This window comes from Antechinus flavipes, chromosome 2, assembly GCF_016432865.1.
Source record: "Antechinus flavipes isolate AdamAnt ecotype Samford, QLD, Australia chromosome 2, AdamAnt_v2, whole genome shotgun sequence".
NCBI classification, from domain to species: Eukaryota; Metazoa; Chordata; class Mammalia; order Dasyuromorphia; family Dasyuridae; genus Antechinus; species Antechinus flavipes.
The window spans coordinates 673,890,153-673,962,241 of record NC_067399.1 but is presented as its reverse complement, the minus strand read 5'-3'; the positions used below and the strand labels follow the sequence as shown (position 1 = coordinate 673,962,241).

The 72,089-nt window shown below is 42.9% G+C and overlaps 1 protein-coding gene across 1 annotated transcript; it reads right to left on the bottom strand.

The window, feature by feature from the left end:
• Window positions 1–20,789: 20,789 nt before the first annotated feature.
• On the bottom strand, window positions 20,790–51,511 carry MINPP1 (multiple inositol-polyphosphate phosphatase 1). The gene is made up of 5 exons (XM_051982641.1): window positions 50,835–51,511; window positions 44,893–45,090; window positions 39,262–39,359; window positions 35,754–35,887; window positions 20,790–24,683 (listed from the first exon to the last, which is right to left on the bottom strand). Exons 1-5 carry the CDS (start codon window positions 51,415–51,417, stop codon window positions 24,287–24,289), a joined length of 1,410 nt encoding a protein of 469 aa, XP_051838601.1. The 5' UTR covers window positions 51,418–51,511; the 3' UTR covers window positions 20,790–24,286.
• Window positions 51,512–72,089: the final 20,578 nt, after the last annotated feature.

Genomic DNA, 72,089 nt, shown 5'->3' with positions numbered 1-72,089 from the left:
AATTTAATTATAATAACAATTAGCAAGCACTCCTATGTGGGCAGTACTTTCAGGCCGACAGAGTGAATGTTTAGGCAGGTCTTTATCTCCCTCCATTTCCAGCTCCCACCCACAGAGCCTGACGGGAGGTGCCACAGGCTCCTCTGGCCCACGGATGCTCGGTTTCTCTAGTCCGGTGGCTGGCCCAGAGAAGCTTGCACATTATCTTTCACTTGGTCCTGTGTTTGTGAGATCGCCCCAGAAATTCTCTGGACAGTTCCTTAGTCAGAATCATATTGGAAAAGAATTCCTAAAATGTGGTGACTTCCTGTCTGAGGGAAATCAGAGCCTCTTTTGTTGCTCTGGTTGCTTCCACAATCCATCAGAAAACATCCCTTATCGGAAAAACAAAATGAAACAAACCTATCTATAAATGGATTTTCAAAAAAACAAAAAACAAAACAAAACAAAACAAAACAAAAAACAAAGGAAATATCCTTAGGCACTTGTCTGACAATTCTCCTGCGATGCCATCTTTCAAGGACAATTCCGTGTAGAATCCTTAATGGAATTCTACTTGTATCCAGCATTGGAACTGCAGGCGAAACTTTTAGGATTGCCTTCAGCCAAAAGCCTCCGCGATCTCTTCTGGCTGGCGCTCTTCAGGGACTGAGCATGATGGGAAGATTCCATATGGCTCTTATCTTTTTTTCTATTACACGTTAAGCACAACACACTTCTCAGAACCACCCAGTTTCATACCTAGTCACACCCATCCTATTTGCGTCCCACAGAACCAAGAAAATACCCATTCAGAGACTACACCGAAACATCTGGCTCACGAGCATCTGGGGGAACCTTCCCAGAATGTGATTATCGGAGAATCCCAGAGTTTCCTCAAAGGGAACGCTGAGTGTTACAACATGTTTCTATGAGAAAGGAATCGCTATCCCATATTACGCTGGTTAGGAACCTGACCGGCTCGGGCTCCAGAATATTTCATCACCTGAGGGAGCCTGGCCATAGAGCATCATGGGAGAATACCGGTCTGGGGCAACTCCCCAAGAAAGCTACAAGGTGCCTGACAAATGGCCATCGTGCTTGGACACCTCTGGTCAGGGGGGGGACCCGCTTCCTTTTGGCAGCTTCTCCCCAGCGGCTCCTGGTTCTGCCTTCTGGGGCCAACAGACCAAGATGACTCAGATTCTCATTATCATCAAGGAAAGACTCATCTTTTTAAGATGAATATCTCCTAAGATGGTGGACGGTTAATCTCCAAGGCACCGTGGCAAGATGCATGCTGGGCTCAAGCAGGTGCAGAATATTTCCAGTGACGGCCTACCCTCAAAAAGTATATGTGATGTCATCGAGAAAATATGGGGGGGGATGTGCCATCCCAAGGCAGGGGGATGATTTGGACTTTCCACAGGCTACAAGTTCTCAAAAGGTCTAAAGAAAGGCCTTCAGTGCCTCCGGTGAATCTTCTGGGGTGACTTAGACGAGGGTACGGGGAAAAGAACCACAGGGGAGACGAGCCACGGACGAGTTGTAACCTTACAGGAGCAGGGATGTCCACGGAGATAAGGTATTGGACCCACTGAGGAAATTAAAATATTCCTGAGGGCTGAGGGTGAAGGAGAGACTTCGACGTTAAGTCCTGTGTTTTCTTGACTCTCAGACAACTGCTTTCTGCCCTTCATCTGAAAGAGGATGAGACCAGGCTTAAATAAGACTTTGGTCTCTGTTTCACAGGGCTCATCCTCTCTACTGGGTTGGCAAAAAGACATTAATATGCTACAGAGGAGATGACCAGGAGGACTTGTCCTACCCTATCTCTCAATTCTATATCTTAATGGATAAAAAATAGCAGAGCATCCTTTCAGAATAAGACAAATCTCCCTCTCTCCTATCTCTGTCTGTGTCCTTCTCTTCCTCCCTTCCTCTCCCTCAACTCTCTCTTCTCCCTTCTTTCCTTTCCCTCCTTCCCTCCATTCCTTCCTTCCTTTCCTTCCCTCCCTCTATCTTCCCTTCCCCCTCCTCCCTCCCTCTCTCTCTTTCCTCCTTCCCTCCATTCCCCTTTCTCCCCTTTACCCACACATCCTTGGTTCCCTTTAATTCCTCAGCACCTCAAGGCTTTGTGCCCACAGTAAGTAATCCTCAATTAGGATGAGGAGAGACCGTCTTCAACCTGTCCCCACCTCATGATTCATGCTCTGGATTCTCCCAGGCAGACACAGTTTCTCAGTCTTAAGCAATCTTCTGCTGCTGCAAAGCCCTGGCCTCCATCGGCAGAGGATGTAATGGCTCCATCTGGGCCCTTGCCCTTGAGAGGGCCCACTTTGGGCAGATGAAGCTCCCTTCTTGTGGTTGTCCAGCATTTAACGGGTGAGGTGACAATGTGCTATCCCCTGCCTCAGGGCCCTTGGGGACATCACGTAGGACTATAGAGAAGAGCTGCCTTAGCCTATGACTGGCCCCCCAAGTTTATCATCCATGGTGGACATATGGGGCCTGTTTAAATGAGCTCACGGGCATCCACAAAATATAAAACTGTAAAATAAAAAAAGTCTAAAGGAAGGTTTTCCTATAACTTTGGGGAGACTTTTCGCAAAGCTCAGAAAACTGACAATCAAAAAATAGTTAAATAGATAATTACACAATATTTTATCTTATTTTTGGTCCAGAAGTGTGACCCATTCTCAATGTGGTAATTCCCTCTGGAGATGGAGATGGTGACCTTGGATCTTGAGAGTTATATGGGACTCTTAGAAATTAAGTGACTTGCCCATAGTCACACAGACTGTTTCAGAGGTAAGACTTGAAGCCCGATTCCAAGGCCAGTCTTCTCTCGCTGATGCTATACCATCATATACATAAATGCCCGTACAGATGTGTGCATGTGTACACATGGATGTGCATAGGTGCATGTGTACAGTGCATATTTATGCACACATTTGTGGAAGTGAATACGTTTGTATATGCTTGTGTATACACTTGTATAATTGTGTACACTTAATCAGCAACTATGAGAATCACAGAAATAACCTGCGCGTGAGTGTGAATGAGAAGAGAAATATCCCACTCTCACTTGAATCCCCTCTACAAGCTCTTGCAGCTTCCTTGGAGAGACCCCGGAGGCCTGGTGAGAGCATCTGTGCAGAAGTCCCCTGAGCCCCGAAGACCCTGGCCCTTCCATGTCCGTCCCTGTCAGTCTTGCCTACCTCCTTCCCAAGGCCCTCGTCCGACTCTGCGAGGAGCACCCTAGCCCAGCCCTTTCCCCGGCTGGGAGGCCGGCTCATCTCCCCTCCCTCTCCCACATTTCCCCGGGGCCATCCTTCTCCCTTCCCCTGCCTGGTCCTGGTTGCAGCTGCTCACACCCACACCGAAGCCTCTCCATCATTCTCTGGGTGACACTCCTGTTTCCTTCTCAGAAGGCTCCATCTCTCACTGGCAGAATATCAGCCCCGCGTCCAAGGAGGTTCTAGGCGAGAGCCTCTCCCAAGCACCATTAACTCTACACCTCCTGGGCCACTGCTGAACAAGCCTGCAGGGGCTCTGGCCAGACACACGCGCAATCAGACCCGCTTGGTCTTCTCTTCGTGTGGAAGGGCAGGACACGGGAAGAGCTCTCTTCCAGAAGGCAGCAGCCGAGGAGAACGTCTCCCCCAGACCCGGGGCACCCTCCTTCTCCGGACTCTGTGACAAATGGCTTCGGAGTTGTTTATCATCAGAAGCTCAGAGCTGTTGCTACCCAATCTAAGGAGTCCGGAACCATCGCTCTCCTGTCACGTGGGGATGGGAGAGGGACCTTGTGGAAATAGGCCTGTAAGGCAGGATTTTGTTCTACTCGATCAAATGACTTTTCCCACTTAGCAAAACAGGAGCAGAGTGGGATCTTATATTCTCGTCATCTTTCAACTCATTGTGAAACTGAGTATCCCTTGGGACAGTCCAATATTACCATTAATGCCCTCATCAAGAAGGCCTTGAATTCAGGTGCAAATGATTCTCCTAATGACTTTTTCTAAGTGAGAGAGCCACTAATGTTCTCTTGCTCCCCCTTTCCAGTATTAATAAGGTTCCCCCAAATCTGGGTCTCTCCCCCTCCCAACTGTCTCGGTTCTCTCAGCAGAGCCTCTGGCAGCCCCGAAGCACAGATTCATCAGCCACCATTTCTCCTGTTTGGATAGACAGTGAGAGAGTGACCAGAGAGGAGCCAGGGGTGGGGGCCTGCTGAAAATCGCCTCACAATTCCCCTGGCATTTCTGGAAAGAGCCCGCCTTCCCATCTCTCATTACACACAAATGTGTGTTCTTTGTAACCAAGAAAAACAGTTAAGCAATCGATCGCCAAAGCTGAGCAAACAAAAATTGTAAAGTGACCCCGATGTTCATGACGTTCTGGACCTTGTCCCCGTGCCTCAGTCCCTGTTACCTGCTGGGACATCTCTCCTCTGTGCTGGTCCCCCACCGTGCTGGTCCCCTTTTATCTCAGGTGAGCTTTTCCTGAAGTCTCCATTTGGCAAATTTAACCTACATTCTCCCCTGGCTCTGCCTTTGTGGACTTGGATCCCAGCTGCTTATCTCCCTTCCTAGGGATTTTCGGCTTTCTTAAGTGTTGTTTTTCTCCATTCAGGTGTAAAGTCCTTGAGGATTCTCATTTGTTTGCTGTTTCTTTGGATATTTGTATCACTTAACTGATAGTAAGTGCTCCACAAAGGTTTGTAATCTTTCTTTGTCTCCATAAATCCTAGGTCTAATCCAACTGCTTTGCTTTGTTCCCCTTTGGGATATCCATGATCTCCTCTGCTTTGCTTTAGTCAAACCGAAACCACTTAAAGACCTTAGCTTCAAAAGGCCAAGATCTCCCGCTGCTTTGGGAAATCATCTCCAGTCATCCTGGACGGTGCATCCAGATGGCTCTGGAGGGGAAAGAGAGGCAGGTGACTTTGCACAGTCCTCTCTCACTCAGATCCAATTCACTTCCATGTCATGGCGTCATCTCTCTGGTGACTTGGTCTTTTCAAATGTTTCAGTGTTATTTCCATTTTACCTTATTTTTTCTCATTATTGGGCCTTTATTATGTAAAAAAAAAATTCTCATCTTAGTGCAAACAAATCAACTGTCTAAGTGTACATGGACAGGGACTCACAAATAACTCTCACCTTGATAACAAGCCTTCTCCCAACTAATAAATTTGGTTTTGATAAAGATGTTCAGTAATGGCCATATTCGCACTTACCTGTTATTTTCTCAAAGAAAATGTACATGATATAGAGACATGAAGTTTCTGTATAAACTATAAGTCTCCTCACTCCTCCTCTGTGAGCCAGGCTTTTCCATATGTAATTCTCATTTAGGGTCGTGGGTCAAGCAGTTCTCAAAGCTAGCTCTGTGACAGTCAATGTGTGCTGAATGCTCCAAGGGAAATATGGCTTCTCATCCAGCTGAGAGATCCATGAATGTGATGCTGGATGGTTGGAGGAAAGGGAGAGAAGAGGCAAGAGAGAGAAGATATATGAAGTGTGGAATTGGAATGGCAGATAGAGGCCCTTGCGGGGGCCACAGACACGTGTGAAGGCAAGTCCTGCACCCAGCGTGTCCTTGATTTCCAGTATTGGTGCCTCCAGATAGGAGGCACTATGAACGGACTTCTTGGGTGAGATCATGCTTTCCTTGATTTAGCTGAGATTTTGTTTCATTTTGGAGTCTAAAAACTCATTGACTCTTGGGTACTCTTTGCCTGATTTTTTTAAACCCTAAATTGTTACATAATCCTAAATTGAATGATATTTGGAGAGAAAAATCAGAGCAAAAGGGAAAAACTATGGGAGAGATTTTAAAAAACAGAAAAAAGAATGAACAGAGCTTGTGTTGATTTACATTCAGTCTCCTTAGATCTTTTTCTGGATGCAGATGACATTTTCTGTCCAAAGTGTTGGAATTTCCTTGGATCACTGCACTGCTGAGGAGAACCAAGACTTTCACAGTTGACTACTGCACATTTTTGCTGTTATTGGGTATAATGTATTCCTGGTTCCGCTTGTTTCACTCAGCATCAGTTCATGTCAATCTTTCCAGGCTTTCTGAAATCATCCTGCTGGTCATTTCTTATAGAACAATAATATTCCATTACATTCATATATCCTAACTTATTCAGCCATTCCCCAACTGATGGACTCCATTCCATTCCCAATTCTTTGCTGCCACAAAAAGAACTGCCACAAACATTTTTGCACATGTGGGTCCTTTTCTCTCCTTTATGATTTCCTTGAGATATAGGCCCAGCAGAACCAGGAGATCATTATATACCTCAACAACGATACTGTTTAAGGATGTATTCTGATGGAAGTGGATCTCTTCGATAAAGAGAGCCTTAATTGATCAAAGATGGACAGAAGCAGCTACACCCAGAGAAAGAACACTGGGAAATGAATGTAAACTGCTTGCATTTTTGTTTTTCTTCCCGAAAAGATTTTTTTTTTTAACCTTCTGAATTCAATTCTTCCTGTGCAACAAGAGAACTGTTCAGTTCTGCACACATATATTGTATCTAGGATATACTGCAACCCATTCAACATGTAAAGGACTGCTTGCCATCTGGGGGAAGGGATGGAGGGAAGGAGGGGAAAAATCGGAACAGAAGTGAATGCAAGGGATAATGCTGTAAAAAATTACCCTGGCATGCGTTCTATCAATAAAAACTTATTAAAAAAAAAAGAGAGAGATATAGACCCAGTATCTATTGCCCAGTTTAATCTGCATTTTCCCCCACTTGCTGTTTTACTATTTACTTTGCTCATTATCAGTGATTTTCTTGTATGTAATAAGCATTTAATGCAGAGGCTATTATTTTGAGGTCTATGAATTTGGATGGGAAAAATGGCACCTTTATTTTCACTAATTCAACTGAAATTTTGTGTTTCTTTCAATTGTCTAAAAATATGTTTCTAATGAGAGGCCAAAAGAACCAGGACACACACAAATGAAGAATTCCTACTGTTGTGGAAGGGAACTATGAAGACTGAGAGCCTTACTGTGACTCTCCATTTGGAGCAAGCAGGGAAAGGGGCTTTTGTCTTGAACCCCTAAAAGAGAACTGTGTCCCTGTACTACAAAGAGAGAAGTGGAATAGAGTAATATAATATTAGCCCAAGAAGTTCTTAACTATTTTCATTTGGTCTTAGGACCCTATGGCACGCTAATGAAGATTGTGTTTTTAAATGCATAAAACACAGGATTGCACCAATTATAATGAAATGCATTTATCAAAAGGTTTTTTAAAAGCAAGTTTATGGAGTCCAGCTTTGGTACAATATCCTTCTTTGACATAGCGGAGTGGAGGAGAGAACCCCCAGCATCATAACCTGACACAGGGTGGGCCATCCCCCAGGTCATCATCCTCTCCATAAATTTCTTCCTACACAGTTTCCCTGAGTCCTACGTGAAAGCACAGCTGAGAAACTGGGACCTGAAATCAGACTGCATGTCAAATGCACACATGGAAGTCTTGTTCATGAACCAAATTTCTGTGCCTCAGTTGTCTATGGATGATTAGCAAGGAGCAGCAGGAGGCACTTTTCTACTGAGGCACTGGCAGAAGTATGATGGTGTATCCCATCAGTCATTCTGCCCCCCAATCTTGATTGTGGAGCTTTTCATGCTATCCCTCATCTGAACTATCGGTTGTCTATAACAAGCGCCCTCACATCTCCCTCTGCTCCATGTTAACAATTTCAGGCCCAGAAACAGAATTCACCTGGAAGCTGATAATTTTCCAAAAAGAAGGAGGAGGAGGAGGAGGAGGAAGAAAAGAAGAATTAGAAGAAGAAGAGGAGGAGAAGGAGAATTAGAATTAGGAAGAAGAAAAGAAAAAGAGGAGGAGGAGAAAGGGAGGGAGGGAGCAGGGAGAGAGAAAGAAAGAAAGAAGAAAGAAAGAGAGAAGAAATAGAAAAAAAGAAAAGAAAAAAGAAAGAAAGAAAGAAAAGAAAAGAAAAGAAAAGAAAAGAAAACTTTGGTCTCAGCTGTTCTCAAAATTTAAAGATGTGTCACCTGCCCTCTCTGAGACCCAATTTGCTGATCTGTAAAATGGGATAATGCTTCTAGTACTTATTTCACAGTGAGGGGCATCTGCCCAAAGCACTTTGTGAATGGGAAAGTGGCCTCCACTCGGATTATTTTTGGGGGCTGCTATCTGAGAGGAAGAGTCTGGAGAAGAAGAGTCTGGACCATGGGAGAGCTTCCACCTTCCTCAGGCTTTATCAGAGGAACTGCCCATCTCAGAGCAGAATCTTGCTTACCTTAACTTTTCCCTAGATGCATAATGAATAGTGAGATTCTAAAAAGTCAGGGTGGGGCAAGGCAGGGTCAGAGGAGGAAGGAAGAGGCGACAAAGGGACCAGGTTTCAAGCGCCAAGATGAGAGATCTAGCAAAAGCTGATGCTTGTCAGAGTGCTCACAAAGCAGTTCACACGTGTTACTTCAGTGGGCCTGTGGGCTTTGTTTCAGGTAGCTGGAAAAATTCATTGATTTTGCCAATAACAATTTAAGTGCCTACTATGTGCCTGGACTCAGCACTCAGCAAAAACAAACAATGCAACCAACTCTTCCCTCATGTCTGCATCCAAATACCGAGAGCCAGTCTGTACAGAGCGATATAAATATGAGACACGGCCAAAGTATCGTGCAGGGAACACATTTGGGTAGGATGCCAAAAGTACATCTGTCCGTCCTGTGCTCCCTCGTCCCTCCCTCTCGCCTCGATTCGTGCACCCAAAGCTTCCACGTCCTTGGGACTTTCCGACAGCAAAAATGGGGAAAGCTCAGGTGTCTCAATCCCATTACCATAACCAGTTTGGTCAGAGCTGGGTGATGTGCATTCTTTTTAGAGGATTTCACAACCATCAAGTCTGTGAAAATGAGGAAACGTTTAAAATTCTAAGAAACCACACTACATGGCGATGTGGCTGGAGAATTATTCTTCCCAACAGAATCTGAAAAACAGACAAGGATATTAAATTTTAATTTATAACCTGGAGAAACCTTGAACCAGTGGTTGGCGGACGATTTCACTGATGTGGACGTTATCAGTTGGCACACTGGGAAACGCATCCCCACTTTTTTTATTGCTAGCGAGTCTAGTCCACAGCTCTCCAGTTGTCTTTATGCCATGTTTTCTTCCTCGTGCTCCAGTTTGGGACCTGGGTCCTGGGCATCCCCAAGGGAGAATTCTCTGTATCTAGCACAATGTGGCACCCTATTCTAAAGAGAGCCTTTAGTCTTGTGTCATCTTTCTAACAGCACACACACACACACACAACACACACTTCTAGCCCTGCAAATACTAAGTCATTCAATTCTACCATTTCTGGTGCCCATCAAGTGCTCGATCACATGGTTATCAGCCGGTGGCTTTCCAGACCAAAAGCCCCTTCTCCGGCTACCACTGCTCTACATCTGCTGTCTTCCCCTATTAGACTATAAGCTCCTTGAGATCAGGAATCGTCTTATTGATACCTAGAACATAGTAAGCTTTAAGTAGTTTTTAAAATATTATTATTCATTCCTTTTGTAAGTTCTCCACAGAGTAGCCACCCACTGTGGCAAAAGGTTCTCTATTTTTCTGATATCTTAGAAATGGCCAGTCTATGAATTCAATAATATTTATTAAATGCCGGCTGAGCACAGTCATTTGGGTGATCCCTTCTCTCCAATTCTTCTGATCCACATCCACTCCCCAATTCACTTTTTCCAATTTTCATTCACAGCTCTTTATCTGTAATATGCTCCATCATATTTACACTCAGTAAGTCTCTTTCCTTTGCCATCTGGGATACCCATAATTCTGATTCCATGATCCATAGTCATACAATACTGAGTATTTAAGAAATAAATCTTCACGGGATCATTTGAGGGGGAGAGAGTTACTGTTGTCAGCTCTGGAACACTAAAAGCATGGAAGGATTTCTCCCATGTGACCTAGCTCCTGGTCTTCCTAAATATCCAAGTGTGGCTCAGCTCATCTCCATCCAGAGAGGTAAACATACAGAGGGACTGCCTTGAGGGGCTGTCTGTCCAGTTGCAGATCACAGTTGGGCAGGAGCTCATTAACTTTTACTCAACCAGGCAAAAACCTTATTTATTTTTTATGATCCGTGTTCCTTTGTAGACTTTCAGATAGGAGTAACTAGGGTTATTGCGTAATGACTTTGAATAGTATGTTTCAAAATGACTCAGTTTTGACATCCGTAAATAGCCGGAGGAGAAGGAGGGGAAAGGCAAAGAGCTGTTCAATCATCTCTGCTCCTAAAACGCTCAGCAAAATCCAAACATTGAAAAAAATTTATAGCCAAAACACCAAGTCGGCTTAGAAGCAGAAGTCACTGCTCTGGTTTTCTTGCCTCAATGGACAGTGATGTGCACGTGCTGATAATGTCTTGTTTGCGATTGGTTTTGTGCATTTTATGGTTAAATGATGACTTTGGAGGTTCCCTACACTCCCATCTCTGAGAAGTGTAAGAAGTGGAACTCCTCAAAAACTGGGTCCTCCATTCCTGATCAAATGAGGAATTACAGGGACCAGAGGGAGTTGAAACCTTTCTTCTACAAATCTACCTTAGTATACCTACAATACTTCTACCAACATGATCCTATTTTTTTTTTCTTTTTCTGTCTTATTTTATTTTCATATATCTGTTTTTATCATGTCTAGGATCTTCAAAAATTATGCAACCCAACATGACAAATATGGAAATAATGTTTATTTATTTATTTATTATTATTAAAGCCTTTTATTTTCAAAACATATGCAAGGATAATTTTTCAACACTGCATGATCCCAATCTTGAAAATCTCTCTCTAACCACCACTTCCTTAATACTTTCTTCTTCCACTCCATTCTTCTAAAAGGATTCTTGAACTTTACTGTGACCTGCAGAGTCTCCACCCTTTCTTGTCCACCAGATCATCTTCCTTGCTCTTCCTTCCCATCTTGGTCTTGGAAGAATCATAGATCTTAGACTCTCAAGAATTCAAAGGGACCTTGGGGGTGAGAAGTCCAGCCCATCTATGGTCAAAAAGGGGTCACCCGGAAAGGGGAGTCCTGCTCCAATTCTGCAGAGCTGGAAGTTCTGAAGAAGCTTTTCTATACTCCAAGAATGGCTTTTTTCCCTTTTCTTTTCTTTTTTGGCCACTTGGATCTGTTGCTCCTGGTGAGGCTAAACAGCACAGGTCTAGCCTCCTCTATATGGCAGCTCCAGATCACTTTAAAACAATTAACACGGCCTTTTCAGTTTTTTCTTCGCCAAGCTAACCATCCCCAGGTCCTCCGATGCCTCGATGACCTGACCTGAAAGCCTGTCATGACCCTGTTACCGTTCTCTGGTTGATCCTTCTTAAACATCCTTATCACTTCTTTCTCAAACCACACATCCCAGACGTGACCCTAACAGTGCAAAGGACGTCCGAGGAAGGCAGAGAAGGAAGATGACCGCCCTCGCCCGGAAGGAATGCCCCCTGTATACAATCCAGCCCAAGATCCTAGGGGTGTCACACTGCTGACTTCTACTGAGCTCACAGTCCAATGGAAACCCTGGTGTCTAACCATTTAGGACATCATATAGAAGAACAAATCCTGTAGAGAAGAAGGCCTGTTACCCTCACCCCCAGCAACACCTCACCACACGTACCAGTTCCAGCCACCTGGTTCACATGAGTCGCTTCCAACAAATCCCACTTTTCCTCCTCACCAGAGCTGCTTTCCCGTGTGACTCTGGAATCTCATTCTTGAACATATCCCATCCCTGCTGAATTGACTTACCCTGAAACATTTTACTCCATGAGATCCTACCTATCTTTCCTTTGAAGTCTTTGAACTAAGCTTGCTCAAAATCTAGCGTATATGTCATACTGTCCTGGATTTCTCCTCCTTTACTTATTGTAATAGTTCTAGGTTACTTCCTCCCAGGATGCTTATCATTCCCACTTTAGAAACAGATTCCTCAATATGAATAGAAGAATGGATATGGATACTGGATCACTTGCCATCTAGGGGAAGGGGTGGGAGGAAGGGAGGGAGAAAAAAATTTGGAACATAAAGTTTCACAAGGTGAATATTGAAAATCATCTAAGCATATGTTTGAAAATAAAAAGCTTTAATAATAAAAATACCCCATCCCCCCCAAGAAACAATTCCTCTGCTTGGGTGGGGGCCAGATCCTGAATATAATTTTTACTTTATGATCCCTCCAACCTTTTGAAGTTGGACTTTGAAGGTTGGTTTTGAAGGTTGACTAAAATAAGTCAAGAAAAGAGTCTTCTTTTTGCAGATGGAGGACTCTAGCATAAAGCTGGATAACTCAAGTCCTTTATGACTACTCTATCAGGCCAGGCTTGTGATCTGTTTCCCAAGATCGTGATCTATTCTTTCTTTCTGTCTTCCTGGTCTGTTTTCCAAGATCCTGATCTATTCTTTCTTTCTGTCTTCCTGGTCTGTTTCCCAAGATCCGGATCTATTCTTTCTTTCTGTCTTCCTGGTCTGTTTCCCAAGAGTCTGAATTTATTCTTTCTTTCTGTCTTCTTGGTCTGTTTTCCAAGATCTTGATTTATTCTTTCTTTCTATCTTCCTGGTTTGTTTTCCAAGATCCTGAATTATTCTTTCTTCCTCTTCCTGGTCTGTTGCCCAAGACCCTGATCTAGTCTTTCTTTCTGTCTTCCTGGTCTGTTTCCCAAGATCCTGATCTATTCTTTCTTTCTGTCTTCCTGGTCTGCAGTATATGTTCCAAAGAAACTAAATCACTTTGTTTCTCCATTCTTTAATCTTTGTCCAAATACTCTACCTCATGCTTCCCCCCACTTTAGTTCCTGTATTTTTTCCCATGAGCCTATCTTTTTTTTTTTTTCTTTAACAAACAAGGGTTCCCCCTAGAAGCCATTTGCACTCATGTAAATCACCAGCCCTGGGGGCTGGTATCATTCTGGATATCTGGATAACCAGGTTCTGTTACTCCTGGACACAGGACCCAGAAAATAAGAGATGCTCAGCGCAGTTTCCAGTGGGCGGACCACTTCCTTGGCACCTACCTTCTGAGCAAAGACATTAATCACTAAGACTCTTCTTTTTGTCCTCTGATCCTTGATGGATAAAATGTCAATGGCTCTAAGAGGTCTTTCTCAGAGGACAAGTAGCTTCTTCCTCCTCAGAGCATGGAGCCCCTTCTTCTCCAAGAAGCCACTCAAATCTGTTTACCAACTCTCTAGTTGTCCCGGCCCTTCCTCCTCAGTGTAACATCTGCCCAATTCTCTATCTCCTTCTTCATCCTGAGATTCCCTTTTTAACGACTGAAACCTTCCTTAAGTTTCATTTGGGAAAGCTGCCTTCTTCCTGGGCATTCTTGCCAAGTCCCTTCAGCTTCCCCACCAGAAGGAAGGTTACCTTACACTTGGAAAACAGTTGAGTCATCTCCCTAATTCAGAAATGCAAACATTACACAAGATAAGCAAATCCAAAACTCCTTAATGGTGGAGAGTTTGAGCTTCCAAATCCCTTCTGCCTGCTAATATCTCAAGTATAAGCCTTCCTGAAATCTTTTAAAGCAAATTAATATCTCTTATTGACTTGACAACCTGATTCAAATCCCTGGGTTTTGTTTCAAAAGCTCCCCAACCACTTAGCTTTCAGCCCAGAGTAAATGTAAATAGCAATTGTTTCTGTTTTGGTCAAAAACTCTGAGGTCTTCCCTATTAGAATGATTTTTTTTTAACTAAATAAAAGAAGTCATTTTCTGTCTCTTTTCTTACCTAGCTTTAATGACTGAATGGGTGCAGCCTCAGTCAAACTGAGACCCATTGACTATCTTAGCTTAAAAAAGGCCAAGGTCTTCCACTACATCCAAGGCCATCTCTAGTCATGCTGCTCTATATCAGGCCACTGGACTCAGATGATCTGGTAACTGCCCAGCCCTCCCTCTCTTCAATCCAATTCACTTGCAAGTCTTGGAATCACCTCCCTGATGTCCTTGGAGAATGAAGGACAACACCAAGCTCCCATGCCCTTAATTTCTTTGGATTTGCTTAATTCTCATAATTGTTCTGCTTATCTTTTCTTGCCTTGTTTGTTGAATCTCCTTAGATTCTATTTCCCTATCTCTCCAATCTTCTGCATTTTCCTTCTCTCTGAGCCCCTCCTTCAACATGGCAGCAAATTCCTTCCGGCCACCAAGGGGCTGAATATCGTTCTTCAAAATGTCCACATCTTGTCTCTAAATTCAACCTTCCATTACTTCACTAGTCCAACTCTTTCATCTTTGGCTTTTATCCTTCTACTCCCACAAAAGCCAGAAGTAGATGGTTTTGGTAGTTCAGTCATACCCTATCATCTCCCTTTATGTTATTGCCAGCAATATCTCGCCAAATCTCTAATCTGTATTATCCTCACAATCTTAAATTTTTCCATTTCTGCTCATCTCTGAGGGAATACTGCTTGAGGGTGTGGTTCACACACTCTGAATATGCTCACTATAAATTGACACTACATAATCTCAATGGGCCCCCTTCACTTTAGGATCATTCTACCTTGATTGACTCAGCTATTCTAGACCTTCTCAATCATCAAACTTCCTATACCATTTCTTGCTCTCTTTCTTGCTTGCTTATATTTTTTTCAGCCTGCAATTTTTTCTCTCCCCTTCTCTCCTTCCTCTCTTTGATATAGTGAGTAAGCTGAAATTGATTATACATGTACAGTTATGCAAAGCATATTTTTTCCATGTTAGTCATTTTGTGGAAAAAAAGGAAAAATAAAAAGAGATGAGAGAGAGGAAGAAGGAAGGAAGGAAAAAAGAAAAGGAAAAGGAAGGAAAAGAGGGAGGGAAGAGAGAAGGAAGGCGAGAGGAAGGAAGAAAGGAAGAAAGGGAGAAAGGAGAAAGGAAGGATGGAAGGGAGAGGGGGAGGGAAAGAGGGAAGGAAGGAAAGAGAGAGAGAGGGAAGAGGGGAAGGAGAGAGTACAAAGGAGAGAGAAAGAAAGAAAGAAAAAGCTTGATCAATCTGCATTCATATTCCATTAATTCTTTCTCTGGATCTATCATTGGATGTTTGTATTGCTGAGAACAGTTAAATCATTTGCAATTGATCATTGTACAATGTTCTCCTGGTTCTGCTCACTTCACTTTGCATCAGTTCGTGTAAATCTTTCCCGGTTTTTCTGAAACCATCCTGCTCTTCATTTCTTATAGCACTATAGTATCCCATCACTATCATACACACCTTGTTCAGCCATTCCTCAATTGATAGCTGAATATTCCCTCAGTTTCCAATTCTTTACCACAAATGAGCTACTATAAATATCCTTGTACAATTAGGCCCTTTCCCCATTTTTTCCCCTTATCTCTTTTAGATACAGACGTAACAGTGATAATTTGCTAGATCAAAGGCTGTACATAATTTATAGCCCTTTGGGCATATTCCAAATTGCTCTCCAAAATGCTTGGAGCAATTTATCAGTCCATCAACATCGCCTTAGTATCTCAATTTTCTCACATCCCTTCCGACATTATTTCCATTTTCTTTTCCATCAGCTAATGATGGGTATGAGATGGTACCTCACAGAATTGTCTTAATTTGCATTTCTCCAATCAGTAGTGATTTTAAATGTTTTTTTTTTAGCTATAGATAGCTTTGATTTTTGTCTGAAAACTGTTCATATCCTTTGACCATTTATCAATTGGGGAAAAATTATAGTCTTATAAACTCAGTTCTCTCTATATTTAAGAAATGATGCTTGTATCAGAGATACTTGTAAATTTTCCCACTTTTCTTTCCTTCTAATCTTGGTTGTATTGGTTTTATTTATGCAAACCTTTAATAATCAAAATTAACCATTTTATATCTAGTAATGTTCTCTCTATTGTTTGCTCCTAAATTCTTCTTCTTATCCATAGATCCGCTAGGTAAATTATTCCATGCTCCCCTAATTTGCTTACTATTTCACTCTTTATATTTTGACCTAATTTTGGCAGACATTATGTGTGAGATATTGGTCTATATATGATTTCAGACAAACTGCTTTCTACTTTTCTCAGCACTTTTTGTCAAATAGTGAATTCTTCTCTCAAAACCTTGATCTTTGAGTTTATCAAACACTAAATTACTATGGTAATCTACTGTTGTGTCTACCTCTATTTTTTAGCCAGTATTAGACTGTTTTGATGATTACCCTATAGAATACAGTTTGAGGATCTGGTATAGCTAGGCTACCTTCCTTCAGGTTCTTCATTAATTTCCTCGATATTCTTGACCAGATGAATTTTGCTGTTTCTTCTAGCTAGGTAAAATAATTTTTTGTAATTTGATTGGTATGGCACTGAATAATTGGATTAGCTTAAGTAGAATTGTCTTTTGTCTTATATAGTGACTCAGCCTACCCATGAGCACCCCCTCCCTTTCAACAGAGGAACTGATTTTCTAATTTACTGAAAAAAGAGAGACCAAGCATCTTCTTTCCGATTCCATAAACAATCCCCTCATTTTCTCACTTTTGCTCTGAATTCTAAGTGTTCAGAGAAAAATAGATAGGATCCCATGGACCAAAATTTTACAGAAAAAGCCTACCTAGAAGGACTAGAAAATATTCAAGGATGAAATTCTGAAGACACAAAAAACAATTCCACTGAGGAAAAAAAAAATTATTTTTTCTCTAAAGAGACCAATATAGATACACAGGGAATGAACTGACCTAAATTTTTAAAATTATGTACATATGGATGCAAAGCTTGTAACAGAACATGAACTTGAAACTGTGACATAGACTGGAAAAAAGTGTCAATCAGCCAACCTAAAGCTCAGAATGAGTCAAAGATGACAAGGGAAGGTATCAACAAAAAGCTCTGTTTTGAGAATAGATATTTACTTGCAATGGATGGATTATGGAAACCAACAACAGACTGAAGAGAGTTCCATTTTAATTTTGCATTTTCTATGAAGAATGATTTTTACAATGAGGAAAAAATAACAAAAACTGACTTAACAGACAGCTCATACCCAAGATAAATAAGGAGAACATAAGAGGGCACCTAGTGAGCCCCCCTCATCATTTCAAGTCATTTGACTCAGATGACTTACTTCTATGGATATGGAAGGAACCATTGACTGACCCAAAATTATGAAAATGGGAGAGATCTCACAAAGTAAGGAAAAAAAAAAGGTCAGGATTCCTCTATGAGACAGTGAGCCTAACTTCAATTCCCAGGAGAATTCTAAAATGTATCATTAAAAATGGTCATACATACATACTTACAAGTGTGAGTATATCTACATATGTATGTATATATCTGTCTTGAGGAAATGTTTTGCTTGTGATAAGTTTTTTCCTTTTTTTTTTTTTTTTTTTTTTTTGTCCTAATGGCTTGGGGGAATAAAAAAGGAGAATATATGGATTTCTTTAATTTTTTTTTTTTAGTAGAAATGGGGGTGGGGAGCTACAGATGTGAAGTGTATTATTGTATTATTAGTTTTACCTGATCATTACAAAAAATTTTTCAAAAAGTAGGAGTGATCCATAAATGTAATGCTGAAACAAAAAAATCAATAAACAACAACAAAAGATGGGCAAGCTGATTTACAAAGAACCAGGTCAAATTAATATCATTTCCCTTTTTGATAAGATGACTAAGTAGGAGATGAAGATGCTGTGGCTCTAGGTTCTTTGGTTTAGCAAAGTTTTTATATATTATTTCTTATAATTCTTTGGGAGAAAATGGAAGATGGACCTAGATGAGGAATGGCAAGCTCACCTAGAAGCACAGGCCACTGAAAGATCCCTATGGGTCACATATTGACTTGGGAAAGCACGTATTATTTATATTTTATTGTATTTTTATTTAATCACTTTTTTAAAATTCTCAAATATATTTTAATCTGGTTCAGGCTTCACTTGGCAGTGTTATGGGCCACAAACTGTTCATGGGTGGTATGCTTTATAGCTCTAGACTTAATAATAATTATAATAACAATTATCTCACTTGCTCCCCACAACAATTTGGGGAGGTAGGTTATTATTATTTTCATTTTACAAATGAAGAAACTGAGCCAGCGGTTAAATGACTTATCCAGGATTGTGCAACTAGAATTGTCTAAGATTATTTTTGAACTCTGGTCTTCCTGATTCTAGTATTCTAATCACTGTGTCACTTAGCTAAAAAAAAATAAATTTTGCACATATGTAACCTAGAGCAAATTACTTACCATTTAGGAAGAGAGGAGGAAAAGGAAAAAGGGAGGAAAATTTAGAAGCCAAAATCTTGTTAAAATGCATGCTATAAATTATTTTTACATATAACTGGGGGGGGATCTTTAAAAAAAATTAAAAAATGAAATCAGGAGGGGGGAAAAAAAAAGAACTATTAAAGAAAATAATCCCTTAGAAGCATCCCTAGAGGCTAAAGTATCATACTTCTCTTCCCTGACTCCTCCACCCTTGTCTTTGTTTCTTTTCTTGACTTTTATGGATGCCAGCAGCCTTCAGCCTTAGGCCTAGATCCAAATCTATCTGTTTTCATCCATAATTCCCAAGTCTTCTCTTAAGTCTTCCCTCTAGGGCTGAGGAGCTTCATACATTATTCTTTGGGTCATCTGGCAGTTTGCGAGGCTAACCTTAATAACCCCAAATAAAAGCAGAGAAATCTGTGGATTTTCACCACCCAACCCTCCATGTCTTTACCATTCTAGAAATTCCACAAAAGCCATGTTTTCAAAAAGGCTCTGGCTGAGGATGGAGCATTTTTACTGGTCTGTATGTTCTCCAGATTTCCTGTTCCACCACACAACAGCAGAATACAGCCAGAATTAAATATTAAAAAAAACAAGACAGTAGCAATTGCATCTCTTCTACTTGTGTTCATGGGAAATAGCCTTTTTTCTCCCTTCAAACCTCTTTTGTAAAAGGAAGGAACAGCGTGTGCTCTTGTCAGCAGATCCTTCCCCCATGTCCACACATGCTGATATATAATCACAAACTGTCTGTCTCTGTGTAATCAAGCAGAGTGTATGTTAATAAAAGCAGAGATTGAGAGAGATCCTTGAGAGTGCTTGTCCTGGTGTCTGAAAGGCAGGAAAATATATAGAGTGAGGCAAGAAACACATAAACTGTTCCATGTTCTCCTAAGTTATTTACGGTATCACCTGTTATATCTAAATTATGTCCCCATTTTGACCTTACCTTGATAGATGGTGTATGTGTGAGAAGTTGGTGTATATCTGATTTTTTGAGTTTTCCCTTCCAGTTTTCCCGGATTGCAAGTTCTTTTTAAAATTTAATATTTTTATTGTTTTGCCCGATTACACATAAAACAAATTTTTACATGTTTTAAAAACTTAGAACTCCAAATTCTCTCCCTTCCTCCCCACTCCCATCCTCCTTTAAGAAGGCACATGTGAATACTGTAAAACATTTCCATAAAAATCCTGCTATCAAGAAGAATAGAAATCTCCCCCATCCTCCCAAAAAAAACCCTCAAGAAAATTAAAGTAGAAAAAAAAAAAAGGATGCTTCAATTCAGATACAATCATTTATTTCTCTGAGTATGGATAGCATTTTTCTTCATAAGTCCTTCAGCCTAGTCATGGATCATTGTATTGCTGAAAATAGCAGTCATTCACAGCTGATCATTACACAATGTTGCTATTACTTTGTACATGCTTGAGCTCATTGAGGATTGGACAGATTTTTCTGAAAGCATCCTGCTCATCATTTCCCATAAAACAATAATATTCCATCACAATAACTTACTACAATGTATTCAGCCAATCCCCAACTGATGGATACCCATCAATTTCCAATTCTTTGCCCTGAGAAGAGAGCTGCTACAAATATTTTTGTACATATAGATCCTTTTCCTTTTTCTTTTTTTAATCTTTTTTTGGGATTCATGCCTAGTAGTGGTATTGTTAAGTCAAAGGACATGCAGAATTTTATAGCCCTTTGGGCATAGCACAAATCTTTTGCTCATTAGTCAACTGATTGGTTTTTGTTTTTTTGTTTTGTTTTTTAATAAATTTGACTCAGTTCCTTATATATGAGAAACTTGCTTCAAAATTCTTTTTCCTAATTGCTATTGCTAACTTTATTTCCCCCATTTATTCTCTCCTTTCACCCTAACCCTTCTCAAAAGCATTTTGTCACCCCCTTCCTCAATATTCCCTCTCTTCTATCACCCTCCTGCAGATAGCAGGTTCTTCCTGCAGATAGCAAGTTCTTGTCCCCAAAGATCTGATCTTTGAGTTTACTAAATATTATATTACTGCTGCCATTACCTACTGTATATTGTGTACCCAATCTGTTTCATGATTCCTCCACTCAATTTCTTAGCCAGAATCATTTTAGATCACTACTGCTTTAGAACACAGTTTGAGATCTAGTATAATAGCCAGGCCACCTTCTTTCACCTTCCCCCCCCCCCCCATTAATTTCCTTGATATTTTTAAACAGTTAAATTTTGTTATTTTTTTCCCTACTTCTATCAAATAAAATTTTGTCATTTGTCTTAAATTGGCTCAGCCTTTCCAGGAGCAATACCTCCTTTCCAACAGAGGAACTGATTTCCTAATTTACTAAAAATGAGAGACTAAGCATCTTTTTTTACTCCTCAAAAAAAAATCCCCATTTTTGTTCAGATTTCAAAGTGTCGAAAGAAAGATAGGTAGGATCCCGTGGATCAAAATTCTACAAGACAAGTCTGCCCAGGAGAACTGAGAGATGCTGAAGGTTAAAATTCTGAAGACACGAAGGAAAACAATTCCAATGAAGAAAAAAACAATAGTTCAAAACAAAACATTTATTTTTAAGCTTACACATTATAAAAGACGGTAAGTTCCAAATCACTACAAAGTACATATAAATACCACCTAAGTGCTCTAATGCCTTCCGGATCAGTAAGGTGACTTAGATCTCTGCAAAGTCCCAAATATTAAATTGACTCAATAAACACACATCCATTTTATTTTGAAAGATAAACTTAAAGCTGAAGCACAAAGTCAACATAATTGATTGTGCAGATGCACAACGATCAAAGTATAAACATGGAAAAAAAAAAAAAAAACCCATGCTTTGTTCTTTTGGTAAACAGTACACTGTGTTCACTGACTATGACTTCAGTGCACTTCCAAGTCTCGCATTAAACAGAGATGAGAATAAGAGATTAGACCAGCGTCATTTCCAGGAGGATAATGGGGGCATTCGCACCGTCACATTCGGCTCCCCCGATGCAGCGCGGCAACAGCGCCCTTCTGACAAGGTAACTCACGCTCACTTAGCCCCACTAATTTTCATCCCCAAATTCTCCCGTTTCAGTCATTTCCAAGAGGAGGGAGAAGAAGCACCACAGCCAAGAACCTCCCAAGTTTCCTAGAACAGGAGCGGCTTCAGTAATAATGATCATCTCACTGTTCTCCCCACAAATAAATCAAGTGCTAATGAATGCGAGCATGCTAACTCTGTTGTCCTACTGGACCCTAAGGTCAAACAACTTGTGGAAAATTTTAGATTTTTTTTAATCCATTGTAAGTAAGCATCTCCAAGCTCATTTTAAAGGGGCTGATTCAAACAAACACTCCCAGGTCATTCCATCTAAGTGAGGGCAGCATAAGCCTCCAAGGATTTTGGGAACATCCAGTTCCATTAAATAAAATACCGCCGGATCCAAAGCTGTCCGCGCGTTTTAAAACAAAATTATATTCACATCACACCTTTCATCATTTTCCCATTTGATTAAATTTATTGGCAAACACAAAATTCACCTGGATTTCACAACATCCCTCCTGAGGATAAACTGACCACATCAGATGAAGGGGACTGTCTTCATGAGCATTCTGGACAATCAACATCCTTCAGAAAAATCTCAGATCGTGCCTGAAAAGGTCATCCTTAAGCTCTATTTCTTCTGCCATTCCGCGCTGCCAGCCTCATCCCAAGGGCCACCATGAGCTTTTCTGTCGACCTTCAGCTGTGGTGTTTCCTCCACAATTGTGTAAATAGGATGCCCCTCGAATGTCTGAGCCCAGTGAAGTTCCAGGAAGGGTTGTGATCTGTCCAGGGTCACACACACAAGGGTGAAAGCTGGCACCCAACCCTAGGGCCTCCTCCCTCGAGGTGCAGTGTTCTTCCCATCACCGAGATGCTAAACTGAATACTTTTATTGTTTATTTACTTTGGAAACCTAGAAAATCATTTTCTCCTGAAATTCTAATTTTTTTTATAAGCTGTTAGCACCCAAGTAAACAAAAACCCATCTCTCACCAGGATGTGTTTTGAGAGATGCTGCTAACCAAAAGGACATGAAAGTCAAGGCAGGAGTGAGAAGGAAACGCGTTTAATTCTTTCACTTCCTTTGTTCCCCACCCTGGGAACAGAATGTTCTAGTTAGCTGAGGATGATCGGAAGGATTTTTCATATACTCCAATGGAAGAGGATTTCTCAGTAGCCAGGGATGCCCCCAAACCTGAGGATCCATTCTCCCTGAACCCCGACAAACAGGCGGCTCTAAGAAAGGGAGGTGCGCCCTGACCCAGGCTGTGTGTGGGGAGGGGGATGTGGGGATCTTACACGCCCCACCTCGATTTACTCACTAGCCGTGTTCCATGGGCTTGGGCAGATATCAAATGTACGTGGGACTGCCCTAAAGGGGCTCTTTTAACAAGCGACACACGTACGTGCCGTGGGTGTGGGCACACACATGGGGTTGGAGGGAGCACAGGACGTTCTATTACTTCAGAGTAAGGAAGATTCATTAGGGAAATGTCCTCCAGGAAGGCAAATCCACACTTCCTTTTCCCACATTCCCCCATTAGAGTCCAAGTTCCTTCCCTACTTGCATCTCTGGCCTGGCAGGATCTGACTTTTGGGAGGCTTGATTGACAACTGCCCAGAACAATGGCAGGTCAGCCTGTGTATCAGAGCAGGAACTTAGAGACTCTGGGGTCCTTTCATCTAGAAGGCCGGATTTCAGGGAGAGAGGGCGTAGATGGGAGTACATGTGCATGTGTGTACATGTGTACTGTGTGTGTGGACTCGCATGTCTACAACAGGGATTGTTTTGCTTTGTTCACATTAAAAATGAAAGATTTTATTAACTGGTGGTTTAAATTAATCATATTTTCTGTCCCCAAATCCAATAATGTTAATAAAATATTCAGAAAAAGCTGTTTCTCACTTGAAAATCGAGTTCATTTCTCATGATTAAAAATCTGTTTTAATATGTAAGATCTAATTTTATTCAAGAAAATTGATCTTCCAATATAATGTTCTGATGTCTGAATTTCTCTTACTTCACCATTTCCCCATTACCTTCCTCCTTCCATCCCTTCAAAGGAGAGGAATATTGCCATGCAAAGAGCAGAAAATCACATAGAATTCAGGTGATCGGATAATTCTTCCCTTAGCATCTAAGTCATTAAGAGAATTATCATAACCATAATCATTATTATTCTTACAAACACTTTCATGGCACTTAGCAGAGCCTTACAATTGTAATGAGCTAGATGAGGCAATACGAAGCCTTTTTCAAATAAATTGTTTCTGCTAATGATGATTGGAGGGGTAACGAAATAAGAGAATAGAAGAAAGCTAATCAGAGGATTGAGGAAACTGACTTGATCCTGACCATCCTATTCCTCCATTATTATAAATGTAAAACTAGCATCACATTAGTGAAAGGACTTACTGAGAGGCCACAAAGCATTTCGTCTCCAGAGTGGCAACACGCCGTAGGGATACTAATAACAAACAGCTTATTTCTAAATCTGTCAGTCAAAATGTCGTCTTAAATCAGACATAAAATGTTTAACATTTTAACAGCTCTCAATTAGAGAAAAGTATAGCTACCTTCCATAGAAAGTTATAATTCCAGTTGATTCATTGTTTTTCTTAATTGAAGTACCCTCTTTCCTCCAGGAAGACTGTCCCTGCTTAAGGCTTGAGAGATCGTCCGCAAAATCCAAGGAGCTGAGTTCCTAGACTTAATTGCATCTGAATCTAGAGAGATAATTTGGTTACTCCAGCATTTTCAAGTATCATTCTGAAATCAAATTTAGCAGCCAGGACTGGATTATCAATAAAATTTGAAATCATTTCTGTAAACATTGCATCGGATGTGGCCCGGGCCACAAATTATGATTAAAATTTTTTTTTCCTCCAACTACCTTGGTACAAAATTATTTTCCACCAACCAGTTCCAGGTTCACAACCCACTTCTCTGAAGTCAGAAACACTTGCGCTTTATCCGCCAGCGCCGCACCCGTGAGCCTGCCTCTGGGCAGTCCCTCACAGCTCGTCAGAGGTGATGTTGATACTGGGCACGGCGCAGTCCCGGTCCGAGCGGCAGCCCTGCAGGACGTCCCGGTAGTGCTCCTTCAGCTCCTGGTACGTGGCGACGGTCTCGGCGGAGTGAACGAGGGGCAGCGGCTCCTCGTTCAGGAGCAGCTGCACCTGGTACTCGCGGGCCGGCGTCTCGGGGCGCTCGCAGTGGTAAAGCACAAATATGAGATTGGCCGCGTAGGGGACGATGCGGCCGCTCCGGAACTGGCGCTGCGTCTGCTCCTTGTAATTGTGAGCCGTGAGGGGCTCCTTGTCCTTAAAGTAGCCCATCAGAGAGAGCAGCGGCAGCAGCGTCTCCGCGTGTCCGAAGTGGAAGACGGCTGGGGAGGAGATGGGCTGGGACCTGGGAAAACCAAGGGGAGAAAGCGGCATGAGGATAAGTCCTGGGCACGGGGGGCGCGTGGCAGTGGCCGAAGCAAAGCTGGACGGGCGTTCTGAGGCCCTCAAGGGGCAGTCCAGCTGTGGCAGGGAGACCTCCAGGGATGTGAGGGCCACCCATCCCCATGGCGACTACAGCCAGAGGCCTCTCTGCTGAGCTGTACTGCCGCCCCAGAGGAGAGCCCCCACTGGGAAGTGGGAAGGGCAGATTCACACAAACCCCGGTGGTGAGATCCGGGGTCTCTATAAAGGAGATGGACCGGATGCAGCTTTAAAGCTGTGGGTCCCGGAGCCCCAGCCTTCAGCCCCTGCGTCCATAGACCTACAGCCTCCTGGGTGCCCGGGCTGAGCCATCGAGCCCAATGCTAGCAGACAGGCAGGACTGCTGGCCTCCAATTGAGATGGGTTCTTAGGGAAAGCGGCTGCTGCTTCTCTGGCACTCACTCCCTGTGCCTTCCACCACTTATTCTAGAATCTTGTTGCAAAGTGCTCAGGTCCCCTGGCCTAAAGGAGATGCTAAAAACTGGGGGCAGCAGCCCTTGCCCAGCCGTGGCACCTCCCCTCCCCCTTAACAAGTGCCGACCGAGGGTCTGGCAATCACACCTTCCAGGTCTTTCAGGACCTATGGAGATACTTCAGAGCCCAGAGACCAACTCCGACATTAGTGAAATGGCCTATTATTTCCTTGCTTACTCTCAGTTGCTGTGCCCCCTCTTAGCCATTTTTATTCTTGTCTTTCAGTGCAAAGCTCATTGGTAAGGGAAGCAAAGTAAGAAGTAATCTTTCCCCCCAAAATCCTCCCCTCTGAACTTCCCTATTTCTGTCCATGGGAGCGCCCGCCTCTCCCTGTCTGAGGTGCAGAGCTCAGCCCTGTCTGGGACTCTGCACTCTTGCTCAGCCCACACTAAATCCTGCTGTTGCTGCCTTCCCCGCTCTGGTAGCTGACCCTCCTCTCCCCTTCTCCCCCCAGGCTCTTGCCTGGATCGCCCCAGCGGCCTGACATCCCTCATCATTCTGCTTCATCCTATACACTGATGACAAAATGATTTTCCTCAACCCCCTCCTGTGGCTTCCTACTGTCTCCAAGATATCACGCACACAGCCTTCCCGCCCCGGCCTCGGCCCTCCTTGCAGCCTCCTCCACCGCAACATCCAGTCAAACTGGGCCTTCTCGGCGCCTCGAGGCCACTAAGCCTCCAAACCCCAGGTCTCCGCACCGGCTCTGGCCTGGGCGCTCCCTCCTTGGCCACTTCAGTCCCTCTTTTCCCTCCCCAAGTAGCTTTCAAACAGGCCAGCCCCTCCAAACTACCTTGTGTTTTAACTACTTTGTGTGGGTTAAGTTCGTATCTACGTTGTCTCCTCCCTTCCAATGAAAGCTCATTGTAAACAGAGACTCTTTCATTCTTTCTAACTATCCCCAGAAAGACATTTTCCTCACCAGCTTTGGTTCATTCTGTACTTACTGTGTTCCTCAAAACTGAAATCATCTTTAAAAAGATCCTGATCCTCGGTCACTTCCAACAGAAACATGGACATAAGCAGGATGGTGAAAACTTTAGGAAGTATGTTTAGGGAGCAAGAAAGGAAAAAGTCCCTGAGACTCATCAGTCTGTTCACAAACGAATAAAAAGGAAACTGAGTCGACAGCAGAAACTACCAAACTATATATACGATGGCACCGCTTTTCAAACCCTCCGAAGCTCCTGGATTCCCTGCGACCCAGAAATATCCCTGTGAAGCAGCTCCAGCTGACAACCAAAGATGCCCATTGCCTGGAGGAAAACTAACCGAACTAGGGTAGGAGTATAGTGTGACCATTACTGAAGAAACAATGATTGTGAAGAAGTCAGAGCCGTGAACACAGGCGGATGTGCCCTAGGGATGCAGCAGTTCTGCATGCAATGTCAGGCACGGCCAAAAAATGATGGCTGAACTTTTTTATTCAGGCTGTTACAAAAACAGCTTTCAGGATTGTGGTAAGCTATATTTAGAAATGAAGCTGAAGTAAAAATAAGGTGTTGAGTAAGAGCAAGAAGCCTGTTTTTCCCCTTACAGAATGTAGCCCACATTATCCTTGGCCATACATTCAAAGCCTTCTTTCTCTCTCTAAAATTAAGAATGTGGCCATAATTTAGAAAGGAAGGACAGGGTCGGGCTTTTTTACAGCAGACCCATCTGCAGGGATCCATCTTCCTCACTCCAAGGCCGGCCCTGCTGGCTCCTGCCCTGATAATCCTGCCCTCAGTGACTGGCATCACACACCCAGCAGACCCTGACTGTGCGACCTGATGCACTACGACCCAATTTGATTCTCATCGACGAGGAAACCAGACCATGGAGTACCTTCCCTGCTGACTTTGCTGATAATCCTTGCTTTCCCTCCCCCTAAACGCTAGGAAAGAACCACTTCCACTGCTTGGATGCTCCTTCTCACGGGCCTCCCATCTGCCTGGCACTGCCATCTGCCTGCTGTGACCCCCTCAGGACTCAGTGGGTTTCTCAGTCACCCTTCAGCTGAATTCTCCTATGTGTGTCATCTCTAATGAGAAATGTGAACGGAGACAGGTGTGCTTTTTCCTTCACATTAAGCACTGTGCTGGGCACACAACGGGCCCTTTTATTCACCTGAAGGGAAGCTCTGATTGGCACCCACAAGTCCAAGCAGCTACTCAGATCTACTTCACTTATTCCTGGTCTTCGTGCCACAGAGGGCCCAAACTAAACAGAACGTCAACCATTCTGACAGCGTTAAACATGACTGTGTTGGATTGACTTTGCGGTTCTGGAAAGTAGAGACCACAAGCGTCAAAATGAAAAGTGCATTTGACGACACGTCCTAGGAAAGTTCTGATTGTTCTGGCTGAAAGATGTCTGGTTTTCGACTCAAAAATGAGAAAATGTAAATTAAAACACAGGGAAAAAAAGAATAAGAACACGTGCATAGTCAAACATAGGATAGGCCGGTAAATTCACTTTTCTCCTTAGACAAAAGTGAAATCTAATACAAGACATATCTATGTTCTCTATATAATTATGGAAAAGTAAAAATAAAATAAAATAAAATAAAACCGCAGTAATCATCCCCACCAATCCTTGACTCATAGGAGGGTCGTCCCAACCTTCATTCCATAAACTCAGCAAAAACAAGAATCAGCACTTCAACCAAGAAACCACTCCTGGCTGAGGAGAGAGAGAGAGAGAGAGAGAGAGAGAGAGAGAGAGAGAGAGAGAGAGAGAGAGAGAGTGTGTGTGTGTGTGGTTTTTACAGGTAACTAATGTTCCATAATTTTTAAAAGTAAGACCCACAAAGATTAAAACAGCCTTTCAGAGCCCAAGATCACACAAATTCTTGGAATAATTGCATGAGCTAATAAAGAACAAAAGCAAGAACCAGCACAGACAGCTCTTTCTGTAGATCCCACTCATTTTTAAGTGTGACTAATCTGCTAAGAGCTCTGATGGACAAATCTCAAATTTACACGAAATCTGGAACTGAGACCACTGTGTGAAGTGCGGGAAGCCCCCATCTCCAGAGGAATGGAGCGGCATAAAAGCTCTAGGGGGAAAAGTCCCCTTTCTTCAAGGGTCTCCCAGCTGTCCTGCCCCCTCCCCCCATCTGAAGTACAGATGTAAGGTATTCTCTCCTCTACACAGGGCAGCACGAGGTGCCAATCGAGACTGAGCTGAAGACAACCTGGCTAACCTTCAGATCAGTCCCAAAGTAGAAGGGAGGACCTTGGGAACAAATATTTTTCCTTGAAGACCATCGGGGAAGGCAGACAAGAGGAGCTTCATGGCCAAATACACACAGGTCTATCTGGTCTCAGAAACCATGGCAACTGGAGTCAGAGAGTCAAATCCCACCCACTCTCGGTCCCTCTCTGGTCTCAGCTCCTTCCCCTACATGAGGAGAAAATGGGGCCAGTAGCCTCGGAGCTTCCCAGCTCTCTCTCCCAAGATCCAATTCGGAAATTCACCTAGTCCCCAGTGAGTGGAGCAAGTGAGGTCCAGAACCTGGATCCCTGGCCACACCAAGGAGATTCCAAAAGCTCCTTCAGCATCCAGAACAAGCCGAGACCTGCACCAGATACCTGGGATGTGAAGAAAAAAGCTGGATAAGTCCGCCTTCAAAAACTGTCTACTCAACTGGAGGGAAATGACCTCAATACAGCTAAGTGAGAAAAATGAGGCACTTTGCAGAGAAAGGCCTGAGTAAGTGAAAGGACCTGGGAAGGTCACCCTGGAGCTGCACCTTGAAGGCCACGGTGGGGGGCGGGGGGCACCCCCATAGCTGCCAGGGCTGCCTGGGGAGAAACTGACAGATGTCCGGGCAGGGAACAGAACGCAGTCCAGTTGGGCTCAAACTGAACAGCATCAAATAGCTTGCCAGGGAGACAAGTACTCAGGGCAAACAGAAGCTTTATTTCCTCCTAGGGTCAAATCCTCCAGCTAGTGAGGTAGCCAGCACATACAGCACTTGGAGATTTATAATCTAGAAATAAAGATTCAACTCATCAGTTCCAATGTCCTCAGGCAGACAGCTGGGAACGGAGCTCAGGGGCCCAGGGCTGCCCAGGTAGAGCCGCACAACTGAGAGTAGGAGCTAAAGCCAAGGGAGCCGATGAGAGCAAAAGGACACGCACAATTCCGGGGGCATGGGGTGGGGGAACGTCATCTTCCTTGAACTTCAAGAGCAAAATCATTCGTGTCACTAAAAGCAAAACCAGACCCGCCCCCACGTCCCAGAAGGAGCAGAAGTGGCAGGACACGGGTGCTACAATAACCACAAACACCTATGTCTGCGCTTTCGGGATCTTCGGCTTTCCAGGCTAAAGACCAGATATGTCCCTGACGCGATGGAACTCCCTCCCCATGAGCCAGACAGCCCCGACCTTTCTTTAACTACCATGTCTAGAAAATTCAGGATAATGATACCCAGGCAAGGTACCGGCTTTGATGGATCTGAGATAAAACAGCAATCCTGTTAGGGTTCTGGTTCCAGGAGCCGCCTACAGGAGAGCACACAGGCCAGCCAGGTGCCTGAGAGGGCTCCCCGGGGGGGCATAAGGTTCTAGCAAGCCCAGGGAGCCCTTCTCAAGGACTATAATAATAACAATAACAGCAGCTAGTATTTCCAGACCCATTTCAGGTGTGCTAAATGCTTTACACATCTGCTCTTTGGACAGAAGACCCGACATGGGGAAGGACTTCCGGCAACCTGTGCCAGGTTCCTTTGCTCCCTGCAAAGAAGCCACCTTCCCCTGGGCTCCTGATACACTCAAGGAAAAGCATTTCTTCCCCTTCAAGTTTACCTACCATGCGAAAACACAGAGCTCACTCCTACTTTCCCATACACACAGCTAGATCTCTACAGTCAGACACTTCTCTAGGCATACACATTCATACTTATTGGGCCTCCATTTCTCTGAACGTGGATAACCTCCTTCCTTCGTAAGGCCAAATCTTCCAGATTTTTCTAATGCTATCAACTCATTTCTTCTACCACAGCAATATTTCAACCTCATACTGCCTAGTTATTTTAAATAGTCTAAAACAATGTGGATTAATATGGTTGATACATTGTGTAGTTTCCCTAATTTTTTCTCTTTTGATTAAATCTATTTTAGCTTGAACTTTGTCGGAGATCATTACTATCCCTCCTTTTTTCACATAACAAATTTTACCTCTGATTTTTATTTTATGTTTGTGGGTCATTTCCTATCCCTCCTGACTTCTCTACTTTATTTCTACCTCCCTTTCCCATTTCTTAGCCTACTCCACCTCAAAAGATCCCTTCCTTAACCTCTCTCCATGCTTTTATCTAATTCACATTATTAATTTATATATCCTTCCATACTTCTCCTTATCCTATTCCCGCACCTTCTTATTTCTTTAAAAATTTAGAAGACTTTTATTCTCTTCTAATTGTGTATATTGTTTTCTCTTTAACTCAGACCTGATATGAGTAGGATTCCCTTAAAAATCCCTTCTTTATCCTTCCCCCCTCAATTTCCTTAGCCTCTTAATTCTTTTTTTTATTATTATTAAAGCTTTTTATTTTCAAAACTTACGCATGGATAATTTTTCAGTATTGACCCTTGCAAAGCCTTGTGTTCCAATTTTTCCCCTCTTTCCCTTCTCCTCCTTCCCCTACATGGCAAGTAGTCCAATATATGTTAAACATGTTTAAAATATCTATTAAATCCAATATATGCATACATTTTTATACAATTATCTTGCACAAGAAAAATCAGATCAAAAAGGGGGAGGGATAAGAAAAAATGCAAACAACAAAAAGAGTGAAAATACTCTGTTCTGATTCACACTCATTCCCACAGTGCTCTCTCTGGGACGGATGGCTCTCTCCATCACAAGACCATTGGAACTGGCCTGAATCACCTCACTGTTGAGAAGAGCCACATGTGGCAGAATTGATCCTCGTATAGTCTTCTTGTTGTCATGTGTGACGATTTCCTGGTTCTGCTCATTTCTCTTAGCAGCCAGGGCATCCTGTCCCCTTGTTTCCACACTCCCCAGCCACGTGCTGATTCTTTCTCACCCAGGGTCACATCTCAGCAGCACAACTGGGCCTGGCATCCTTTATCAGAACAAGTTCCCTCAGTCTTCCCCAACTCAGAGGCCACTGGCTGGGGTCCGGCCGGGGCAGCCTCCCCACCCAACTAACCTCTGGGCTCTGCACTCACTGTTTCAGGGAACTAGCCTGGAGATGTTTCTAATTCGTAGGTCAAACTTCCTTGCAGCTTTCTCCAGATCAGGCCCAGGAGGAGCTGTTCACCCTGAGGCCCTGCTTTGTCTGATTTGTGGGGGAGATCTGGAAAACTTGCAATTTTCTGCCCTATTCCACACCTTCCCAGAATCCTCTCCCAGACTTAAAATCTTACACAACTTCCATAGGAGAGGATTATTTCATAACTTTTCATGATGAAAATGGAAACTCTCAACTAGATTATAAAAATTTGACTAAGAATACTCATTACCTCCAGGTCCCACTACACCAGCTGCTTCCGGAGCCTCTAAGTTGGTTGTGTGCAAACCAACAGGTAAGAAGGCACCTTCCCTATGCTTCCCCACCTCCACCCCAAGAATGCAGCTGCTCCCTCTCTCAAGGACCCATTTTCACTGCCAGGGTAAAGAAAGGTCAGGCCAGAAGGTGCCTTTGCTGACGTCCCCGTCTTGACACCTCTCCTGCTTCCTGGAGCTCTAAAAAATGTTTGTGGCCCGAAAGATCAGCCACTTGCTCATCAGCCTCATGAAGCCCCTCCCCTGGTCCATAACCACTTCATCTAGCATCCAGCCTGGAGTGCCTCCTTTCCAGATGCCGTGTTCCAAAGTCACCTCTTTTTCACCTGAATCAAACCTCTTGTCTATTAGATATTAAATTCTATAATGGAAAAAAAGCTGTTTTGAACCTTACTGTGTATCACATTTGCCCTCGCCGTTATCCTAGTCTCGTTTCCTTGCACTTAGTAGCTTATCATCTTTATAAATCAAACACGTTAAAAATGACAATGAAGGCAGGCTTTCCTAGTGCGACAGCTCTTCGCAGAAAGACAAAAATCACTCGGCACCTGAGCACAAGGAGCCGAGTTCAAATCTCAGCGCTCTGTAACTACTCACTTTGTGGCCTCTCTGGGATTGTTTGTTCATCTATAAAAGGAGAGGCTTGGATGCAATGACCCTTGCAAGCCAGCCCCCAGATTCTACTTCTTTCATAAATGGGTAGCTGCTTCTGGCTTCCTTCATGTGTCACAAAATCCCACTTTTCCAATACTCCCTAATACTAGTACCTTCTAATGCTTTCTCGGACACCAAGATTGCTGCAAGGCTTGGGGAAGGTCCTGGAAGCTTCTCAGTGCCTCTAGGCACTGTAACTAAAACTTGAAATTGCAGAAAACTGTAGCCCTGATCTGTCCTGATAGAGGAGCTACCCAGACCAATGAACTCAATCAGTCAATCGCCAAGTATTTTTAAAGCCCCAGTGACACACCAAGCACAATGAACACTTCCTAACACCCAATCCTACCCCTAAGTCATGGGACTTAGACGTGAAAGGGACCGACATTTTCCACATGATAAAACTGAAAGCCAGGCAGGCTAATAATGTTAAGGTATTTCTAATGACTTTTAAAATATTTTTCCAAGGAGCATTTTTTGTAGAGTCAAAAAGTTAAGTTACTTTTAATTTTTCACATATGTATTTTACACTTTTAAAAATATTAATGATGTGGGCAACTAGGTGGCGCAATGGATAGAGCACCAACCCTGAAGTCAGGAGGACCTGACTTCGAATCTGAACCCAGACACTACCTAGCTGTGTGACCTAGCAAGTCACTTAACCCCAATTGCCTCAGCAAAAAAAAAAAAAAAAGATAAAATATTACTGATGAAACACACAATGCTTAGATTTTTAAAGCCATTATTCGTGTAAAAAACTTAGCTAATAAAATGTGTTAATATCCCTTTTTGTAGTGCCAAGGAGCTGGAAGTTGAGTGGATGCCCATCAGTTGGGGAATGGCTGAATAAATTGTGGTAGATGAATGTTATGGAATATTATTGTTCTGTAAGAATGATCAGCAGGATGATTTCAGAAAGGCCTGGAGAGACTGACAAGAACTGATGCTGAGTGAAATGAGCAGGATCAGGAGATCAGTGTACACAGCAACAACAACTGTTGTCAACTGTGACGAACTTGACTCTTTTCAACAATGAGGTGATTCAGGCCAGTTCCAAGTGATTTGTGATGGAGAGAGCTGTCTGCACCCAGAGAAGGCTGTGGGGACTGAGTGTGGATCATAACATGGTATTTTCACCTTTATTGTTGTTGTTTGCTTGCTTGTTTTTTTCTCTCATTTTTTTTTTTTTTTTTTGGAGGGGTGAATGTTGAAAACTATCATTGCATGTATTTTAAAAAATAAAAAGCAATTTTTTTTATAGAACTTTGTGTGGATGATAACATAGTATTTTCACCTTTATTGTTGTTGTTTGCTTGCTTGTTTTTTTCTCTCATTTTTTTTTCCTTTTTGATCTGATTTTTCTTTCATAGCATGATAAAAACAGAAGAAATGCTATATAACCTATACTGGATTGATTGCTATCTAGGGAATAGTAAAAGGAGAGATGGGAAAAGGGGAGGGAAGAAGGAAAAGGTTTTGGAGGGGTGAATGTTGAAAACTATCTTTGCATGTATTTTAAAAAATAAAAAGCTATTTTTTATATAGCTTTTTATTTAAAAGATATATGCATGGGTAATTTTTCAGCATTGACCTTTGCAAAACCTTCTGTTCCAACTTTTCCCTCCTTCCTCCCACCCTCTCCCCCAGATGGTAGGTCAACCAATACATGTTAAATATGTTAAAGCATAAGTTAAATACAATATATATATACATATCCATACAGTTATTTTGCTGCACAAGAAAAATCAGACTTTGAAGTAATGTAAAATTAACCTGAGAAGGAAATAAAAAATGTAGGCAGACAAAAACAGAGGGATTGGAAATGCTATGTAGTGGTTCACACTCATTTCCCAGAGTTCTTTTGCTGGGTGTAGCTGGGTCTATTGAACAAATGGAACTGATTTGGTTCGTCTCATTGTTGAACATGGCCACGTCCATCAGAACCAATCATCATATAGTATTGTTGTTGAAGTGTATAATGATCTCCTGGTCTTGCTCATTTCCCTCAGCATCAGTTCCTGTCAGTCTCTCCAAGCCTCTTGATATTCATCCTGCTGATTATTTCTTACAAAACAGTAACATTCCATAACCTTCATATACCACAATTTATTCAGCCATTCTCCAATTGATGGGCGTCCGTTCAGTTTCCAGTTTCTAGCCACTACAAAGAGGAAAAGCTATTTATTTTTTAAAATGTGCTAATAGACTTTGATGCCCCAACTTCTTAATATAACCTAAAATTATCTTTATTTCAACAAAGTAGACCAAAAAATCAAATGTTCCCATACCATTTGCAAATCTGGGTACAATAATTCTGAGTTGTTTGTTCCTTCTCTGAGTAATTCACTGCTCAAAGGTACAGGACTTCATTTCTAAGTCACCAACTGAGTTTTTGGGCCAAAGCCTAATTACGCATAGTCTTTGAATTTAATGAGTTATTCCTCAGTCAAATAATAAAGCTGAAGCCAGAGCCAGGCCTGGAGAATGGGCACTTGTACAAGAAGGACAAAAAATTCAATTTGGAAGCAGAGATGAGAAGGACCTTGCCCATTAATATTTGACACAACTAGATACAACTGGGGGAAGAGTGTGTTTGGGAGGGGGGCACATGAAAAAATGTTCCCACCCATTTCAAGGCTCCTCCTAAAAACGATACAAAGGAGCAGGGACCCTGATTTACACAGCCATATTCTGGAGAGGTGACAAACCCACCAAACTGAAAATCTCCAGTCTCCTTAGCAAAAAGGTGTTTTCTAACAAGGGAGAAGATGAGGAAATGTGTTGGTTTTCCTCTTTCTACAAGGCCAGGGATTATTTAATTTTAAAAGAAGGAAAAAATTTGTGAGTCAGAGGCTCTCAAACTGAATTCTTTCTTGGCTGCTCCGTGTGTAATCTTGAATCTTATTCACTTCACCTCTCTAGGAACTCATGACTTCCTGGGAGTTCCACCGAGATCTAGGCCAGTGAGTTTGCTCTTCAAGGAGTGACTTAACAGATCTCTCATGTCAGTCTCTCTGTCTGTCTTCATCTCTGACTCTGTCTTGTCTCTTTCTGCCTTTGTAGTCTAAACTTGATTCCCACTGCTGTCAGTAAAGGACCATCTAATAACCACTAGGGGGCAGAGTACACATTTCATTTACACTGAATAATCCCAAAGGATTATTGAAGAAAGTTCAAAGGTATTTTACGTTTTAAAAAAATTAAAAAAACAAACAAATGCGCATGTATGTGATGGGCACCTCAAAACAAACAAACAAACCTAAAACAAAATAATCTCCTTAAAAGGCCAGAGTAAGACTGACAATGACGGAGGCATTCCATTTTTTTCAAACTGACTCACCTTTGTCTCTGTTCCACAGCTTCATCCAAATGATGAAAAATGTCCCGAAAGAGGCTGCAACTGGACCGACTATTGATCGTGTAGCCATGCCCTCTCTTCCAATACTGCTTCAGGTCATTCAGGTATTCCAGCACCTGAAAGGCACATTTTTAAAGCTCCTTTCTATTTTTCAAGGTCAGTTACTTACTTACTCCCTGACAGACCAGTTATTGGCAGGCTCCTGAGCAGCACACCCACCTGAAGGGGCTAGGCTGCAGAGGAGTGCTGAGGTTGGGAGCTGCTGCCTCACCAAGGCAGGGACAAGACTCTTCTCAAGACCCTCCTGGATAGGACAGCTCCAATCTGCTTAATCTCAGGGTCAGACTATCAACCATACTCTTAAAGAAGAACAATGACATAGCACACGGATTATGATTCTGCAATCAAAATAGATTGAAACAACATTAAAAATAACTATAACTAAGCTGTGTCTGTCCAATCTGAGGTCCCTCAGTGCTCTACAATCACTTCTGGTGCAGCCTTGTGTACGTATGTATAGGTAGATAAGAGACAGCCAGACAGAAGTAATAATCATTTGCAAAAGAACACTTCTAGGCACCATTACCTTGGGCAAGAAGGGAAGTCAAAAATCTACTGTGCAGTCAAAGAACCCATCCAGATACTGAAGACTAAAGGCAACTTTTGGAGAGTGAGTTTGTCTCCCTGGCTGCTGCTTCTAGTTTGGCCTGCTCATCCCATGCTGTGCCACTGATTTCTCTTCCTGCCTGAGACAGCCGGGCCAGGCCGCTAGAATTGCTGTGCCCACAGCTGAGATCCAAATGCTGTATTTTTCCTTGAGGATACCTGTGATTTCATCAGTATGAGGTTCTTCTGGATGAGCAGATTTGTCTCGGCTGTTCCCCGACAATTGGACAGTGGTCCACTACCGCACGCTGCCAGGGTCTTCTAGTCTCTTAATGTAATCTGGATATATTTGCTTTTAATATTTCAAGGCTCCCTGTTACTCACTGAAAACCCCCAAGACCCTAACAGACTATCGTTTGCCACCTGGTGGTGAACCAGTAAAGTGATGGTACAGGTTAGATGGACTCTCTTGGGCTGCCTTGAAAAACCTCACTTTCCTTTCTAACACACAATTTCCATGGAAAACTATGTTCTGAATCCTAGATAGCCATTTTGCAAATGAAAAGGATCAAAACTTAGCATTTTCAACTTAGTTTTTTGTTTGTTTTTTCATCTTTTTTTCCCCATTTGATTTGACTCTTTTTGCACAATATGATAAATATGGAAATATATTTAATAAAACTGCACATATTTAACCAATATCAGATTGCTTGGGTTCTTGAAAATAGGAGATGAGAGGGGGGGATGAGGGGGAGAGAGAGAGAGAGAGAGAAAGAGAGAGAGAGAGAGGAAGGGAGAGAAGAGAAGAGAGAGAGAAAGAGAGCAAGGGAGGGAAGGAGGAAGGGAGGAAGAAAAAAATTGTGGAACAATAGTTATTTTTTTAATAATAGCTTTTCATTTTTCCAAATATATGCAAAAATAGTTTTCAACATTGACCTTTGAAAAATCTTGTGTTCCAAATTTTTTTCCTTTCCCCCTGCCCAGACAGCAAACAATCCACTATAGGTTAAACACATGCAACTTTTTTTAGACATATATTTGTCATGCCGCACAAGAAAAGCACAGCAAAAGGGGGAAAAACACAAGAAAGAAAAAAGAACAAGCAAACAAACACCACCACTAAAAAAAAAGGGGTGGGGAGTAGTACTACACTTTGATCCACATTCAGTCCCCACAGTTCTCTCTCTGAATGCAGATGACTCTCTCCATCACAAGTCTATTGGAATTGCTCCAAATCACCTCACTGTTGAAAAGAGCTACATCCACCAGAATTGATCATCGTATAATCTTGCTGTTGCTGTGTACGTTTTCCTGGTTTTACTTACTTCACTTGTCATCAGTTTATGTAAGTCTCTCCAGGCCTTTCTGACATCATACTGCTGATTGTTTCTCATAGAACAATAATATTTCATTATTCAGTCGTTCTCCAACTGATGAACATTCACTCAATTTCCAGTTTCTTGATACTACAAAAAAGGCTGCCATAAACATTTTTGCACATGGGGTCCTTTTCCCTCTTTTAATCTCTTTTACATCAGTAGAGACACTACTAGATTGAAGAGTATGCACAGTTTGATAGCTTTTTAGGACACAGATTCTAATTGCTCTCCAGGATGGTTGGATCAACTCCATTAACAGCGTATTAGTGTCCTAGTTTTCCCACATCCCCTCCAAAATTCATCATTATCTTTTTCTATCATCTTAGCCAATCTGAGAGCTTTGAAGTGATAGCTCAGAGTTTTCTTAATTTGCACTTCTCTAATCAATAGCGACTTAATGCATTTTTTCATGTGACTAGAAATGGCTTTAATTTCTTTGTCTGAAAATTGTTTGTTCACATAAGTTGATCAATTGGGGAATGCCTTGTATTCTTGCAAATTTGAGTCAATTCTTACTATATTTTACAAATAAGGACATTATCAGAAACACTGGATATAAAAAAAAAATTTGTAGCTTTCTGCTTCCTTTTTAATCACGGTTGTTTTGGTTTGTAATTTTTAACCTTTTTAATTTAATGTAATCAAAATGATCCATTTTGCATGTCATAATATTCCCTACTTTTTTTTGGCCATAAATAACTTCTTCCCTTGGAACAAAAAAAATCTTACAAAAATGAATGTTGAAAACTATCTTTACATGTATTTGGGAAATAAAATACTATTGAAAATTGTTTTTTAAAAAAAGGATCTGCATATAGAAAAATATTTAGAGTAGCTCTTTTTTTGTGACAGTAAAGAATTAGAAACTAAGGGGAAGAAGGAAAGAGATGTTTGTCTATCAAGTGGGGAATGATTGAACAAACTGTGGTATATAAAATAATGGAATACTCTTGTGCTGTAAGAAATGATGAAAAGGGAGGTTTCAGAATAATCTGGGAAAACCAGTATAACTGATGCAGAAAAATGCAGAATAGAAACAGAAACATAATTTATACAAAAACAACACTATAAAGATAAAAAACTTGGAAAGAATGAAGAATGCTGATCAACACAATAATCAAAGTGATTTCAAAAGACAGATGAGGAAGGCTGCTATTGACCAACTGACATCGAGGTAAAGGACATTTAGGAGATATGGCAAATGGGCTATATTTTGCCTGACTATGCATATTTGATAAAGGTTTTGTGTTTCTTCAATGGAGAGACAGAAGAGAAAAAAGTGAACTCAAACGTTTTATTTAATAATTAGTTTATCCAGCTGTCAAGAATAAGTCACATACTACTGTTCATTCGAATCCCTTTTTAGAAGACCCATTCATTAAATGGAAAAGAAGCAGAAGCACAAAGCTTCCAAGTTGGCCAGCACTAAATCAAGCTTCTCACAATGTCTCTCACTTTAGAAGTTGTGTCTGAGCAACTAACATAACTGCAAAATGAACACTTACCTTAGCATCATCTGTGTCAAAGACATCGCACCAGGGGGACTGAATGTCTCTAATAGCCAGGTCAAATGAACAGGAAAAAAAAGCAACTTGGATTAAATCTGGTGAAAGAAAGCAAAATGTTTTGAGTTATAATTTTTTGCTATTAAAAAAGTAGAATGTCAATTTTTTTTGTAAAATAAAAGGGTTGGACTCGATCACTAAAGTCTTTCCAATTCTGAAATTCTATGATTCTGTAAGTTGTACTAAAAGCAAGGCTTTTTTTTCTACTGGGATCAATAAAAAATGGAAAGTTAAATTAAGGGTCAAATTCATGGCTAAAAACAAAAACAAACCACAGCTTAATTTTTTTATTTTTAATGATAATTATATACACAAATAGAAAGAGTGAGAGAAAGAGAGACACATACACAAAGAGACAAAAAGGGGAGACCACCTAAGAGACTATTACAACAGGTCAAGTTTAGATGAGAACTTGAATCAAGATGTTATCTGCAAAAACAGATATTTCGAAAATCGATCTGCTAGTCATCAAAGGTAGAATTAAGAAGGATGGAGGGAGAAGGAATTCATTAAAACTACCAAGATGAGGAGTAGGGGTGATTAAGAAAATTAAAGTTATCAGAAATGAAAGTTAAAAATTCAGTGACTTAGTCTTTTATTACTAAGGAAGTTATAATGCTGAAAATTTGCGCCCAATTCTATTTTTGATCTCTAAATTGCTGATCTACTGACAACTTTTATTTATTCTAACATATGTATAATGTGTTGTTTTGGAAAAAAAAGAGCAACTAATAGATTGTGATACGAGGTTTTTATTATATATGATAAGTACCAATATTCACAAATCTATTTTGTCAATATTATGATGGGCATATAGCTGGGCAAACTGTAACATCTATGGAGAGCTAAAGAACATTTTAACATTTTCAAGAGATCTAAAGTATAAGTGCATTTATCACATCTTCACTTGACCTTCATTTCATTCATATTTACCAAATCCTCTTCACTTCAGGACTAAACCAAAGTAATGGGAACCAATCCCCTACTATCATTTCCAAGAATGATTTGAGTTCTAGAATTATCTCAAGTATTTCTTCATACAATAAAGGTTTTTATTTATCCAGCTGGCATGTATTAAATTTGACCTCAGGGGAGTAAAATGTCATCAAAGCATTTAATAAATTTTATAGCACTTTACAAAAATGCCCATTTTTATATTTACACTGGACTATTTATATATACAGGTAGAATTCCATTTAAAGAACAAAATGATAAACACACAGTTCTGTGTAAAAAAAAAAAAAGACGTCTCCATTTACAAAAATGCTACTCCCTTTTTGTAGTGGCAAGGGATTGAAAATTGACTAAGATGTCTATCTGTTGGGGAATGGCTGAATAAATTATGGAATATAATGCAGTATTATTGTTCTATAAGAAACGATAAACAGGCTGATTTCAGAAAAGTCTGGAAAGATTTATATGCACTGACGTTGAGTGACGTAAGGAGAACCAGAAGAACATTGCACACAGTAATAGTAAGATCATGTATTGATCTTTGAGGGACTTGACTCTTCTCAGCAATGTGGTAATTCAAGACAATTTCAATAGATTTTGAATGGAAAATGCCAACCACATCCATCCATGTGCCTCCACATAGAACTATGGAGACTGAATGTGGATAGAAGCATAGTACTTTTACCTTTTTTGTTTGTTTGCTTTTTCTTTCTCATGGTGTCTGATTTTTCTTGTACAACATGACAAATGTGGAAATGTTAAAGAAAATTTTAATGCTGCTGTATTAGGATTTTTAAAGGAAAAATTGTGTGTAAGAAATTCTTCCCTATATAGCAGCCAAACTATTGAATAGTTACTTTACTTTCAACATATTTACCATATTTTGATTCCTAAACAACAGTTAAACTTTGAAGAACATTTTCAGAAGGCTACAGTGGGGAAAGGGGTGGTGTTTCTGAGAGGGCAAACAGTGAGTGCTTCTTCTTGGAAGGAGAAAGCCAAGTGACATCATGTATATCAGTGCTGTGAAATTCAAAGAGGAAAAGGGTCATTAAACTATATATAAGGGTCCAATATGTGGGCCCATATTTCTTGGGTTATCACACATTAACATCATCTGTGGTCAGGTGCATTATTATTTATGACATTAAACATTTCTCAATCCCAGTGACCCAGTTCAGGAGTGCTGTGCCCAAATCCTTGCTCTAGGTGACAGTTCTCCCAAAACTACATGTTGCTAGAAATGATCAGATATCACCCATCTGCATTTGAAATTTTTTTCTAGAGCTAGAAAGCCTAGTGCACCTCAGTTTACAACTTCACAAGTAGATGTGGCCCAAAGAACTCCTTTCTTCATGATCCTGCATAGCTGACTGTCCACAGATTGTCCTGAGGCTGATATTTCTGCTTTTCAAGCTGGGGTGGGGGTTGGGAGGAGTGGCCTTACAGAGATTTATAGAGATGGTTTCATGCTTCTCTAGCACATCGAGGGAAAACCCTGGAGTCTGGCTTCAATGGAGAGCTAAAGAACTATCATTGTCATTACTGGAGAGATTCTCCACCCCAAAGAGACCAGATTTGCAGAATATAATAATAGAGTACTTTGGGGTTTGGTTTTGCATTTTGACCACTGTGATGATTTCATCCATACAGAGAAATTTCAGTGAAGAAACCTCCTTGACAAATGCAGGCTGGCAGCCATTCTGTAATTTTTAACTTCAGAAAAGAGCCCGGGGCAGGAAAAGCTTGAGCCACCCAGTGGCAGTCTGGTGCAGGAGACAAAGTCAGGGAAACACGGATTCACATCTTACCTCTGAAACGTCCCTGCTGGGTGACTCCGTTAAGAGTAAGAGTAATAAATAATAACAATGCACTTATTGCTAGCCTTTCTAAAACCACCAATTTCAGCATGGATTCAAGGGAGATTTAGGGAGGTGCCATGATCTTAGAAAAGTACAAAATTTAATAGAAGGGAAGAGGTGAGAGGATGGGAACAAAGAGAGGGAGTTCTCAAAATTCTATATGTAGAATGAGAGGAAGCTGGTGTAAGGAAGAATGGCACAACCAAACTACAGGGCATTCTAACCTCAGGAAGGACATTGCATACAACAAAGGGACTATGAGGCCTTCTAGAAACTCCTTTACTGAACTTTACTATCACTGAGTGTCACATCAAAGTGATTTCAAAATATTTTATCTTCTTAAGAGCAAAAAGATCTCTCCCCTAAGTTTTTTTTGGTCCCCTTTGAACTAAAATTCCACTCTTGCAACAAATTCCAAATTAGAGAGCCTGAACTCTTGAGAATGACTACCAAGTAATTGTTTGTAGTTGGGAATTAATTCCTTGGCACCTCACAGAGAAAACCCGTTTCCTCATGTTCCCCTTCAGGACGTCAGAGTCATGTTAGAAAGGTGGATCCTCCTCAGTATCACTTTCTCCTATATGATAAATTCCTCACTGGTCTTCCTGCTTTTTTCAGCTCTTACTATCCACTCTTGCTCAATCATTATCTTAATCTACCACTCCAACCTTAATATTTCTGTACTCCACCACCCATCGTGACGTCTTACTGCCCATCAAGTAGGAACATCTTATAAATAGCCAACTTTTCTAACCTTTTTTCCCACTATCTCCCTTCACGTGCTCCTGCCAAATCCCACATTTGTCATGGATCACCCTCATCATCTCTAATTAGTGCAATCTTTCCTTTTCCTTAAGGCCAGACTCAGTTACAACCTCCAAGTAGGCTGAAAATCATCTCTCAATTGGAAACTGACTGGAAGCTCATCAATTGGGAATGGCTAGATAAATTGTGGTATATGAATATAATGAAATTCTACTATTCTATAAGAAATGATGGGCAGGCTGATTTCAGAAAAGCTTGGAAAGACTTACATGAACTGATGCTGAGTAAAGTAAATGAAACCACAATATTTTACGCAATAAAATTGTGATGATGAATTATGACAGACTTAGTGAGCAGTACTATGATCCAAGATAATTCCAAAAGATTGGTTTGGAAAATGCTATCTACATCTAGAGAAAGAATTATGCAGACTGAATATAGAGCAAAGCTTACTGTTTTCACATTTTTAAAAATTATTTCATTCTTGTGGTTTTTTCTTTTTGTTTTGATTTTGATTTTACAATATAACAAATATGGAAGTATGTTTAAAGTGACTGTACATGTATAACCTATATCAGATTGCTTGCTGTCTGGGGGAGGTAAGAGGTAAGGAAGGGAGGAAGGGAGAAAAAAAATTTGCAACTCAAAAATATTACAGAAGTGAATGTTGAAAACTATGTTCGCATGTAATTGGAGAAAATAAAACAGTACTAAGTGTGGGGGAAAGTCATCTCTCCCTCCTCCTTTTTCTCAAAGTATTTTATCTGGAACTCACCTTTGCACCATCTTATCTCTGTAATTTCCTCCCCATCAATGACGGCCCTACCATTCAACTACCTATATTTCCTCATAACCTTATCATCCTTGATTTCTCCCTCTGCTCTAATTCATCTGGCCAAACAATTACCAAATTCTATTTCCCAAATCACTCATAAAGATCCTGATCTTCCCACCCGACTTTGGGGACACATAAACATCATCACAATTCAGACACTCAGCACCTACCACCTGGACCATATAAAAGATGTCTCTACCTCTTATCTCTTCCCACATCAATCAACCCAATACACTACTGCAAAACTGGAGGTCTAAAAACCAACTGCTTGCTATGGCAATCACAGGTTTCCAATCTTTTCTCTTTTTACCATTGCTTAAGCACTCCAACTGGATCACTACCCAGCCCCCCAACCATCCAATCCTTTCTAGTCTACAAGGCTTACTCAGGCTCTTCCTTGCAAAACACTGTCCATTAGATATCTCCTCCCCCTCACACGCTAGAGTCAGGCCATTTTATATTCCATTTGCCCATTTGTAACACACTAACCCTCCGTGTTATATTTATATGTATCCATATTTCCCTAATATAATTTACCCTCCTTAAGGAAAAAGGCTGTCTTATTTCTCTTTGTGCCTCCTTGGGCCCTCACAACAGTGCTACTGAATAAATAAGGGTTCAATAAATGTGTGTTAATTGAATGGATAAGTGCTCTTTCCGAAGGCTATTTGCTATCAAAAAGTATTTTCCTTAAATATAAATGCCTACAAAAATTAAGATATAAGATTTCTAAATAAAAATTACATTAGCGAATTTCTAGTGAATCCAGAAAATGTATTTACTTTCAAGTTCTTTAATAGGAACAATCCTGAATCTCACCTAGTACTAAGAAAGCTATGGAGGCAGCACAAAGTTCAACAGTTTAACATGAATATAGTGAGGAGCTGAGAGAAGAGAACAGTTGTTTAGGGTAAAAATGGATTAACTCTTGAGGTAAAGAGTACTGAGATCTCTGGTGATTGACTCTTGAACTTCCAGCCTAGGAAGGATAAGAAAATCCAGTTTTCTAAAATAAGTAGATAAATGAATGAAAAAATGACCAAAAAAAAAAAAAAAAGAAAAAGAAAGGATTAGCTCTGCAGGCTTCCTTGCTCATGTAGGAAATTAACAATATTTGATATTTAAAACACAAATAACTATAAATGGGGACTTTACCTGCATTTAAATCACTTGTTGGCACCTGCAAAATAGCTGCAACTTTTTTAATAATCTCCTGCATTTCTGGTCCATTTTTGAAGGCTTCTACCTGATGAAGAGCTGAATCATTCTTTTCCACCTCAACTTGGAACTTTTCACAATGATCAAAGAACCTCATAAGTTTATCATTTATCTTAGGTGGCCCAAATTCCATATCTGAAAGAAAAAACAAGAAAGGCAAGTCTTACAGGTAGGTACTGACATTTAAAATAGTTTCAGTGTAAACAGTGAAAGCCAAAAATCTATTTATTTGAATGACTGGATTAAATATTTACAGCTAATAGAAGAGCTCAAAATAGGAAATTTAACAATCCCTCTATTTGTAATCATTGTGGCTTATTTATTCATCTGGTGCAACACAGACGAGCGAGGTGCTTTTGAAGTGCACTGAGATCATAGAAGATATGTATACTCTCTTTCAACAGACAGATGCTCCCCCCTACCAATCTTATCTCAGTGTCTCAGCATGGCACGGAAACATAAGTTTTGAAGGGTATGGCAGGTTCTACCCCGATATCTGGCCAGGATAAGACCTGATGGTTGCTGAAGCAGCCATCTCCCTGGTAGTTCCTGGGGGTTGCGGCTGTAAGGATTTTGTGGCCTCCAGACCGAGTACATTACCAGAGGTGATTTACCAGTTTTTCCTTTCTTAGTTACCAGGAATTCTAAGGAATATCAATATTATTGATAGGCTCAAAGACAAAAGTGATATAAAAATATTAATTCATTCCTGATAAGATTAATATCACCTTCATTTCTGGCAACCAGGAAAGATCCCAGACCTTTAATTGCAACAAGGATGCTGAGTAGTTCTCAAGAAATAATAGATTTCTTTGAAAAAAGAAAGCAGTTTTTCCTAAGATGATTTCTTTTTCTATCAAGATTAAAGTGAAAAAAGATGGCCTAGCCATGAAGATCTCAAAATGTATTATATATAAGGTGCTTTTTCTATCAAGATTAAAGTGAAGAAAGATGGCCTAGCCATGAAGATCTCAAAATGTATTATATATAAGGTGCTAATTATCAAAACAATCTGATCCTGACAGAGAAATGGGGTGGAGGATAAGTGGAATAGATTAGGTACATAATATATATAGTAGGTAAAAGCTATAGTGATATAGTATTCGATAGATACAAAGATCAAAACTTTTGGGACAAGAACTCAATACCTGACAAAAACTGTGACTGGGACGGCGTGATGGAATACTACTGCACTTTAAGAAGTGATAAATAAGCAAGATGGCTTATGAAAAAAGACTTACATGAATTGATACAAAGTACTGAGAAGGATACCAGGAGAACATTGCACATAGTTACCAGCAACATCGTACAATGTCTTGCATGACTATACATGTAGGGAGGGGAAAACACCTCCCCTGGGAATCCCACTCCATCCTGTCTTGTTTCATACTGGCTGCTTCGCTGCTGCCTACAAATCCATCCAAGTCTATCTTCTCCAACCTTAAAAAAAAAAACCCTCTGGATCTCTGCCCCTCCTCTCTCTCCCCTCCCCCCCCCCCCCCCCATTCTACCTCTTCTCTTTCCCCCTGCATGTCTCCTTGACATGGTCTATACATGTACAGTCGAATGAACCACACTGACTCCATCTTTGGGCTCAATGCTAGCTTAGTTCCCTTTCCATTCAATTAGGTCTTGTGAGAAAACTTTATTCAATTATGGGAACTGTGAGAAACTGTATTGAATTGTTTGAAGCTAGCCCTGTGAGGTTGGGAAGCTGGCTGCTTAGAGAGCCTTAACAGAATACCACGAGAGGAAAAGATACTGATAAATGCTGAAGGGGATGTGAGAAAACTGGGACACTAATGCATTGTTGGTGAAGTTGTGAGATGATCTAACCATTTTGGAGAGCAATCTGGAACTATGCCCAAAGGGCTATCAAACTGTACATATCCTTTGACCCAGCAGTGCCATTCCTGGGTCTGTATCCCAAGGAAATCATAAAGGAAGGAAAAAGACCCACATGTGCAAAAATATTTGTAAGCAGCTCTCTTTATGGTAGCAAAGAATTGGAAAAGGAGCAGAGGCTCATCAACTGGGGAATGGCTGAAGAATGGTACATGAAGGTAATGAAATATAATTCTATAAAAATGAAGCTGATTTTAGAAAGGCCTGGAAAGATTTACATGAACTGATGCTGAGCTAAATCACTGCACACAATAACAGCAAAAATGTGTAATGATCAACTATGAAAGACTTGGTTCTTTTTTCAGTGGTTTGGTGATCCAAAGCAATCCCAATAGACTTTGGACAGAAAATGCCATCTGCATCCAGAAAAGCATCTAAAGAGGCTGAATGTAAATCAACATATACTATGTTCACTTCTTTTTCCTGTTTTTCTTTAAGCTCCCCCGTGGTTTTTCCCTTTTGCACTGATTTTTCTCTCCCAATATGTCATAAAGCATGTGTATTAAAAATAAATAAATTTACTGAGAGAGAGAGATCCTTAAGCAAGGATCTAGTTATGCTGACCAGAAACCCAGTCAGATCCAAAAACTGATGTAAGGAGTCTTTTTAACAATTGTACATGTGAAGTAACCGACATGACTTATCTGAAAATGTGATCATACTGGTCAGTCACTTACAGTTTCCATGTTCCTTTGATTGTTCACAGATGGAGAGGGAGAAAAACATTTCTTTTTCTGGAAACTATACATGTTGGCTCTCCCCCTTCCAACTTGCAGAAGTCTGTAATCTTTCCTCCAATTAGGAATCAAATGGTACCATCTTGTATCCTGGTTTCTCTCCTGTTAATTGTTCTGTCTTCCTGGGTATTTGGGGTCCAGAGCTAAGCTGAAGAGGCCTGGTCTTGATCTGTTTGGTAACTGGTACATACTGCTTAATGAACAGCTATGCTCAGAAGCTCAAACCTTTGTTTCCTCAGTTATTTTAGATTTCACAAATTACAAACCTCACGTTCCTTCCAAACTTTTAGTTCACCTTTCCTCCTATTCACATGCTGCTGACCAAAACTGGAGAAAATCATAAAATCATGCTCATGGGATCCACAATTCACATCACACTATCTCAACTAGGCCTACAAAACAGCAAGGGGAATCTAAGACGGCTTCCTTCTCAACTAATTGTCCCACTCACCACCAAACCTTGTCCTGTCTCCTCAGGGATTCTGCGTCTGCTCTGACCCCTAACTGAGATCCCAAGTAACTTGAACACAACTACTAAGGACTCCCTTTCTACCCCTTCTACTTGTCAAGGAAAACCCCTCCCCTGGGGATCCCACTCCATCCTGTCTTGTATCATACCGGCTGCTTCGCTGCTGCCTACAAATCCATCTAAGTCTATCTTCTCCAACCTTAAAAAAACAAAACAAAAACCCTCTGGATCTGACACCCCCCCCCCCCAATTCTGCCTCTTCTCTTTCCCCCTCCATGTCTCCTTGACAAGGACTTCAATGCCTCCACTTATTTTCCCCTCCCTTTCTGAACTCTCAGCAGTCTGGTTCATCATTCATCTGAAACTGTTCTCTCAACTACTGCCAAGTACCATGCTTACAAAGAAAGGGCAAAACATACAATAAAATCCAGAGCTGAGTTTAATGGGGGAGAAAACTGCAAACACTTGTCTACACCCAGCTGTGTAAAACTGGAGATAATCAGCAGAGGGATGGCACCGCCTGAGTCAGAAAGGAAGCCAAGAGGTGGTGAATGGGGAGTGGCAGGGAAGGGGGATGGCCAGTCAAAGTGCCAGGAGTCCAGGGATGGGGGCAGAGAAGGGGAAGACACGAGGACAAAAGTAGCAAAGAATCAGGTTACAAAAGCTTTTTAAAGGCAAAGGTTTTATATTTAATGATGGAAGTAATAAAAAGCCCCTGAAAGGGACTGAGAAGTGGGATGACACGGTCAGACCCGAAGTTTAGGAAGGTCACTGGCAGCTAAGTAGATAATGGAGCCCAGAGTGGGAGACCCTGAGGCCAAAACCAATCAGAAAGCCACCGCAGAAGCCCCAGTATGAGGCAACGAGGGCACTTTGAGGAGGAAGGACAAGGCTTGGCAGCCACAGGTTGACTTCACGACTAACCTCAATGGTACATTAGCCCACTGAGCTAGCAGATGAAACCATCACCCATATTTCCTCCCAAAAAAACAAACAGGGCAGTTTTTCAAGGCAAAAGCAGCTTCTGACTCTAAAGGGTGGAGGACCAAACACTGAAACAGCATGATAAGCCACATCTTCCTATACTGGAACTTCTTATAGCCAATAAAACTAGCAGAGCACAAAGGTGGAATAGAGCAGATAAGGTAAAGAGATGAACTACAGAAGCTGGCAAAGTGTTAGGAGAACACTGAGTCAGGAGTGAGATTAGTACATATGCAGGTTCAAGTAAAATGATCAATACTCTGAACTTGGCAGTCAGGAGGCCTGGTTTCCACCCCAGATCTTCTTCTTAGGGTGCAGCCTGAGGCAGGTGACTTCCCCGCCTTGAGAGTCTGGGTCTACATCCGCCAACCTTACCAGAAAGGCCCCAGTCTGGCTCCCAAATCCTTTCTCACACTCATCAGGCCCTCACTTTTCCAGCAAAGCCATTGCCAAGCTCAACCATGATCCTCCACCTGCCACCTACTGCCTTGGTGCAGCCTGCCCTCCAATGCCCTACATTGAGTCCTTCTCCTCTGCCTCAGAATCCTGCTCTCCCCTCTGGGCTCCCCTCCTCTCCCACCTTCTCTCTTCCCCTCAGTAAAACTGCTCTTCTCTCAAATTCCCTTTCATTTCCTATGCCAGTCTCCTGAAAGAATGTAAGCTCCTCAAGGACAGGAGCGGCTCCCTGTGTCTCCAGCATCTCTAGCACTGTTCTGCATCTACTCTATCTCCTATGTACAGCTACTGCTCAGTTATCTCCACCAGCAGAATGTGGGGAGACCTTCGCTAAGGGCAAGCAACCTGTTTCTCTGCCCTTTGTAAGTTCCATGCTTAGTACAGTGTCTGGCCCAAAGTAAGTACGTAATAAAATGTTTAGTGGCTTCTTGATTTAATAAACGTGTTAATAAACTTAGTGTTCAGGGCCACTTCCAGAGACTAACAAATGACCCAACCACAGCAAGACTCTTAATTACAAGTCCAAGATCATCTACGGAGAATTTATGGGGCAGTGACAAAATCGGGGAAGATAAAAATGCCTGGATGGGATGGAAGCTGCTTATGTGTGATAGAGGCGCCAGGTGGATGAGGTCATAGATTCAAAGTTTATTATGACTACTACTAATAATCATCTTCCTAAGCCTCGGTTTTCTCATCCATAAAATGGAGCTGATCACATTAATAACTATGTTACAGCTTTCTCCAAACAAGCTCATAAACAGGGCAGCCGATGATCTCAGCGTCTCTTCAGTGAATTACAGTCATTTTGCAGATGAGGAAAAAGGATTAGGGGTTCCTAAACTGAGGTCACAGAATTTAAGTGTCGGGATAGAATGCCAGGCCCCCCTCCTCCTCCCCCCTGCCCCCCTCAAGGCCTCGCTGCCCACCCGGACTTGCTCTGGAGCAGGTTCTAGAGTGAGGTACGGGACGTCTTGGCCGGAATGTCCCAAGTGTATTACATGCCTCCGCTATGGCCAGCAGCCACGAGCCCCCTCATCTCACCCCATCAGCCCAGCCTGCGCTAGGCCCGAACGCTCGTAACAAGCAGGGCAGGAAGGCACACGCGCCAGGCTTGCTGAGGCCCTTTCCTCCGACCCTCGCCGAGCCCAAAATGCACTCCCCTGCCGCCGAAGGGGGCCGTGACCGCGGGTCTGGCGGGGCAGGAGCTTTCCAAGCCCCAGCTGACAGCGGGGGCGGTTACCTGCGGGGAGGGATCGTCTCGCCCACAACGGCTCACCCCGCCCAGGGTCTCAGAAAGGGAAACAGAGGCCAGGGAGACCCCCTACCTTCCGGCTCGGGCTCCGGGAGGCCCGGGTGCAGCTGCGCCCAGAGGCCCCGCGCGAAGGCCACGGCACTGTCCACACAGCGCGGCTTGGAACTCGTCACGAGGCGCACGCGGGCCAGGTCGGCGCGATTCAGCAGCGTGGGGAAGCGCGCGGCCAGGCGGGCGGCCAGCAGGCGCATGTCGCGGCGGCCCTTCTCCACGAGCTGCCCATCCATCCAGTCCTCGTAGGCTAGCGGCCAGCCCGCCAGCGCGCCCGTCAGCCCGGGCCCCGCGCGCAGCAAGCCGCGCAGAGCCCGCAGGCGGCTCACCTGCTTGGCCGTGGGGTAACGGGTGCCGTGGCGCACCAGAGCCACGAGCTGCAGCGGCGCGCACGGTCCCGCGGGCGCCCCGGCAGCCGGGCCCGGTCTCGCCACATCCTCATAGCGGCTCTTGGTGCCGAAGTAGGCGCTCAGCGCCGACGCCCTACCCGCGGGCACCCGCTCCGCCAGGGCGCAGGCAGCCGCGCAGGCGAGCAGGACGGCGGCGCCCGGGACCCCGAGTCCCCAGCGCCGCGGCCGCCGCTGCCGCCTGCTCAGAGGGAGCATCGCGACCGGCTTCTCTCGCCGCACTGGCGCTTCCGCGGGGCAGGGCGGGCCTTCCGGGCCCGGGCCAACCGGCTACCGCCCGGGGCGGCGCAGGCGCAAGGACGGCCGCAGGCGGTGTCGGGCTCCGGAGCGCCCGCCCCCGACCCGCCCTCTCCCCGCCCCCGGCCCCGCCTCACGCGGCCACTTCTAGAAATGAGGGTCTTCCAGACACGGGGGTAAACGTCCCGGGCAGCTCGTGCAGGCCCAGGTGGGCTTCCAGACTTGCAATTCCTTATGCGCCCACTCCAAGCCCCGATAGGAGGCTGTTGGTTTGGGAAAGGACCCTTACGAGCCCCCCAGCCCGGCCCGGCCGCCCGTTGAACAAATGAGAAAAAGGGCAGCCGGGCCTTCCATCTCCCGCACCTGCGCCTTTGCCCGGCTGCACACCCCCTCACTTCTGCCCCTTGGCCCCCCGCATTGTGTCCCGCGCCCAGCTCGGGCACCGAGGTCCTGCCCTGGCAAACCTGCAAGAGTTCTGGCTCCTGCATGGACCCCCCTGCGGCGCCCCGTGCTGCCCTGCCCAGAAACGAGGTTAATAACGCAGGGGATGAACTGCTGTCTGGAGCCTTCCTACACCAGGCAGAGATGGACGGTTCGGAACTCGACGTGTCCTCTTCATCTCCGACGCTTTCTTGAGCTTGCTCACGAAGAGCCCGGGGGCCTCGGAACACAGTCTTTCCTTGTCAAAGGAAACTGTAACAAATGCAAGTGATAGTTTCTATTTGCCATCGCTGGAAACAGTAACGATGGGCAGCACAGGCTGGCTACTTTGATGCCCAAGGCTTCCGGGTTACAAAGGGTTAGGCTGGAAGGGTTGAAGGAAAGGGAGGGAGGGGACCATCTCAGGCTTTCGATAGGAGGCTACATAAAATATACTGTATTATATTTAAAAGCTCTGGCTTCTTGTCTGTCTGCAAATGCATATTGTGGGTACGTTCTTATCAGATTACAAGAAAAAAAGAGAGTGAGCTGAAAATAGAGCTTCATGCTGGAGTCACTTAGATACCTGAAAGGGCTGGCCACAACAATCATTCTTAGATCTTGAGATGTCTCTCATGATTAGTTATTCCTTGGGCCAAACAACAGTTCTCTGTCCTATGGGAACAGTCATTGTCTCAAATCTTAGGGGTCACAGCTACCCCGTGGGGTACTGAATGAGAATGCTATAATGGGAAGCAGGGTACAATGCTTGTCAGTGACAAAAAACAGGAATTGTGAACATGTGATGGATGGCACTGGAAAACAAGGGGAGTCAGACTCCTTAGTGACACTGCCAGAGGGTGAGCTCACTCCATGGTGGAAAGGATTACTATTATGCCACACTCAGGGCACATCCTCTACTAAGCCTGAGCTCTGGGAAGGAGGATATCCTTAAAATATTTTGACACCTTATATAATAAAGGAGGGTCTGATTTGGTTTTAACTGGGAACAAGGATTTAAACCAATGTGCTAACTCAGATTCAAATATGAAGACTGAGTTTAAAGAGATGTTTTCTGGTGTACCAATCCTACATCCCACTACATTAATATCTGTCTGCTTTCTTCATTAATTATCTTACCACTCAAGCCTAGAAAGGGACATTTTCAAAGTAAATGTTGGAAAATGCAACCTTCTGACAGAAAGTTCTAATTCCAATATGATTGGCTCCCATTGCAAACGTTTTCCAACTCTACGTATATATATCCAGGCTCAATCTCCCTCCTGAGTGCCAGGCCCACATTTCTAACTGTCTTTTGCACATAGAGATTTGGTTCCATGAACATCTCAAACCTAACATGGCCAAAACATAGAGCTCCTTATCTTTCCCATAGAATTTTCCCCTCCAGCTTTCCTGTTACTGTCAAGGGCCCCAAGGTTCCTTCAGTCACCAAAGCTCCTAACCTGGGTGTCATTCATGTTCAACTCCTCACTCAAACTCACCCCACTGATAATCCCATCCATTGTCTAATCATGTTCTATCTTCATAACCACTCTTGTACATTCTCCTTCTCTGCTTCCACCTTGCAAGCACCACTCTAGGGCAGACCATCACCTCATGCCTGAGGCATTGCAGCAGCCTTAAAATTGGTCTCCTTGCCACTCTAATTTATCTGCTACTCAGCTGCCAAAAACATTTTCCTAAACCACATGTCTGATCATGTCATCTCCCTTATTCAATTAACTCTAGTGACTCCCTATTACCTTCAGCATCCACTAAATATAATTTTAAATCAATCAATCAATAAACATTAAGTGCCTACTATGTTTGAGATACTGTGCTAGGTATGGGGATACAAAAAGAGGCAAGAAATAGTCCCTACCCTCAAGGACCTTGCAATCTTCACTACTTGCCCCGCACCTTTTTTAGCCTTTTCTCCCCTCCATATCTTGCTGTTTCTTGAAAAATCACACCCCACCTCTTCAGCTTTTACTGGCTGTCCCTCAGGCCTACAATATACTCCCCCTCCAACACCAAGCCCTCCTGGCTTCCTTCAAGCCTCAACTCAGCTCCCACCTTCTGCCAGAGACCTTTCCCTCTCTCTTTGCATATTGTCTGCCTCAAAGATGAACTGCTTTCATGAGGGTAGAAATGACTTTTTTTTTTTTTTGCTTTTTTGGAGGTGTCCCCAACACTTAGCCCAGTGTCAGGTACATAGTAAGCCCTTAATAATGGCTAACTTTCCTATTTGTGACCTTTGTTTCCTTAAAGATGTAGTAGGTGTCAATAAGGTTCCCCATTTTTAAAATATAGACTACCCTATTCAACATTTATTGGGCACCTATATGTATAAAGATGGGAGGCCAGGTAATGTGACAAATGAAGGGCTGACCTTCAAGATGGGGAGATCTGCTTTGACTTCTTGCCTTTTCCATGTTAGTTTCATGGCCCTGGGCAATCTCTTGAGGTGCAAGGAATACCCTGTGGCTACAGGTTACAGAATAGTTCTTGTCTTCACTGGTGGTGGGAAGGAGAAGGGGAGTCAAAATAGGGGGAAGTTTCCTAATCCATTAAAATCATAGTTCTAGACCAAAATATGTATGTATACACATATAGACACCCCCCCCCACACACACACAAACATGTCTGTGTACGTGCATATCAGATACAAAAACAAACTAATCACTGCCCCATATTTGACCACTGATGCTTTTTAGTGCATGTCCTGTCTCTCCAAGATCAGCATTGGGGATTGATCTCCAGCCCTATCATTGTATCTGATAGAGGGTGGTAGTGATGTTTACACATTCCTTGTGACTGACCTATTTATTGGCTTTACCCATCATTCTACTGCTCCATTCCAGGACATGTCAGCACAGATTGGGCTAATAGCTTTCCAGGATCCACTGGCATACTGCTGGGAACATTTCATTTCTCCTACACACAGCAACTAGTTCTGAAAGCCTCTCCTGGATAATAGGCAGAGTCCAGTGAACTCTAGAGAACAGATCCCTGAATAGAGGGATAGAACTCTCTTTTAATCTCGACTCAGAGGATGAGGTAGATTTTTAGCCTGACTAAGGCTAATTATGTGACACATGATCCCATTAATGACTCTCTCCCTTGGGAGCTTGCTTCATCCACAGTATCCTCCCTCCCTACTGACGAGTATTTTTATTTTCAGCCTCTAATTACATAATTAAAAATTGAAGGAGAAACTGCTCACTAAAAGAAGATGAGAAAACAGGGTAAGAAGCAGTGACCTCTAGAAAAAAGAGAAGGGGTCGTATGTCTAGAAAAAAGAGTAGGTCTCATAAAGCTCCCTGTTCAGGTTGAAAATGGGTGGCAAAGTGAATGACTACCAAGTGATCCAGTTTCCCAGACTTTCTTACATAAACATATTCATATCCCAGAAGCCTTTTTCTCAATTGCAGTTTTTCTGTCATGTCAGATTTGAAATATTGGACTTAGATGTGATCTTATCTCGTCCCCTCGGGAACACATTTCTGTTTCTTCTTCCAAAACTGTAAAGATGAACTGATGCTTAAAAAAAACATCTTAATTAGTCTGGGTCATAGGAAATTTGGCATGGAGCCTTCTTCATTATCTCACGGCTGCCACATTAGGCAATCAGCTGCCCTGATGCCAAGGAACAGTGAAGCTCTCTTTCTGCCTTCCCCCTGGTCTCCTGGGATTGCCATTTGGGAAGCAGGTACATTTCAAGTATAGATTAGTCTATAAGGCAAAATGTTGTTAGTTCTTGGTTTGTCAGATCTGGAAGGGACCGGGACCTATGTTAAGCTCAAATTTCATGTTACCGATGAGGAAATTGAGGTCTAGGGATGGGTAGATTTTTTTCTTGGGATGCTGCCATTGTGGTGAGAGCATTGTGCTCTCTACCTGCCCAGAAGGCCTTTCCATGATGTTTGTATGGAAAAACTCTCCAATGGCTGTAGAGCTTCCACATCACAACTCCTCCGTGCTGCCTTCGTGCCACAGCACCTGGTGGAATCTCAGTGTTGACCAGATCTATAGTGGGCCTGGAAAGGCACCTCAGGATGTTTTTTCTGACTCCAAGCAGCTTCTCAGCTATCCTGCTCGTGGAGTTCTTCAGCTCGGTCATGCTAGGGTAGGAGTAGAGTGAGTGTCAGGTAGCAGTAAGAGCAGAGCACTGGGCAGGAGGTACAGAAAGATCTTTGGCTTCAGATCTCACCTTGAAGATTCACCACCTTTGCAGCCCGTGGGATTCGGGCAAGGACTTCATCAGCTCCTGCTGTCCTCCAGGCACTGGACTAGCCTTTCATCAGGCTTGAGCAGCTCCACCGGCTCCAAAGGATGAATCCCCACCATAACATAACCATTGAGAAGCCAATCAATATGTCCTTGGAGACTTCTTTGTCCTGTCAAAGCAGCAGAGGTAACTTGAGGATTCCTCTGTTACCCCTGGCTTTACTGGTTCTGCACTGTGAAGTCAAAGAGAACACAGCTAATCCCTCCCCTATGTAACACTCTTTAAAATACTTGAAAACATCTCTGGGATCCCAGAAGCCTCCTCACCTCCAGGATAAAAAGGCACCATTCTGGCCTTTTTTTGGACAGTCATCGATTACCTCTCCTGTTGTTCTAGGAAGGGCCACACAAAGAAGATTCATTCATTCAATCAGTAAGCCTCTAAGAAGCTCCTCCCAAGCACCAGGCACTGGGAGTACAAAGACAAAAAAGAAATATTCCCGACCTTCACAGAGCTTACATTTTAATATTTTGCAACACCACATACTGAATCCAGGACATGCACCAGAGCCCTGATGTCTCTTGAGAATGTCTTCATTAAGAAGCTCCATCCATCTAATCTATCAGCTCCGCATGGTACCATGAGAGTCATTTTCCCACATTTCCATGCCTTGCTTTCTCTCCTGTCTTGTCTAATTCTAATTTTTCTAATTATCTAATTCTTATCTGATTGTCTAATCCTAATTCTAATTCTGTTTTCCAAGAAATGAGACATCTGCAATTAAATAATAAAATCCATGAGATTCTAAACTTCTGGAGGGTAGCTAGGGATGCAGTTTTATACAACTTTGTGTGTCCTATAATATTCACATCAGTGAATATGGCAGGTGCTTTATCTTCATAGAGATTTCTGCTATCAGTGACCTTATTTTTTCCTTCCAAGCCTCCTTTGAAGTATGTAGGGCACACAAGCAGAAATTGGGTTTCAGAGGCGTTCACTGTCTTGTACAAAGTGATACAGCAAGTCACTGGAGGAGTTAGATTAAAGGGAGGAGAACCATATCAGGAAGAGTTTTGTATTCGGTCCCTTCCCAGAGTCACAGAATCAGAAGGAACCTTAGAGGCTGCGCTCACTCCCCAGCTCATACCCAACCCAAAATCATATCCCTATGTATCTGGTTCTTTAAGTATAAAATGCCTTTCTATAGATCACCTCTTTTCAGTCTCTAAGCAAACTTCATCTTTTATCATAGGATTAAAGATGGTAGAATTGGAAAACTCCTTCTAGTTTCCATCTAGTTCAATCTTCTCATTTGACGGCTGAGGAAACTGACCCTCAGAGTGGCTAAGTAACTCACCAAAGGTATTATGGGTGGTCAGCAGCAGTGATAGACTTGGAAGCCAAATCCAAGTCTCTTTCCATCGTATTATATTGTTGTCTTTTTTAGGTACGATGGACCAAGAAGCCCATCATAATATTAGTTGTTATGTAGCTTTTCAGTGAAGACCTCTAATGACAGCTCACTACCTCCTGATATGCCCATTTCCACTTTGGACAGCTCTAATTAGGAAGCTTTTCCTTTTTTTTTTTAAAATACATTTTCCAAATAAAATAATTTTTCCAAATACATGCAGATATAGTTTTGAACATTCACCTTGGAAAAACTTTGCACTCCAAATTTTTTCCTTCCCTCTTCTTTTCCTCCCCCTCCCCAAGACAGCAGCAATTTGATATAGGTTGAACATGTGTAGTTCTTCTAAACATATTTCCATATTCATCATGCTGAGTAAGAAAAATCAGATCAAAAGGGAAAAAACCACAAGAAAGGGGGAAAAAACCAAGCAAACAACAACAACAAAGGTGAAAATACAATGCTTTGATCCACATTCAATTTCCACAGTTCTCTCTCTGGATGTGGATGGCACTTTCCATTCCAAGTTTACTGGAATTGCCTTGAATCATCACATTATTGAAAAGAGCCAATTCCATCCCAGTTGATCATCACATAATCTTGTTGTTAGAGTGTACAATGTTCTTTTCATTCTGCTCACTTTACTCAGCATCATTTCCAGGCTTTTCTGAAATCAGCCTGCTCATCATTTCTTGGAGAACAATAATATTCCATTACATGCATATATCATAAGTTATTTAGCCATTCCCAACTGATGGGCATCCACTCAATTTCCAGTTCCTTCCCACTACAAAAAGGGTGGTAGGAAGCTTTTTCCTAACTCTAATTCTGTTCCTTTCTGCAACTTCTAATCCCGATCCCTAGTTCAGTCCTCTAAGGCCAGGCAGAAGACATCAATCAATCAACAAGTGCCTACTATGTGCCAGGCACCATACTACATGTTGTGCATACAAGTACAAAGAATTTAGCAATTTCTACGCCCAAGGAAGTTATAGTCTAATGTAGGAGAAAGCAAGACTTACATACAGTATAAATATAAGTGGGATGAAGACAAATATGTGCAAAGTAATTAAATACAAATTAATTTGTCTAATTTCTCATGTGATCGTCCTTCACATACTTGAAATCAGCTATCATTGTCACACACAAATACACACCTTCCCCCTATAGCCTTGTGTACACATTGACAGATTCTCCATTATCTCTCCACCTTCTAACACCAAGACTCAGGGAATAGAATGACCTTTCTACAATTCTACACATTCTAAGTCTTTACCCTTTTATGACTTAGCCTCCAACAGTATGAGTTGTTCATTTTTACTCATTTCCCCATTATGGAGATGATGAAGAAAAGGAATACATTGTAATATACTAACCATCACTCTCTATTGATGACTAAATGGAAATAACCTGCTGTGAGACCCGAGGAACAAGAAACAGATAGGTTAGCATCCTAGAAAACAGAATCTGTTAGGATCAAAGAGGCAAAAAGAGGGCTCATTTAGTTTCCCAGGCCACACAAGCCCATTTAATCCATTTTATAGCTGAAATACTGAGCATAATCAATAAAAAATATTAGCTAAGGGGATTCAGGGAGGGGGAGATGGGGATGGAGGAAGGACGAGCTGGACAGTGTGATACAAGTGACATTTAGATATATCATACATTTTGAGAGAGGTGTGGAACCAATGGGGTTATATAGATTAAAAACCACACCCTTTTCTGATGAGGTAAAATTGCTGCACAGTATATTTACTAGAAAGTCAACTAACTTCTCTTCATTGTTGTTCAATTGTTCAGTCTGACTCTTCAAGATCCCATTTGGGGTTTTCTTGGCAACATTACTGGAGTGGTTTGCCATTTCTTTCTCCAGTTTATTTTACAGATAAAGAAACTGAGGCAGAGGAAAGTGACTTGTCCAGGGTCACACAGCTAATAAGTGTAAGGCAGGATTTGAACTCAAGATGAATCTTCCTAACTCCAGACGGAGCATGCTATTCACTTCACCACCTAGCTTCAGAACACAGCTAATAAGAACCAAATCCTGGTATGGTTCAGATCAGACTTAAGGATGGAGAAATTCACTTCTATCTTTCATATGAGTAAATTGATCCTACATTGTGTTATATTTATATATTTCTGACCGAGAAGTCCTCAAATGGGGCAGAATAACAGGGAGGAGTGAAACATTCATTTTTTAAGTGTTTTTCCAAATTTTCTCACTGTCTCTTATGTATACCTTCCTAAGGACATGGTCTTCTTCAAGTGCTTTGAATTTGTCCCCTCTAGGCACAATAAGCTTCAAGAAAAATACTGGGAGGGTAAAAGGAGAGGAGATCTCACAGCATTTCAGAGTTGGAAAAGGAAAGAGAAATTAGTATATTGCATCTACTACAGGCTAAGCACTTTACAAATATTGGCTCATTTCATCTTCACAATTATCCTGGGAGGTGGAATACCTCAATTTTACCATTAGGGAAACTGAGGCAAATGGGAGCTAAATAACTTGTCCAAGATCACACAGCTAGTAAGTGTCTGAGGCTGGATTTTCAGGGTTTCCCGACTTCAGACCCAGGGTTTTATTTATACTGGAAAAGGAATCCCCCAACATCACAATTGACAAGTGTCAGCCTTTTCTTGAAGATTTCGGGGGGGGGGGGGAGGGAGGGGTGAGCTCTACCCCCAGGAATAACAACAACTACCAAAGATATCCTTTGTCTTGCGCACAGGGCTGTCATTCCACTTGAGAGCTCCAGTTCTCAGGAAGCCCCTCCTGACATCCGGCTTGAATTTGTCTGCCACTTGCAGCCATGGCCCTGGCTCAGCCCAGCAGAGGCCAGAGCACACAGATGATCCCTCGCCAGCTTTTCAAGCACGTGACCACAGCTAGGATTCCCCTTCAGACATCCCCCCAGCTCCTTGGGCAGATGCTCTTACGGTACAGACTGCAGGCCCTCCCCAATCCTGGTCTCTCTTTTTGGGAACACTACCCAGCTCATCAATAGCCAGTTCGGGCCCGAACCCAGCGCTGCAGGTGGGTGCTCTCCGAGGCCCAAGAAAAGCGACCCGTTGTCTCCTCCTTCCCAGAGTTAGGCCCCGGCAAGCGTCCCACCTTCCCCTTAGCTCTGTTCAGGGCCGGGTCATTCTGCTCACTGTGGGGGGTTTACAGGTCTTTTCATCCTACAGAGAGGGTCACGTGGTAGATGCTTAATAAATGCTTGTTGACTGACTCTATTTCTTGAACCCAGGTGAAGGGATTTTTACGGTTTTTACCCTTAAACTTCATGTTGATATCTTGAACCCAACTGGGGGTCTGTCTAGATTCCATTGGATCCATACGCTGTCATTCAGAATGCGGAGGAGGGTCCTCCGCAACTGCGTACAACCTCACTCCGGTGCCTTTGGGGAACTAGTAACCTAGGCAACAGAGGCGGGGCGTGTAATTGATGGGGCTCCCAGCCGGAGGCTTCGGGAAGCTTGTTTTCTCTGGATTGGACAAAGACCTAGGTTCAGAAGACCTCTTCCCATCTCCATGGAGACCGTTGTCCGCCCCCTGTAGAACGGCGGCTGCCGAGGGTCAGCGCCGAGCGGCCCAGAGAAAGTAGATTACGTCGGCAGAATAGAACTGTCCCTTTAAGAGGGCGCATGACGCGCCCCTCCCACTACCACTGCAGTCTTTTTCTCCGCAGCCTCCGCCTAGAGCCAGAACAATCGCCATCGCTGTCTGAGCCGGCCGTCGCCCCAGCCTCGGGCTCCGGCCCGGGGCGCTGCCGGGGCGGCGGCCGGCCCTCCCCGGCCAAGCCGAACCCCGCCCGGTGTCCAGACCTGCCCCGCTAGAGGTCCGTGCCAGTGTCCAGCTGCTGCCCCAGACCAGACAGGACCGGACCGTGCTGCCGCAACCTCCTGCCGGGCTGAGCATCCCAGTGTCCGGGCTCCGGAGGGCGGCGGCCCCTCCCCCACCCTTCCGGGGCCGCTGCGGACCGGGTCTGGGGGGCAGTCATGACCGTGGCCGCCGCCTTTGCCGCCCGCCGGCGCCCCCGCCGTGCCCCCCGCCCCTATCCCGGAGGCAGCGCCCACAGACCCCCCCAGTGGTCCGGGACCCGGGGCTGAGTTTATCGGAGGCTGAAGAACCTCGCAGGGGTCGCGTTCGGCCTTGAGGCCTGCGGGTGGTCCAGGATGGGTTGTTCGAGGCCCGGGGGTGCGGGGAGTGAGAGAGGGCGTTGTGGGGGTGCGGGCCCCGCCCCCCATTGTCTGCGAGTACTTGGGCAGAAACGGAAACCCTTCCCCCCCCCCCCTCCTCTGCAACGATGACCCTGCAGTAGTCCTCCTTTCGGCGCCATCCCTACTGTTGCCCCAGCCCCCGCTCCTGCAGCGCTGTCCCTGATGTGGGCCCTCCTTTCCTCTGCAGCATCACTCCTGCTGCACATACACCCTGCCCTTCCCCCCTGCCCCCCTCCCCCTCCCTTTCCCCCCCCCCCCCCCGCAGCACTGCCCCCACTGCAATGACCCCGGGGGGCTGCAAGTCCATCATTAGGGCCTCTCGCTGGTCGAGCAGCTACTTCAGTCCGGTCAGTGACCTGTGACCAGCGTCCGCCGAGGCGGGTCTGCCCGGACTGGCCGAAGATCTCGCGGCTTCTGCAGCGCCTTGCCGGTGGCAGCTCCAGCCTCCGCTGCGGGTCCCGGAGCAGAGAGCCCCCGGGGTCCTTCGGACGCCTCGCCCTGGCCCTGAATGCTCCAGGATTTCTCCACCGGCCTGGCGGAAGCTGGCCCTCTGCCGAGCCGGCCGGCCTGGCCGCCTCCTGTGGCCGGCCCTTTTCCTTTTCTTCTCTTCACCTTTCGGCTGCTCAGGGTTCTCGGCCTCCAGCGTAGCCTCTGCGAATGGACGAGGGGGCACCTCTCTGTGCCCCCTGGAGCGACCCTGCCGACGGCGTAGATCTCGTTAGATTTCTGTCCCTTCCCTCCTGCCCCTTCTCTGGGGGCTGCCAGGAGGCTTCTGTCTCTATCCTTCCTTAGTATTTAGAGTTCCCTACGTGTGTTATCTCCTCCCCCCTTTCCATTTAATTCAATCCAACAGGCATCCATCAAGTGCTTCTGTTCTGTGCCCGGTGCTGGGGACACACACAAAAATGAATCCGACCCCACCCTCCAAGAGCTGGGATTGTTTGGGTGCCCTTCCCTCCCCCACAATGATGTTGAAGAAAACTTTGGCAGAGATCCTAAATCTGGAGCTGGAGGAGACCTTGCGGGTCAAGTCTCACCAATAACCCTCCTTTTCTTCTACATTTCAGAGATGGGAAACCGAGTCCCCAAGCAGAGAAGGGATTTTGCCCAAAGTGATAAAGGTACCAAGGATTGACGGCTGAGATTAGAATCCATCAACTCATTTTTTCTTACCACAGCCACTGCCCTAGCCATCTCTCAGGTGTCATCCCAGGAGGATGAGAGAGCTTAAGGTGCCCTGGCAGTGCCCACAGGAAGGAGGTGGCAGAGCTGTACAGCCTGCCTAAGAATGAGTTTTTTTTTTTTTTAAATTCAGGATCGAAGTTGCTCCAGTTCAGGGAGAGGCTAGTGAAAGAAGCCCATAACTTTGTTTCTATCTAAATTAAGTCACCTTGTGGGTCTGTGGATCTGTGTTAAGAACCCTTCATATAGAAAAATTTGGGAGGCATTGGACTCTGCAAAGCCCACCCCTCTCCCGACTCAGCTGCCTGCCCTTACCTTTTCCTTCCAAAACCAACCTCACCCTGGTTCAGCAAATGGTTGTGACTGGTGCCTTGGTGACCTTTGGCTCCCGGATTGAGTGACTCTGCCCTTTGGAAGCATTGGTAGTGTTGGGGGGTGGGGTCCATTCAACCATGTGGGAACTTCAGGGACCATTTTGGCCAAACGGGAGCCCTCCCCTGGATGGACCCCTCCCCCTCCCCTGTTATCTGTATTTGTAGGAACTGGTGTATTCCTTCCCCCCCTTTTTTTGGTATCCCCAGCACCGGACACAGTACCTGGCACATAGTAAGCACTTAGTGAATGCCTGTTGATTGAAGAAAGATTCCCCCCTACTGGGCCATGAGAGCACAGTAGGTGTCAAAAGCAAGGGCTTTCTACCTCCCCAGCTGAGAATCACATAGGCTGGTTCCAGCTGGTCCCCAGTGTTGGGTGGGTGGCAGGGCTTGGCCCCTCCTCCCACCTGGCCCCCATGCAGCCATTTGAATGGCTGTCCCTGTCTGTGTGTGCTCGCGAGTGAGTGTGTATGTTTGCGTTCTGTGATCCTAAGTGAATGTTGGTAGTTTTAGGTGACTCCAGAACCCGAGCTGCAGGTCCCAAGACTGGAGAGGCTTTGGGGATTCCCAGAGGCCGGAAGATGGCAGGAGCCCGCCAGGACCATGGCTCCTCTGCCCCCAAAGCAGCCATGGTTCTGAGCAGGGGAAGCTTCTGCGGTTCCCGAGCCCACGTCGCCAGCACAGTGCCAGGCGTGCTTGGACGAAGAAGGGCCTGCCCGGGAGCAGGCAGCCAAGTGGAGCTCTGTTCTGATAAGTTCTCCCTATCACCTTCCCCTGTGGTTGTAGCTGTAGTTTATTAAACGGCGGTGTGGCTGTGCTCCGATTCTTCCATGTTTAGTACTTCTGGGTGTGAATAAGTTACTCACGACATACCTGAAAGAATAGACCGACATCCAGCTACCCCGCGGGACGCTTCCTTGGGCTCCTGACCGGAAGGGGATGGGCTTGTGCTTCTTGTGTTTTCCTTTTTATTCTTGCGATATGTGTTGTAAAACTCCATTATTAAAGTAGTTACAATTGAATTTTTGTGGTTTGTGAGTGTTTATTTTAGTCAGCAGAGCCGAACCTTCCTGACTAAGCCACATTGAGACTTAGCCTGCAGCAGTTGGGGCGGGTGCTGTGCTCTTTGATCCTTTGGGGTTTTACAGTGGCCTTTGGTTCCTAAATGGGGGAAGGGAGAAAAGAAAGAGCACCCCAAATAATGGGCTACTTAGAACCAGATTCCTTTTCTCCAGTGGCTCTCCCCCAACCTCTTAAATGGGGTGAAGAGACAAAAGAAAGGGCACCCCAAATTATGGGCTACTTAGAACCAGATTCTTTTTTTCCAATGGCTCTCTGATCCCAACTTCTTAAATGGGGGAAGGGAGAAAAGAAAGGGCACCCCAAATAATGGACTATTTAGAACCAGATTCCTTTTTTCCAGTGGTTTTCTCTCCCCCACCACCCAAGCTCCTTTGGAAGATTAAAAGAATATTTTGGAATAAAAAGGTTCCCAGGATGCAATGAAAATTTTTTTTCTATTATAGCTTTTTATTTACAAGTTATATGCATGGGTAGTTTTACAGCATCGACCATTGCCAAACCTTTTGTTCCAATTTTTCCCCTCCTTCCCCCCACCTCCTCCCCAAGATGGCAGGTTGACCAATGCAATGAAAATTTTAAAACTGGAGAAATTGACACCAGAAGTACTATTTGCTTTCAGTCATCTAGGGAAAACTTGCCAAAGCAAGAAGGCAGCAAGATGCTGCAGTGAATAGTACTGTAGCTGGAACCAGACCTGAATTCATTTCCTTCCTTAGTAGTATAACTGGGCAAGTCACAGCCTCTGCCTCAGTTTCCCAATTGGCAAGATGGATATAATAGCACCTACCTCCCAGGTCTGTTAAACATCAAATGAGGTGGTTATTTATTAAAGCACATAGTGCTGGTTATATAAAACCTACCTACTTGGTCTTTGACAATCAAGCAATTAGAAGCAGACACAAGTGGACTCCATTTTTAAAAAATAAAGCTTTCGCCCCAAAAACATGCATTGATAGTCTTCAACATTCATCCTCGCAAAAACTTGAGTTCCAATTTTTTTCCCTCCCTTCCCCTCCACCTCCTCCCCTAGATAGCAAGCAATCCAACATATATGTTAAACGTGTAATTCTTCTATGCATATTTCCACAATTATGCTGCATGAGAAAAATCTGATCAAAAAGGAAAAAAATAAGAAAAATAAAATGCAAGCAAACAACAAAAAAGTGAAAATGCTATGTTGTGCTCCCCAAACAGACTTCTCTCTGGGTGCAGATGGCTCCATCACAAGAGCATTGGAACTGGCCAGAATCATCTCATTGTTGAAAATGATCTTTTCATTTTTTAAAGCTAGGGCATTGAAGCCAGTTGGGTTTGTTGATTTCTAGGTTAAGTGTCCCTCCCAGTGTAAACAGAGACTAAGATGCAAGAAGAAAGGATGCTGTCTGCTCCACATCAGCCTTTTTGGAATTAAAAACAACAAACTAGGTGTGTTTGGGCACTAATTCCTGGTGCTGGATTTGGGGGCCTGAGCCACCTCTAACCAGAAGCTGATGGTTAAGTTTTCACTGTGAGCATTTGCATCTCAAATTGGCAAACCCTTCAAATCAGGGATTGATTGTTTTATTGATTATCCAGATTTAAGTGTTATCCATGGAGATGAAAAGGATGTGCAGTCATAATCCCCAAGCTAGTTGTGAAACTTTCCCAGAATTCTGTATTCTGGAAACATGGCTTGAGCTCAGCAGGAGGAAAGTAGAAAATTCAGGGAATGTAGTTATAATCAAACTGGAGGCTGGGATATGAAGGCTAATAAGAACATCAACTGAACAATTCTGGCCTTTATATTTGAGTTTTGGCAAAAGGTTTACATGCATTATCTCATTTGAGGCTCACATCCCTCCTGCTCTAGTGTATCCCCTTATCCCTTCTCTTAGGAGGGAGGGAGAGGCGATCCAGGCTTTGATACTGGGAAAAAAAAAAAAAAAAACTTAAGTTTTCAAGAGAAATTGAAACAAGTTAATGATTAATTAGGGTAGGTTTTAAATGGGAGGTAGAGTAGCTAGGTGGTGTAGTGAATAGTGTGCCAGGCCTGAAGTCAGGAAGATTCATCTCCCTGAGTGGAAATCTGACATCTGCTAGTTGTGTGACTCCGGGCAAGTCACTTTACTCTGTTTGCCTCAGTTTTCTTCTCTGTAAAATGAACTGGAGAAGGAAATGGCAAACCATTCCAGTATCTCTGCCAAGAAAACCCCAAATGAAGTCAGATGCAATAGAAATGACTGAACAACAACTCATTGGATTTGGTACTTGTCAGCTTATCAAATTAGCATTTGTCAAGGGCAGAAATCTATCCCATTTCCAAAAAGAGTTTACAAATGATTTGTTTTTGAAAAATCATTTGAATCAACTGAAGGTTTCAGTGAAGATCACCCTTCGTCCCTTCTCAGGTGGAAAAAGTGGGGGATTGTTATTAGCCTCATAAAGATAAATTCCCTCAGTGCCCAATTCTGTGATGGAGGGGGGGCGCAGTTTCAAAGTTTTTAAAGAGATTAATTTCTCCCTACAACTTCTTATAATCAATCCACTTCAGGTCCAGGTAAATTGTGCCTTTTGAGTTGAGAGATTCAAATGGTCTCTGGAGCTAGCTATGGCTCTTTTCTATCAGATTACATACAAACCTTAGCAGTCAGTTGGTGAAATTTAAGTGGATAATTGGGGTCGCTCAGTAACAGTTCAGTTAAAAAGCAGTGTTCACATATACAAGCACCCAGGGACGTGATGCCTAATGATGTGTTCGGTGAATAGAGGGTAATGATACCCTCATCCATTATGAACTTTGGTGGTAACAGATAAACAGGATAAATAACCTACAAACATATTGGTAAAACTATATATCAGGGACCAGGGTAATAAGAATTCTCCTGCTGCACCAATATTTTGCCCATCTCTAAAAACTTTTTATCCAACCTGTTCAGTCCCCTGCTCCAAGCTGAGACTTGAGAAACTATTAGAATGATTTCCCCTGTGATAAAAGCCAAGGTTCCTCTAGTTTGGGCAGTTTTAATATGCCTGAGTTACTGCGGTATTAAAAAAAAAAAGGATGGGTGAAGAGATACTAGATTTTGATATCCCTTGGACCCCAAATTGTCAGGCAAAACCTCATTTCTATTGAGGTTGGGGCAGGGCAAATCACTGAGGGGAAGATTGCTTTGAGGGTGGAAGTGAGAAAGGGGAATATCTCTTGTATGGGTTTCTGATGAGACTGATGGGGAGGTGGTGAGTTATGAACGACAGATGCTATGAGTTTTGGGGAGTCAGGAACTTCTGGACATTTAGAATAGCTTCTCTGCCAATTACTAGATAGGGCTAAATGAGAATCAGGAGAACTATCCTTCATAGTAAATATTAATAATAGGGGTGGGATCAGGAGGGAGAATGTCTTTCCTAGTAATGGAAGAAGGCAGATGGACTAAGTAATTAACAGTTGAATACTATGGAGTTGATTTAAGTAATGATGAAAATTGCCACAACTGTCCCCAATCTTGCCAGCAAGGGAGCTCAAATAGAGTTCAGGCCCCAGATGAACAGTATGGAATTGTTGTTCTCACCAAAGCTTCTTTGCCTCAGACCAATCAGGATCAGTTTAACTAAGAAGTTCAGTCCTTGTTTACCATTCTTCCCCAGATCTCTCCCTTCATATTGCCACATTTTAGTGATCAGAGCTCTGAAAGGAACTTCATTTCTAAGGAGACTTAAGGTCTGCCAGTATATTAATGATGTAATGCTGACTGAACCACATGAGGCTGTAGTGCCAGATGCCTTGGATCAATTGGAGGCTCACTAGAGACAAGGGATGGGAGATCAAACCAAAGAGAATTCCAATAGTCTAGAACTGTGATGGAGACCAGTAACAATGTCAGACAGTTCACCTGGAAAACCTGATAATACTGATCCTGGCAATGATGATTATTTTATCCTTCTCTCCCCTCAATTTTAAGAACTCCCCAGATAGGATTTTCTCAAATAATCTAATTATTTATGTAGGGTTTTTTGTTTGTTTGTTTGTTTGTTTTTTTGGTGTGTGTGTGTGCCTTCCCTCATTTTTAGAGTTGTTTTGAGATTGGGTGTTAAAATTCTTATAAGGTGCTAAGTCAGTTATCTAGCATGGTACTTAACAGTTCTCTAGCTCACTAATGTATTTAGTACTCATTGGAGTTCTGTAAGATTCACAAGTCAGAGAGTAGTCCAGGAGATTCACAAGTCAGAGAGGAGTGGAGAAGATTCACAAGTCAGAAGCCCACAATCCCACTCTCAGAGGAGGAGTCAACCTTTGAGTTCACACCTCTAAAAGAGCATATAAAAGGATAAGCCCACTGGGAGCACTCTGGGAGATTGAGAAGCCAGGATTCAATTGGGCAGAACAAAGGATTCAGAGAGAGCTAGAGGCTGAAGCTGGCAGAGGCAAAGGACTAGCAACAAGAGCTCTTCGAACCAAGAAAAGCTAACCAGGCTATTTTGGAAGAGACAATAAAGGATTGGACTTTAACAGCTGGCTTCATTTGAGGTGATTATTACACTCAACTGAAACTAAGGCTACCTTCAGAAGCTCCCAGAGAACATTATAATTTAGAGAAGATAATATTACAATTGGGTTTGCAGTAAAAGTTTCTTCACAAAAAATTTTGGAATTTTATCACCAAGGAATAGGAATAATTCACTAGTGATGAAGTATCAGATGGTGGGAGAGCAGTTCAGAATGTGAAAAATTCAAAACAAGCATTATCATAATCACAAGGGCCCTTTTTTTGTGGTGAAAAGGCATATGGACAAACCAAAAATGATTTAGCAATGGTCTGTGAGTGAAGGAGACTATTTAAAGGTCAGAGAGAAGAGGACGAAAGGAAGTAAAAGAGGGGTCTAGAAAATTAGGGAGGAGTTTAAGAGAGTCCTGATGTAGAACAAAATCACAAATGCATTATGTCTATGTGAACAATTGAATAATGAAACTGTTGGATATGCCTTAGATAGGCTAACAAGACAGTCCCTGGAATCTCAGCTCCTTTTGTGTGTGATATAGTTGACGATGAGAACAGAATGTTCTCTATTAAAATTCACATCATTTCTGACAAAGGAACAGGATGGACTGGTTAAAGTTTATATCATCCCTAACAATGACCATTGTCTAGTAGGAGCTTGGGTAGAATTTTAATAACTGTTGTAGCCATAACAAATTTCTCCCTGAACCGTGGCTCAGTTCTACCTTGTGCTTTCAAGACATGCGATTTCTGGAGCTTGTACCTGAAGGACTTGAATATTAAAAACAAGTCCTGGGGCATAGATTAATTATGTTTTGATAGTTTGAAGAGGGAAGGTAGGGGCAAAGAAGGAATACGCTAGTGTAGAAAGGGAGGGGGGGTTGTTGTAGTTGATATATGATAAGAAGTTGATAATGTTGACAAAGTTGATAATGATCATTGATATTTCTCATAATGGGATGAATGTGAAGAACCTACACAGGAGGGATGAGAGAGTGGTATGAGATGAACTTCACTCATCTGAAATATCACTGGAGGATTGAGCACACACATAGTTTGGTATATCAGCCACGCTGTCTCCCTTCACCATCAGTGAATCCTAAATTAGGGGTCTGATCCCAGGTTGATCAGACTTCATTCCTCTCCAAGCTGTGCTTCTGTCCCTCTGGCTGCCAATGTGCACTTCACCTGTTAGCCACTTTTCAGTTTTTTATCTTTCTTCATTAAAATGTGAGTTTCCTGAGATGTCAGGGACTGTCTTTCTCTTTGCTAGTGATTTGTATCCCCAGTGTTTGGCACAGTACTTGTTACTTAGCAGTGCTTAATAAATACTTATTATCTGCCTCTCTGAATTTTAAAAGCATTGCCCTGGTACAGAGAAAAGTCTTCAGAAATGGTTTTCTCTGGAGTTCACACTGCCTGTAGGATGCGGCTTTCCATTCTTGCCTTTGGAAAAAGTTACATGTTGTTCTTTTTCCTTCTTAAGTTATATTTTTAAAACTTCAATTGTCAAAATAGTTTTAATTGGATTTTTAGCATTCATTGGTGCTTATTGCATTTGAACAGTGACACAATTTTTTTAAGCTAGGTTTACAACAACTTGGATTTCCTCCAGCTTAATTAAGCTACCTACATGACCTCGAGCCAGTCATTTGTCTTACCTGGAAATCAGTTTTCTTATATGTGAAATAAGAAATGTACAAGTGAATTTGTAAATGAATACGTTTAACTACCTCGACTTGCTTGAGTTCTCCAATCATCCAGTAACCAAGGGCTGTTTGTGGACTGGCTGTATTAACTGGGTACAGTTATGCTTGAGATACAAACAATCATTTGCAGTGACCGGGAGTGAACCCAGCTGATCATGCAGAAAATCAGCAACTCTGAAGCTAATTAAGCTCATGCCAGCTCTAAAGCAGACTCTGAACAATTTGATTGTTTATGGACCTTCAAGAGACTCCACCAACTGTTGTTTATGACACTCTCACACACATCCAATTTCATGGGTTTGGGAGACATCCTCTTATCTGCTCAGGCCTCAGACTATCAGAACCAATCATCACCAAGAACGTTGCCTGATTTGTGATCAAAAGATTACAATTCTGAAACCTAGAATTTCTCACTCCTTCTTTTTCTTGGATCTCCCCCCTTCCTGTGGAAATGGGGCAGCCTAATTCTCCACTTCTGCCCCCCCCCCCTTTATTTGAAAAATATCATACCATCCTTGGACACTGCTTAGTTGGATTTTGGGGCTTCAGAAGGTGAATGTTCAGGGCCCTCTCTGGCACCTCAGGAGAGAGTATTGGGAAACTCAGTTCTGGCTGTCATGGTATAAAAAATTATTGTGACTGCTTCCATGCATGTCATTTCTTAGATTAATAAATCTTAATTTTATTAATAAATATCTTAATAAAAATCTGTAAGTTCATAGACATGATCTTTCTCTGGTTTTCTTCTCTTTAGGGAAAAGGAGGATTTGAGAAGTAGTCTTGAAAATTAGAACAAACCAGATACTAATGACTTCATAAGGTAGTATGTCAAATATATTTTTTACTGATTTATTTAACTGAGATATATACATAAATGACTTGAAAAAGGGTCAAGAATCATTTAATTTAAGAATCATTGAATTCTCGGAGCTGAATAGAAAGTTTGAAATGCAGATGCAAGAGTCTAGAGAAATCTAGAAAGAAATTTATTTGAGCAACTGAAAGGAGCTATATAACAATGCAGTGCTAACATTTCTAATAGGGAAAGAAAAAAAATATATGTCCTTTCAGAGAGAACTTTTATGTTTTCAAAGGACTTGAATAATAATAATGATAATAAAAGTCCCAGCAATAGATTAGTTATGTTTTGACAGTTTGAAGAAGAAAAGTAGGAGAAAAGAAGGAATATTCTTATATTGTTGCAGTTAACCTGGTATTTCTCATAATGGGGTGAATGTGGAGAATCTATAAAAAGGAGGGGTCTGAGAGTGATATGAAATGAACTTCACTCATCTGAAAGAGGATTGAGCACACATACAGTTTGATATAAAAATACATCAGATACAACAAGGAAACACAGAGGAATAAAGAGAATAGTGGTTGAGGATGAATAATATTGGGAAAAGAGTAAGACAAGAAAAACAAACTTCCTGATCCTGAAGGAAGGATTAAAGGGGGCGAGAGAAGAAAAGAATTGTAATCTAAAGGAATATTTTAGATTGCCCCTTTGAGAATTCGGGAATGGCT

What these genes read in the sequence shown, in the direction of transcription:
- MINPP1 (XM_051982641.1), bottom strand. Translation starts at nt 51,417, where the DNA reads ATGCTCCCTCTGAGCAGGCGGCAGCGGCGGCCGCGGCGCTGGGGACTC. An exon ending in AACAAGTGATTTAAATGCAG is followed by an intron (nt 39,360 to 44,892) that starts GTAAAGTCCCCA and finishes TTCTTTCACCAG; the next exon opens with ATTTAATCCAAGTTGCTTTT. An exon ending in TTGACACAGATGATGCTAAG is followed by an intron (nt 35,888 to 39,261) that starts GTAAGTGTTCAT and finishes TGTGCCTTTCAG; the next exon opens with GTGCTGGAATACCTGAATGA.